General features: G+C 31.0%; 6 protein-coding genes and 1 non-coding gene across 7 annotated transcripts; 2 read left to right on the plus strand and 5 right to left on the minus strand.

Annotated features, from left to right (window-relative positions):
• Window positions 1-8636: 8636 nt before the first annotated feature.
• On the plus strand, window positions 8637-10168 carry LOC137819010 (uncharacterized). Its single transcript, XM_068622706.1, has 6 exons — window positions 8637-8993; window positions 9091-9223; window positions 9365-9476; window positions 9560-9605; window positions 9709-9958; window positions 10044-10168. The coding sequence occupies exons 1-6, from the start codon at window positions 8808-8810 to the stop codon at window positions 10145-10147; spliced, it is 831 nt and encodes a 276-aa protein (XP_068478807.1). The 5' UTR covers window positions 8637-8807; the 3' UTR covers window positions 10148-10168.
• A 982-nt stretch (window positions 10169-11150) lies between these two features.
• Window positions 11151-15575, minus strand: LOC137819351 (granule-bound starch synthase 1, chloroplastic/amyloplastic-like). Its single transcript, XM_068623162.1, has 14 exons — window positions 15338-15575; window positions 14724-15083; window positions 14561-14641; window positions 14391-14489; window positions 14230-14319; window positions 13726-13789; window positions 13537-13637; window positions 13103-13212; window positions 12774-13023; window positions 12509-12685; window positions 12212-12403; window positions 12021-12107; window positions 11794-11922; window positions 11151-11505 (listed from the first exon to the last, which is right to left on the minus strand). The coding sequence occupies exons 1-14, from the start codon at window positions 15497-15499 to the stop codon at window positions 11389-11391; spliced, it is 2019 nt and encodes a 672-aa protein (XP_068479263.1). The 5' UTR covers window positions 15500-15575; the 3' UTR covers window positions 11151-11388.
• A 6118-nt stretch (window positions 15576-21693) lies between these two features.
• LOC137818053 (uncharacterized) lies at window positions 21694-22098 on the minus strand. The gene has a single exon (XM_068621275.1). The coding sequence runs from the start codon at window positions 22096-22098 to the stop codon at window positions 21694-21696; it is 405 nt and encodes a 134-aa protein (XP_068477376.1).
• A 6272-nt stretch (window positions 22099-28370) lies between these two features.
• LOC137818303 (uncharacterized) lies at window positions 28371-40498 on the plus strand. Its single transcript, XM_068621635.1, has 19 exons — window positions 28371-29807; window positions 30689-31000; window positions 31098-31334; window positions 31420-31537; window positions 31606-31763; window positions 31904-32537; window positions 33542-33606; window positions 33743-33844; window positions 33933-34075; window positions 35663-35718; window positions 35830-36491; window positions 36595-36785; window positions 36917-37223; window positions 37517-37804; window positions 37937-38046; window positions 38612-38936; window positions 39414-39821; window positions 39911-40151; window positions 40235-40498. Exons 1-19 carry the CDS (start codon window positions 28437-28439, stop codon window positions 40258-40260), a joined length of 5754 nt encoding a protein of 1917 aa, XP_068477736.1. The 5' UTR covers window positions 28371-28436; the 3' UTR covers window positions 40261-40498.
• A 1527-nt stretch (window positions 40499-42025) lies between these two features.
• Window positions 42026-42097, minus strand: TRNAC-GCA (transfer RNA cysteine (anticodon GCA)). The gene has a single exon. It is a non-coding gene; the product is annotated as a tRNA-Cys (tRNA).
• Window positions 42098-42749: 652 nt separating this feature from the next.
• On the minus strand, window positions 42750-45252 carry LOC137818937 (28 kDa ribonucleoprotein, chloroplastic). Its single transcript, XM_068622600.1, has 4 exons — window positions 44787-45252; window positions 43483-43584; window positions 43086-43391; window positions 42750-43007 (listed from the first exon to the last, which is right to left on the minus strand). The coding sequence occupies exons 1-4, from the start codon at window positions 45171-45173 to the stop codon at window positions 42927-42929; spliced, it is 876 nt and encodes a 291-aa protein (XP_068478701.1). The 5' UTR covers window positions 45174-45252; the 3' UTR covers window positions 42750-42926.
• A 2042-nt stretch (window positions 45253-47294) lies between these two features.
• Window positions 47295-50585, minus strand: LOC137812450 (pyruvate dehydrogenase E1 component subunit alpha-3, chloroplastic-like). Its single transcript, XM_068614429.1, has 3 exons — window positions 50042-50585; window positions 48514-49294; window positions 47295-47773 (listed from the first exon to the last, which is right to left on the minus strand). Exons 1-3 carry the CDS (start codon window positions 50267-50269, stop codon window positions 47496-47498), a joined length of 1287 nt encoding a protein of 428 aa, XP_068470530.1. The 5' UTR covers window positions 50270-50585; the 3' UTR covers window positions 47295-47495.
• Between the last annotated feature and the right edge of the window lie 9241 nt (window positions 50586-59826).

The raw sequence follows: 59826 nt of genomic DNA on the forward strand, positions 1-59826 counted from the left end.
AATTGAGGCCATGAAGGAGGAATTCTAAGTAAAGTAAAGGATCTTATTACTATTCTAGAGGTTTTCACTTGCAAAAGAAGATTATCATTTTCTATAATATGTGAAATTTATTTGGCTAAGGATCAATTTCATAATGTTGAAGTTTTTTAATAAGATATTTTGTTATTAAGATAGGTAGCTATCTATTATTTGAGACAAGTATGATGATTCAAAAGTAGAGTAGTCCTCATTTTTTTTTGTTATTTGATCATTTTAAATTAATGTTTGTCCATTTATCTAATTTTATTATGAATTGTATAAGGCTTTATTTTTAATTTCTATTCATTACATATATAACTAATTAAATTTTTTAATATCGTGATTATGACAGGGCAGAAGTCGTGTCAAGTTGGCACGACTTCAGTATGACATGGCAGAGTCGTGTCTAATTGGGACGATTTGTGCATATGAAATCGTGCTGAATTGGCACGATTTGCCTAAATTTGTAACTTTTTTTTAAATAGACCACATTTTAATAATAATAAAAAAATAACCCATCATGATCAAAATTCCTAAATTTAATTGTTGTATTTTATCTTTATGGTGGATTAATAACTTATCATAAATATTACTCAAACCAAATATAAGACCATATAGATTTAATACTAATAAACTCTTTTATATATATATATATATATATATATATATATATATATATATATATATATATAACTAATTGAGTGTTTACCAAACTCAAATGTGACAACACTTATTTGATTGTATCCTTTTTGCATTTGTATATGTGATTACATCTTTTGTTATCATTCATTTTGAACTCCACCATTTATAAATAAATACTTTTCTCTTATGTTTTGTGTTAAGTTTTTTTTTTCCCAGTATCTCTCTTTTTATATTTGAAATAATCAACAATAAAACTATAAAAACTTATATTAAAATACTTTAAACTTACCTCAACTTACTTTATAAATATTTTTATTTAACTTTTGGCTTATTATTTTATTTTTCACTTGCTAACTTAGATATCAAAACATTTTTTTATTGATGCAAAAACTTTCATCACTTCCAACTCTTAAAATTGCAGATATCTCACAAAAAACTGCATTATTACAGTACCATCTACACTGCTTATAGCCTAATTTTAGACCAAACAGAAAACCAAAGTTACAAACTTGTGTTCCTTATTCATTGATATTAAATTATTCTTCAACACAATTTAATATTTTAAAAGCTGGAAAATTTCAGCTCATTAAACCTAAATATAGTTGGTCTTGTACTTTTTATGAGAAGATATAAGTGTATTCCTTTTGTGGTTCATATCCAGCTTACATTTGCTTTATAGAATAGGGATCCACTTTTGACCAGCTGCCATGAAAAGATGAGTGGGTGGTTATGTAAAAGTTGATGAATATGTAAAAAATGTAATCAATAGAGGATTCATTTTCATTCATGGGGTTGTTATTCATTTCATCTTTGCTTTACAAAAGGGGACCCCTTTTTCATCCACGAGGTGGTGTAAAGGATTTAATATTAAAATGGGATTTTAACACTTAATAAGTAAAATGGTTAATTTTATTAAGGGTTTATTTTTATCCGAAACAATTAAGTCAGTCATTTATCTAAGTCTATCTGTGTCAAGACTCCAAGTATTTGAGTCAATATTAAATCAATATGACTTTCTAATATAGTACAGCAATCTTAGCATTTATATTTAATTCGTAAAACATGAAACATCATTAAATTAAGTTTCTTTTAATATATATTTTAAATAAATAATGCAATTATAAGTATAATTTTCTATTACTAAAACAATTATATAAAATAACATCAAATCAAGATAAAATTAAGTGAACAACTTATTTTTTTTTATTTTCTAGAAAGAATAAATAAATATGAACCACTTTAATGGTGATCCAACTCTTATATAAAAAATCAAAATTACTAGACAACATAAAACCTTTCAAACTACTACAGACAACGCTTACTTTAAAATAAGTGCTCCCAGACCATCAGCTTCAGTCAAACAAACAATTAGGGAACACAAGGCTAGAAACCACTAAAACCTTAAGCCCCGACACTAAACCACCGTAGATGCCTACCAATATGGAAATCACACAAAAAGAACAACCCAAACGCCCAAACAAAACATCCAACTTAAAAAAAACTCCACCCCACCATCCTAATACTGAAACTAACAAGCTAAATCAAGAATAAACAAACCAAAGGCATATGGAATTTTAGAAGTAATCCAATATCAAACCTTCAATTGAGTCAAAAAGAAAATCTTTGAATGATCCACCACTCCACCTTTAGAAATGATCTTATTCCTATGACACCAAATCTCACTTACCACTACAATCCAAACGTTTCCCAAAACTATGTTGACAGAATTAGGTGCATTACACAAATTGAATTAAAATAAATGTGAATAAGAGTTATGAGGATCAACCGACACGCATAACCAGGCAATTCTGCAATAAAAAAACAAATTATTTAAATTCTCCTCTTTTACTATGCAGAAGCAACTCATTCTTGTATTAGTCTACACTTTAAAAATTCAATAACCCTAAACTAATATTGAAATTTAGTTGTCTTATGAGACCCAAGAATTGGTCGTGTCCTATCTTTGTCCTTGTCAACTCCTGATGGATTCGATTTTCAGCTTCAGTTCTCAGTTTAGATCGAAAGTAGGTTACTTCCAAAAGATATTCCAACATTTAAGTTATGATTGATGTATAATTGCTATTAAATGCATATATTTATTTTTTAAAACGTATTTATAAGAAGAATGTGATCGATGTACATATAGATCAAGTTTGAGACAACTTATTGAGATAATCATTTAATTAAAGAAAAACTTTATACATATAATTTACTTAATTAATTATCTTAAAATAGGATTAGTAACAATAGTAAATCAAAGAATCAAATGAGATTCATTCTCAAATTTTATAGATTTATAAGTAGTTTTGGGTTTCTGTCTATTAGGCTAGAGGCTAGTTCTAATATTATAATTATTGCAAGTATGAGAAATTTGTGTATGTTGTAGGATTACACACGAGTTTTTTTATAATATGGATTATTTTCACAATGGAAGAAGAGTGTCTATTAGGCTAACTCGTTGGATTAATATATCCAATTACGCTAACTAACCACTTACAAAACATTACTATTTATAACCATTTTATCTAATTAAAATAAAAAAAATTAAAATTATTCTGATATTGTGCAGCAAAAAATATGGTGGTGGTGGTTAATTTGGCAGGAATTGGAAGAAGCTTGGTTAAGGATATGGGATTAGGATTGATAATGAAAGGTTAACAACATTGATTCTATTTCTAGCCAGTCAAAATAAGACCCGGTGTGGCATTAGACGACACTTGTCGGTTATGATGGCAACACTTGGATGGATTTGGAAGCACACATGTTTGCCTTCTGTTATTGAATTTTTTTCTACCAAAACGAAAATGCTAATTCAGTTCGGATTAGAGCATTTGGAGTTATATTCTTCAACATGATTAAGGCTTTATTTATAATATTCCTATTGGAATGATTGAGGTTTTGCGGGACAAGACACTACCAATAGTAGAGTTTGACCGTCAAATTACTCTTCTACAGTGAAATTTAGTTTAAAATAACAATTTTTAGTTAGTTATAATTAATGTTAATTGAATATTAACTACCATCGAGTTTAGACATAAACACAAGTATTTGTGCTCCATTGGTTCTCTTCTTAATTTTTATTCACTATTAAATATCAATTTGTACTTTTTATAATTAATATTGCATTAGAATTATTTTGAATGGAAAGGAGATATTAACAACTTCTTTTATTAAATATTCAATTCTCAATAAAAAAAAACTTTTGTCCTATTAAAATTGTTTCTAAAGACTTTGTCTATTAGAGGTGGCAAAATGGATTAGTCCGACTTGTTGTGGTCCGATATTCACTAGTCCACCAAAAATGGGTCGGTCTGGTTGGTCCACCAAGGTTATACAAACTGAAATTGGTAATCTACTTCAACATAGGATGAGTTTGTAGGTTGACCCGTCACTTTTCAATTTTTGAATTTTTTTGTTTTGAATCCATTTATTTGATTGTAGTCATTGATATCACTTTTTGGACCAAAAAATAAATAAAAGAAAGAACAATAAAATTGAATCAAACTTTAATATCATAATCAAAAAAATTTTAATGTCTGCCAAAATAAAGTAAATATCAACAATACTTTAATTAATCAAATGATGTATAAATAAATTTATGTAAATAAATTTTTATATAAAACATTGATCACCATAAATTTTAATTTCAAAAACATGAAATTTCTCTTTAAAAACCATTAAATGTATGTGACGCGCCGAATTGACAAATTAAGTTGGTTGAACCAATGCAGACTGACGAGTTCAAAAGGTTGACCTGTTCTAATGGAATGACAAGCCAGTCTGATCCACTTTGTCATCCTACTACCTATGATATGTATTTCTAAATATTAAACTTATGTGATATTCTTTTTAATCTACATTAAAGATTAATAATTTATGATTGTATCAAGACATTTAATAAAAATATTTATCATTACAAAAGTCCTACTTGAAAAAAAATATTGACTACATTGAAAAAATTGTATATTATCATACAATCCCTAATCTTAAATTAAATGTAAAAAAAATATATCTAATGTATCAGAATTATCAAATATATACTTAGTCATATGTTCAATACATGAATAAGTCTTATAAAAAAGTTTTCAAGTTAGTAAAATGTTTACTAATAGACAATCTTTTAATATGGAAAATAAACAAAAAGAGTGTCCCTAACACAAGTCAAGAAACGATATATTTTTTTTACCCAAGTCCATGATGAATCGATTAAACTAAAGTTGAATTTAATTTACAACACAAACATAACCATATTTTACAGCCCTACAACTTTCGGTGATACTTGATTACGATTTGAAACTTGGCTTATAATGATGAAGTAGGCTTCTTGATTAAAACAACGCTTAGAATCATATGAAGAATTCCTTTATTCTTTACCTCTATAGGACTACAGAGGTGGATCATTTGGTTTAGCTTCACACCTTTGAACCAACTTTTCAATAAATGACGAAAAGCTTTCAAAGGTTTTGATACCACAACTCCTAACACACTTTATGTGAAAAGGTGTAATTTATATGCCTTTTGGTCATGTAGTTAAAGTTTTCACAAACTAATTAATTAATTAACTATTAGCAAGTTTTTTTTGTGTGTGGAGGTGGTCCAAATTCAAAGTGAGTAATTCCATACTAGTTTTTTTATATATAGTTTTTATGTTTTGTTTATGGTAGTTTTTTTTGGAATTGTTTAATTTTTTAACTAATCTTTACTTGGATCATGTGGATTATATGTAGGTGTATATGTAACTAGATCAGATTTTTTAGTGGACAATTTTTAGTATTCTTTTTATAAGGATTAAAATTGTTTCGATATTGTTAATATAATCTAATATCGTTAAGTAGTTAATGTCAATAGTAGTTTATATATTTTTTACTTTTCTAACTCACCAAAGCGCTTTTTAAGGATAAAATGATGACGGAACACAGATCTTCAAAATAGACAATATATCGAATGCAATGAGAAGAGACACTAAACTTTATTCTATACTTTTAACTCTTAAGAACAATATTATTTTTTTAATATTTTAATTTTTTCTAATAAAAAAATATTCCAGAATAATCTAAAGTTTTCACTGAAATTATTACTTAGATCATTTTCTTTTTATAATGTAATAAATGATGCTTTATAACGGCATTAAAACGATGGACAATTGAAGGAACTTTAATTTCCAAGTTATCATTGAATGCACAACATTATTACCTCACCATATGGGCTAACTTTTTATAACGGTTTCAATTGTTGTGAATAAAAAATATATGGTTTTTTTGCTACTGTATATATGTTTAACTTGAGTCTCAAGGATTTGTTTTCAAGAACAAGTATTAAAGTAATATTTACATTGATAATGAAGTTTATTAAATTTACATTTACGTGTATCAGCGTAATCTTTATTAACTAGATATTTTTAAGTTTAATGTTTAATTTCATTCTTTTACTTCTTTTTTTCCTTTTAAAAAATCATTTTTTATTTGTAATATGCTATGACAAACTAGTATTTAATTTGTGGAATATTAGATATTGCTTCCTGTGCTTTATATATTTTACCATTTTTTTATCCAAAAACAATTTGATATTTTCGAATTTTAAAGTAATTCATTTTTCTCAAATATATCCTTAATTAATATCTCACTACTAGTTACATAGGTATCAAGGATTAATTTCTTCAATAAAAAGTCAAATACTATAATATTTTACTTTTATTATATTTTTTAATTTATGTCCTTTTAATAAACCCCTTGAACGTCTAAAAATATGAAAGAGATAGTGTTAGATTATTATTATTATTATTATTATTATTATTATTATTATTATTATTATACATTTTGGTGAAATTACGTTATTAGATAGACCTGGAAGCATGTATGATAAATTCACACTATTATATCAACCTACTAAAAGTTCACATAAGCATGTATGATAAATTTATTAAATTTAATAATAATCATCTTGAAAAATTATATCAATCATAATTTTTAATTAATTTAGAATGTAATTGTTTCACACTATTAATGTATGACTATTAAATTTTTAGGGAAAAAATATATAAATCAATGCGTTTTAAAATTACTAAAAATTGTGAATTGTCACATTATTTTCTGTTTTTAAATATTTTTATATAAATTGGAAAAAAAAATCTGTGTTTATTGCATAATTTAAAAATATTAAAACAAGATAACAATTTTATAATTAAAACATAAAGGCAGAAAATTAAAAACAAGGAACAAAAATACAAGCAGACATCTATTTTCCTTTCTTTCATTTTCTTTTTCACCAATGTAAACTACATAATTTCGGTGTTTCTCATTAGTATTTTACTTCCTGCAATCCCAATTTCTAAACATGCACTCCTACAGCTAAGTGAAATGACTGAATTGCCCCGTTCATTTCTTCCTCACTGCATCCCAACACCTCTGCTGTCACTGCTGTTACCACTACTGCACCAACACCACTGAAGAAGAAGAGAAGGACAGTGTTCTAGTTAGAAGAAAAGGAGCAAAAAAAATCTCAAGCAGAAAAGTTATTTCCAAAACATATTTAATGTATTTCAGAAAGTTTGTTCCAGAAATTTTCTTTGGAAAACGAATTATGGAAGAAATTATATGTATTTTAGAAAGTTTGTTATGAAAATCCTATTCTCAAAAGCTTGTGTTTAGAATATATTTTATGCGTTTTAGAAACTTTATTCAACAAAATTTGTTCCGAAAATTTTATCATGTTTCAAAAAATGTGTTCTAAAATATATCTCATGAGTTTTGATGAATTTTGGAAGGTGTATTTTGGAAAAATTTCCAAAACAGGTAATGTGAGTGAAAGTCACTTTAAAGAAAGGTAAAATAATCATTTTAAAATTATGGGGGTGCAAATTTAAAAGAAAGGGATGCAGGAAGTAAAAATCTCCTTTTGATTCATTGGGTTTGGTTACTGTTGCATTCTGCACCCCAATACTTTTCAAGCTACACCGTCAAAATTATTGAAACTCCAAATTTACCCCTTTAAAATGAATTATCAATTAATTTTTGTTTTTGAGTTTCAGTTTCAGATTATGCAATATAGTGCCCTTCTAAATTGTACATTCCAAAATATTAAAATTAATATTTTTTATTCTAATGTCTATATTATAAAATACATTTTTTATTTTTTATTCTAATTTCTATGATATTGTGTAATATTTCTTACACATCCATTTACCTCCATATTGTTGATGCCTTCTCTTTCATGATTTTTAGATTAGTGAATATGTTGAGCACACGGTATATACACAAAAATATATAATAACATAAATAAACAATACTAAAACAAACTAAAATCCATGCTCCAAATTATTAATGCAGATCAAACATTTAAGTTCAAAAGTTTCTGTGTTCCTTTTAATTATATTATGTATAGATTTTACAGTTAAGCAATTTCAATAAAAAATAAAAATAAAGAGCAAAATTAGAATCTAAATTTAATTTTCGTTTCGTTCTTTGTTAACCTTTTTTGTTTATAGAATTGAATTGCATCAGATCCAGAAAAGAAGAGTTAAGGAGGTTGAGACACACATAAACGTAAAGATAAGATATTAACATCGAGTAGAAAGAAGAGATAAACACAGAAGCAATATTAAAATCAGTTATTTGTTATGAAAAAAAAAAAAAGATTTGATGTGAAAGTTATCGTATCATGTCCATAGGACACACATAAGGGAAGGTTGGATACAACGAAGCAGAGGTTTTCTGCTCCCAAAATGATACATTATGATGAATGAAACAGCACATGAAAACCTGTGATACAGTAAAACAAAGGTTGGTTTTCTTATTTATTTCAATATTTTGTTCCATCTTCTATATAACTTGTGTTGCAATCATTATATTTTATTATTAGATTTTGTTTCCTTTCTCTTCCTTTCCCCTTGAAAGTAACAATTACTTCTGAATACTAATGTTGAGGAATTCAAGAAGCTGTGTTAATTATTGGATGTGAAAATAGCAGTTGTGAAACTATACATGATAGAAGAACAAACACACCTATAGAATCATAACTGCATGAGAACTTTTCATCAAAAATTTATTTGACGTCATCTTCATAAGAACATTTGCCATCCAATTTTGCTTGTTTGTGGGAAATTTGAGACTTTATCTTTCATTTTGCAATATACCATAAAGCAGTTCCAAATGGGGGGTGGTAACATCAATTCAAGTGAATACAATGATACAACTGCAACCAAAATCTTTGTTGGAGGCTTAGCTTGGGAGACTCAAAGGGACACAGTGAGAAGGTATTTTGAGCAGTTTGGAGAGATCTTAGAGGCTGTTGTTATCACAGATAAGAACACTGGAAGATCCAAGGGTTATGGTTTTGTAAGCTCATTTTCCCTGTTTTGATTCTCATGTCTCTTTGTTTCTCCATTTCAATTTCTATATGATCTTAAACAATGATTTTTGGTTTTCATCCTAGATCACATTCAAGGATCCAGAGGCAGCAAAGCAAGCATGTAAAAATCCCTATCCAATAATTGATGGAAGGAAAACAAATTGCAATATTGCATCTATTGGAGCAAACAAGAATCGCAGGCAGGCTCCACAACATGGTCTCAGTCTGTCCATTTTCCTTTATCTCATAATATTGCAACTTTTACTGTTTTCTTATGAATTAAATGTCAAACATGACAAGTTGTTAATGTTAAAAAGTAAAAGAAGAATTGAGAAATAGCTTCACATGGTGGGTGCAGGTCGGTTTGGAGCAGCACCTGGTTTGTTGGCTTCACCTGTTTATCATGATCCTTCCTCTACATATCTCCATCAAAACAATGTGCAATACACATTTCCTGATCCAACTTTTGGGTAGAACTTTTAGTCATTTTTCTATTTTGAATCTCTATTTTTCTCTCTTATTTCTACATTCTTTTGATTTTGCTTCTTTGCAGTTTTACCAGATATATTCAACATTCACATGACATGATGTACCCCATGGTAGGTGTTTGTGCAAATAATGTTTCACACATATAACTCACACCAATAATTATTTCTGAATGATTGATTATGCACATGTAACTTTGTCTGCACAATTTTGTAGAACTGTTATGGAATACTTGGAGGGCAACAGTTCTCAACTTACTACCCCTACATTAGGCCATCAGAACCTATAGGTTTGGTCCATAACACTTACCCTTTTTCTGCTCAGTATGCACACATTAGCCAAGCTCAAGGTTTTGGAGTCCATTATCCCCAAATGATGCAATCTCCCATTATTCCTAGGCACTATGGCTCACCTGGTATCCTTAGATTTCCTTCTTCAATGGAAATGCCAACAACTATGAGTGCAGGTAAAAAAAGTATACTTTATTGATATTGTCTCTTCATTTGTCAAATTTCAACAAGATTGCATTAAAAGGAAGAATCATGTAACAGTTACAACAACAAAAAGAGAGGCACTAAGAACATGTGCAGATGCTTCACAAACCACTGAAATAACTTCTGAACAAGATTCTTCAGCTGAATCTTCAAATAAATAATCAAATGATGTCTTGAAAGCAGAAATACAGAAGAGTCAAATATTGCAAGCTATGTACCAAGAGGAGTAATCCAATACCTAAAAAGGAAAGGGTTCATTCAAGGAATGAATAAATGATGTACATTACATTAAGTTTGTCCACTAATTGACCTAACTAATCCTTAATTCATGTTCTAAATACTGAAACTTGTACTCTTCCTAATACACTAATCTTCTAAATATCAATGTCTCAGTGTAAGTAGCATCCAACAATAAGACCTTTGTTTATATGAAATGGTAAACGAGTTCATAAGATGATTTTAATATCTTTAAAAATTGGATTGATCAATCATTTTGAAGGAACAAAATTGAATTATCCATCTAACAAGAAGTGAATGAATGTTAATAAGTGAAAAGTAATTTGATTGTCTTAAATTACCATTTACTTAATGGTCATAACAGGATTTTTATATAACTCGTCATCAAATTAATATTATCATTTCATTCTCGTAAATTAAAATGTTTACATTAAAATTAGTCAAAATTTTAAACATGTAATAATTCATAATCTAATAATTTTTCTCGTCATGATGAGATTTTGAAGCAAAGTCTCTTCTTATATTATCGTACCCATTTTCACTGTATGACTATAATTCTTGCGTAAAAGCTAACTTTTTTCAATAGCTATTATCCATACGTAATTATAAAAATATGTAATAATGTTGATACTTCGTTACAGATGAATAATTACGAGACGCAATGGAATCGGCTTTATAAAACAATCTACTTTTTCCTTTTCTAAGTTTTTTCAAGGAAAGTACAAACTTTCCCGTAGAGAAGGGTTTATGCTAGAACTACCGAACAAGAATAGCAATTGTGTGACTGGTGCAAGTTTTTCTATCTCTTTGTCTTTGAAATAAAATTTATTTCTATTCTTGTTCCCATATTTAATAGCTATTTCGTTCCTATTTCAATTGGGGTTTGAGATGCAGTTATAAGCAGTAGAAGTTAGCCAGTGTGATGTCTAGACTGCTAAAGAAACGCTTTAATTTATGCATGCTAATCTTGAAGACATACTCTTATAAATAGGGTTGAAAACACTGATTCTAACAGTGTAATCACCGTGTCCATGTACATTAATTTCTATGATATATTTTGAAGAAAACAAAAAATGGAAGTAGGATAGAAGCACAATAAGAAGTAAGGAGCTAAGGGAACTTCATGAGACTACTAAAAGAGGCTTCCTTCACATATATGCTCTTATTATGGAGTTGCCACATTTTCCTTTGCCTGTGGAGCAATTTCTTCTCCATCAATTCCAGGTTCACTGCCAGGTACTTCCAAGCTTAGCAGCACGTCCTCCCACTTCTTAGCAGGTCCCTATTTAACAAAACAAACCCAGTTACAAGGACTAACGAGAGAAATATAGTATGGATTGGTAGCTGCATAATACTTGTGAGGAAAAATATATATAAGAAAATAGTCTAAGGTTTTAGACCATGTATGATAAGTTTATAACTTTTACTGCTTACTATGATTTTTTGTGGTTGAATGTGTGAAAATTATTTGAGAATAAAGACTATGAACTGGAAGTGTAAAACTGGTCCACACTTGACCATTAAACTTAATCTATAAAAGTATCACTCAGGTAGTTCCGCCCTCACTTACCTTCCATGAAAGATCTTGAGCCATGCAATTCTTGATCATTTCTGTGAAAGCTGGAGTTCCGTAGAGTGCAAGGGCCCTTTTGATAGTCTTTGCTATAGCATCAACATCAGCAGCATCCACAGCTTCACACTAGAGCAAAATATTGAAAAATAGGATAGTAATGGTTAGTGCTTAGAACTTCATACTAATGGCACACTTGCAGATTATGAACTGACGGAAGATATTACTTCAACATTGAAGGAACCCATCTGAAATCCAGTGAAGCCTTCTTCGACAGTATCAACTAATCCACCGGTTGAGGAAACAATAGGTACCTAGCACAGTGAAGAATAGAAGTTGAAGAAAAATGTAAAGGCTGGGAAATGTTACTGCAGGAAAGAACACTAGATATGAAGGATTGTCAAAGCAGGAATTATACTGATCCATAGCGCATAGCTTGCAACTGAATGAGACCACAAGGCTCAAATCTGCTAGGAACCAATATAAAATCAGCACCAGCAATTATCATGTGGGCTAGGGGAACATTGAATTTTGCCACTCCTCTGGCCTTGTCAGGGTATGATATTTCAAGTTCCTGAAGCTGTTTTTCCATTTGTTTTTTTCCTGTTCCCTAAGACAACAGCAAAAACATCCTTGAATGAGATTTCTTGTTCCTTTTCTTATGTTTGAAGGGTTGAGAAATTGTGTTTACTTTGTTTTTTCATTTAATACTTACTAGGGCTACCAACTGAACATTCTCCTCGATAAATTGTGGAATGGCTTCTGCAAGAATATCAGAACCTTTTTGCTCTTCAAGCCTACCAATGAAACCAATGAGAGGAATATTTCTGTCCACTGGCAATCCAACTTCTGCTTGGAGGGCTTCTTTCAAAAGAGCCTTTGCTTCCAAAACCTAAGTAGGGGAATTTGTTATTTATTCATTTCTCTTATGAGACATGAGACATTAGGATATACTTTAACTCTTAAAAAAAAGTTCTTACTGTTGAAGCATCGTATTTGACGGCTATATACTTGTCAGTGGATGGATTCCACTCCTGAACATCCATGCCATTCACAATTCCAATTAAACGATCTTCATTTTTGCGAAGGATGTTGTCCAGTTCCACTCCTTTATCTGGACCTGACAATAGTTCTTTAGCATAGTTTGGACTAACAGTTATCACAAACCATGATTCTAAAATTCCAGCTTTCATCCAATTGATTTTCCTTCCAATCACTGGTTTAACATGCCTGCAATATTTGAACATAAAGTAGTTAAATTTTTTAGTTGTCTGCAATGGTTACAATTCGCAACTTATGACAAACATACCCATCAATAAAGTCAAAGGAGCTTTTAAATTGGTCAGGGAGATTTAGAAGTGCATAGTCTGTGAATGCAAATCTTCCTTGGTAAGCAATGTTGTGGATACATAAAACAACCTGGTAGTAGCAGCAACCAAAAGAAAATTTGATGAGCTTGTAAGTTGATCATAAATGTTAAATGAGGTTCTTCAAAAGTGGTTTATGCCTAACTCAACCAGCTTGTGATGGTGAAGACTGTTCTTACTTATGTCCATCACTTGGGCTTGGTATCAAGTAAAGTGATTTAAGTCTAACTCAATCATGTAAAAGGATTGTCTGTACTCATATTATATTGACACTATCTTTAGTCAATGTGGGATTTAGATTTTTTCTCAATAAAGGCAAAATAACCAAATACATAATAGCACTATAGAATAACAAGCCAGTGTGATTTAGACCTACTCGAGCATTCTTAAAGATGCCTACTGACTGGTACATAGTTTTCAAGTAGCAGGGGAGAAGGGCGGTGTGCCAATCGTTGGCGATGAAAATTACATCTTCACCTGCAAAATAAAAATTTAAACGTGATGCACAAAAGATCCTCTGTTGTTGTGAGCTTTGAAGAACTTCATTTATGACCTTAGTCCATACCATATGGTCCAGAGAAATATTTACTGGAATTGAGATTCAGAACCCTTGGTGCTTCCAAAGCTGCCTGGAGATTAATCAAAGAGAAAAAAATAAGGAAAAGGGAAGGGTATACATTAGATGTAGATGAGTTATTATAAAGAGCATATATCACTATATCCATCATATAACTCATGCAACTCTGCAAGTAGCCTTCTTGTTCTCAGAACTTCATATTACTACTTATAAACATGTTGCAAAGAGAATATTTCCTGTGGCAAACTACATTTCTTATAATCAATTAAAATGTGACACACCGCCATGGAAATGACTTGATGTCTAACATTCTATGAAGCTGTTACAACAGTGAAACCCCCCCTCCCAAGTTAAAACGTATATCTCAGGACAGTATAGTAGCTTTATTATGATCTTTTCTGGTTGTAAGTAATAGGTTTCTACTGAAAGCTTTATAGAAACTGCGAAAATCTGTGAACAGAATTCTTGCAATCAAAAGATACGATATAGAACCTGGCAAAATAGACTAAAACGTAGTTGGTTGTCTTCATAATCATCTCCTGTAGTTAGTCCATAAAGTTTGGTTCCGGTTTTCCCCCAGACCTGGAAGTTCAGTCACTAATAAGTATCTGAAAGCAAAACAGCATGACAGAAAAATTAGGAAGTATTCCAACCTTTGAAAGAAACAAAGGGTGATCCACAAAGACACGATCAACTCCCCTCTTGTAGCAATGGAAGTAGCGAACCTTTTCAGTTCTGTCCCCTACTTTCAGCTGCAATAAGCAGATCACAATTGGGTGAAAACCTCTTCTATCAACCTAAAATTGAAAAGTCAAGAACATACCTCAACTACAACACTTGTATCCCAGGCATCTTTGTATTGGTCGTAACGTGGCGCGATAGTCATAACTCGATGTCCATAAGCCTAGAGAAGGACTAATTAGAGAGAGTTTTGCTCTCAAAAACTCCAAATATGCCAATTAATAAAACAATAACATGAAGCTTACTGCTAATGCTGGTGGAAGACCCCCAAGAACATCTCCTAACCCACCAGTTTTGCTCCATGGACCCACCTCCATTCCAACAAAAATCAATTTCATGCCACATATGATTTCACCTTTAGGCTTGACATTCTTGCCTTGAAGTCCCTTCCTCGTAGCTTTTGAGTTGATTTTAACTGGGGTCCTGTTTCTTAGCTCATCCACCGGGTTCAAAATTCTCAGTCCATTATGAGTATTGGTCTGCTTTAGAGATTTAAGCCCCATTGTCACTGCTTTAGACTCATATGATGCAGTTGGTCCATGGTGGACATGAGAACTTCCAGAGACCAAGTTACTTGAAGCAGTCAAAGTTGCCATTTTTGGTACCTACCGAACAAAAAAAATTCTTACTTACCCAACTGAAATAATTTTGTAGCAACACATTTGTACTCAGTGTTATGAGCTCAAAGCTCTTAGCTATTCCATATATTCAAAATGGTAGCATCATTGCAATGAAAAGACAAACCATATTTTTCAAAAAAACTTCTTGAATTATTAAGAACAATCCACACTTGAAAAAATGGCACATCAAACCCAGATGACTGAAAAAAGGGAAGAAAATGAGAAATGGAACAACTAACCAGGCAATGAAGCACACACAGTTTGGGAGAGAGAACTGATTGAAGTTTGTGAGATTTGAAAGACCAAGTTGCAAGGTTAATCAGAAGTATAAAGCATTGGAATGAAAAATTATCATTAAATTCTTGAATTGCTTCTAAACACTGCACTGGCAGATGCAACATTTGTAGTGTAGTATATTACACGTGTCAATCACAGATTGATTCTCGTGTACTGCATGGCTTGGACACCTCAAATATTATTGGTGGTGATAATTAACATCCATCAAAATAAAAGAACTCTAACTTTACAAGTCTGAATAATAATATTTTAATAACATTTATTTTATTTTTTAATTTAAAATTCTAATATACATTATTATATTATTAAAATATATTGATAAGAAAATCTATATTTGTTTTGAAAAAGGGTCAAATAAAATATTTTTCAATATTATTAGAGGCTTGCAGAGTTTTGAGATTTTAGAGAAATTTTGTGGGGCCATGATGCTTTGAATAATTGGAATATGCCCTCGTACAGACAATGAAGTCTTAAATAAAAAAACATTTTTTTGGTGGGATTTGATAATTAATAACATTTTAGAGTAACCTTTTTTTTTTCTTTTCATTAATGATTTCACGGGTTAAATCACTAACTCATCATGTTGGTTGTCATTTTCCTCTTGTGGTTTGAGAGTTTGTGTCCGTCAGTCCATCCATGTGCTGAAAAAATAAGTGTATAAAAATAAATATTAAATTTAGGATTAACTCTATGTAAATATTATAAAAACTTCCACAAAAAAAAACTCTTAACCTTATCTTAAGGAGTTAATGTGCATTTTTTTTAATTTCTGAACCGACTACTTTAAATAGGTAGATACAAAAAAGCAGAATTCTTTTCTAAATTTTGTACTATATTTTTATACCTTACCTGTTTTTTATTCTTTAAATTTTATAATTTCCAAAAAAAAAACAATCACTTTTCATTAAAATTTATCTGTAAAAAATAAAAAAAAAAAATAAAAGGCTTCTTTGTCTTTGGTTTTGATTTGTTTTTGGGAAGATGTAAAATGATTAAAAAAATTCTAGGTCGGTATAGGGCAAAGCTAAACTTGAAGGGTGTGAAAGGTGAAAGTGTGGTGTCAAAATAATAGAAACAAAAATAGCTAAGAGCCAATATTCAAGTGGGAACATGTGCATCAATTGGTCTTTATTGGACAAAAATGTCTTTTTGCCACCATATTATTATTCCAAGTATCTACCACATTACTATTTTTTATAATTTGTCTTTATGAAAATAATAATAATTACTTTTAGCAGAATTTTTTCTTTAAATGTATAATTTTCATTTATAAAATTTAAAGTGAAAACTTTTTGTAATATTGTTTTACATATAGCTTAACTTTATTTTAGAGCAATGTTATGTTGAATAACTAATCATTCATGATAATTGATGACATGATAATAAAATGATAAAAAATTAAATAAATATTAAAAAATGTATTGAGCAATAATAATAAATATATAATAATATATTATGGACGGTCTAAAATTTAAGTAATTCACCTTGTAACACTCGAGTCTAGGATGACAATAGAGAGGTGTGTATATGAATTTGTTTTATTTTTTTTAGTCTTTGCTTTCTAAGTAAAACTTTATATGCATTTTTGTTTTTTTTTATATTTGATAGATATGAAATTTATGTTTTTTTTTTATTCTAATCAGGTAATAATAGTATGCATACCTTTACAGACAAAAATATTTATTAAATATTTTTTGTTACAAAAAGTAAAATCAAGGCAAAACAAAACTATTTTATCAAGAATTTAATGTTAAAAAGACATATACTACTTGTTCTTACAAGGACCAAGAACACTAGAATCAGGTTGACAAGATTAACTCTTATACAAATCTTCCGAACTTTGGGCTGGACTCTCTCGGTCTCTTCTTGGACTGGATACTCTGGGCTTCTCCTCACATTGGGTGCTCTAGGCTTCTCCTCAAGGTAGATGCTCTCGGCTTCTCTTTCAACTAGATGCTCTCGGCTTCTCCTTCAGCTAAGTGCTCTCAGCTTCTCCTTCAGCTAGGTGCTCTCGGCTTCTTCTCCTCACAGGTGGGTGTGTGTACCTGCAAGGCGCTCCGATGCCAAAGTCAGATATAGTTTTATGTTCATCAGATAAATGAAATCTTACTTACCTCTTGAGTTGAACCTCTATTTATAAGGCTCTCTTATTGGGCTTAAGAGTTACTTGGGTCTTTTCTTTTTGCACTTAACATTTTGAAAACACACACATGTATATTTGGGCCCATCTTATGGGCTTTGCTATAATCACTAATTTAATTTTACTTATTTAGTTTTTATATTTAACCTTTCGGTTGAGACTTTCGGTACAACCTTTCGGTCGAGACTTTCGGTACAACCTTTCGGTCGAGACTTTCGGTACAACCTTTCGGTCGAGACTTTCGGTACAACCTTTCGGTTGACCTTTCGGCCTAGACAGTACACTAGCCCCCCAGGCATGAGGATTTGAAAAAGACGTTATGCCTAATGAAAAGGACAAATTTTGTATTTAATACCTTTCGTATCAAAGTATTGCCTTGTTTCGTGTACTTTTCTTGATTATGCCGATTGACATGACGAGTTATAATTGTGATATCGTAACGCTTCGTTTGGAAGGGTTTTTGTTTTTATTGATTCAGAAAGATTGAACTGAATACTCTCAAAAGGTATAATGTCTTCTTCAAGCTCTGTTTCCATTTCTGATGAATTTACAGAATTTTTGGACATGAATAACGAGGCTATCAGGAAATTTATTGAGATGAATGAGGATATTCATTCAATTGTTTCATCTGCCATCATTTCTATTGTGAAGAATAAAGCTAGTAGTGATATGAGTTCAAGTGAAGAAGCTATATATCTTGAAGCTGAATAAAGAGTTGGTTGAATCCAGCAAGAGTCTTGAATAACATAATTTTTTCTTTTTTTTTTGAAGATGTGTTTATCTTTCGGATTTCCTTTCGGCCTATAACTTGTTGAAAATTGATAACAATTGTTTGAAGGCGTTTACCTTTCGGATTTCCTTTCGGCCTATAACTTGTTGAAAATTGATAACAATTATTTGAAGGCGTTTACCTTTCGGATTTCCTTTCGGCCTATAACTTGTTGAAAATTGATAACAATTGTTTGAAGGCGTTTTACCTTTCGGATTTCCTTTCGGCCTATAACTTGTTGAAAATTGATAATTGTTTGAAGGCGTTTACCTTTCGGATTTCCTTTCGGCCTATAACTTGTTGAAAATTGATAACAATTGTTTGAAGGCGTTTACATGTTGGATTTTGTGCATACTAGTCCCAATGCTTCTTCTCGTGACATGTTCTCGTAGGCTACTTTTCCTTACAAATTCGGTGATTGAGCTTGCTAGTCGGACTTTACTAATTGGCAAAGCAATAAGAGTAGAGACTAAGGATGTTGTTTCTTCTTTTGAACTTGAAAAATTGAAAAAGGAAGCAACTGAATCAAATGAGAAGATCAGATCCTTAACTTCCCAAGTTGAAGAGTTGTCTAAGGCTAAGGATTGTTATGAAGCCGAGAAAGAGTCTTTGAAGGATGAGGTTACTAAGTTAACGGCTCATAAGTTATCCCTTGACGATGAGATTCAACGATTGAAAGGAAACTTCGCTGATCTTTCTGCAACGAAGAAAGCTGAAGCTGAAGCTGATAATAATCTTCGTTTAGAATCTGTGATAAACTAGTTGAATTCAAGGGTTACTCGAGCTAAGGGTTATGTTGTTCAGCAACACAAGTTGGGTTTTGAAAAACCTCTCCAGCAACCCGAGTATTTTTAAAAGATTCCATTGGATGCTGGAAATTTCGATGTGGGCAAAGATTTTTATAATGACGAACTGATGCCCATCAGTGAAATTCCTTATGAAGAAGATGAAGATGAAGATGGTGGAGCTGATGATGATAGGCATGTCGGCGCCGAATAGCTTGTTTTAGTTTGTTGTTTTGTAAGAACTCCCAAGTAAAGTTCCAGGGTTCTTAACATGTTTTGTCCTAGCCACTTGATGGTTATTTTGGATGTATAACATCAAGTTATATATAATATTTTACTTACTTAGCACGAAACTTAATCGCTTGCTAGTGAATAATATTATTTAACATAAGTATGCAGAAAAGATAAAATTAGATGATCTAATATAACCAATTTATCCAGTTCCACCTTTTGGATTTTAGTATTTGGTTTTAACTGATTTATTTTTCCAACCTAAGATAAATTCATCTTATCCTTTCGATTTTCAAGTATAAAATTATTTAAATACTTTGCAACCTGGACCTTTCGATTTTTGAGTTTGAACCGAAAATAATTGTCTATGAACTTCCTAATTAAAGTTCTCGGTTTTTCTAGTTAGAGACCAATTTTGACTATTTTTATAGGTTTGAACTTTTGACCTTGATACTGATACGCCAATGTTTATTTAGACTTCTCGGTTTTGTCTTAAGACCTCTCGGTTTTGTATTAGAACCTTTCGGTTTTTGTTTTGTGCCATGCAAAAAATGAAACCTCTCGGTTTTTGTATTAGAACCTTTCGGTTTTTTGATAAGAGCTCTCGGTTTTTGTTTTCTGCCATGCAAAAAATGAGACCTCTCGGTTTTGTATTGGAACCTTTCGGTTTTTTTATAAGACCTCTCGGTTTTTGTTTTCTGCCATGCAAAAAATGAGACCTCTCGGTTTTGTATTGGAATCTTTCGGTTTTTTGATAAGACCTCTCGGTTTTTGTTTTCTGCCATGCAAAAAATGAGACCTCTCGGTTTTGTATTGAAACCTTTCGGTTTTTTGATAAGACCTCTCGGTTTTGTTTTCTGCCATGCAAAAAATGAGACCTCTCGGTTTTGTATTGGAACCTTTCGGTTTTTTATAAGACCTCTCGGTTTTTGTTTTCTGGCATGCAAAAAATGAGACCTCTCGGTTTTGTATTGGAACCTTTCGGTTTTTTGATAAGACCTCTCGGTTTTTGTTTTCTGGCATGCAAAAAATGAGACCTCTCGGTTTTTGTATTAGAACCTTTCGGTTTTTTGATAAGACCTTTCGGTTTTTGTTTTCTGGCATGCAAAAAATGAGACCTCTCGGTTTTTGTATTAGAACCTTTCGGTTTTTTGATAAGACCTCTCGGTTTTTGTTTTCTGCCAACCTTTCGGACTACAACTTTTCGACTTCTTAAATAAGAACTCTGTTGATTGAGATTTGATTTGAATGAAACACACTCGAGAGAGGGATTTCACCTGGAGTGAAAGCATCTTGATCCGAGAGGCTTGAAATACGAGATACACTCTCGGGAGGGATTTTACCTGGAGTGAAAACATCTTGATCCGAGAAGCTTGAAGAACGAGATACACTCTCGGGAGGGATTTCACCTGAAGTGAAAACATCCTGGACCGAGAGGTTTGAAGTACGAGATACACTCTCGGGAGGGATTTCACCTGAAGTGAAAGCATCCAGGACCGAGAGGTTTGAAGAACGAGATACACTCGGGAGGGATTTCACCTGGAGTGAAAACATCTTGGACCGAGAGGTTTGAAGAACGAGATACACTCTCGGGAGGGATTTCACTTGAAGTGAAAGCATCCAGGACCGAGAGGTTTGAAGAACAAGATACACTATCGGGAGGGATTTCACTTGAAGTGAAAGCATCCAGGACCGAGAGGTTTGAAGTACAAGATACACTCTCGGGAGGGATTTCACTTGAAGTGAAAGCATCCAGGACCGAGAGGTTTGAAGAACGAGATACATTCTCGGGAGGGATTTCACCTGGAGTGAAAACATCCTGGACCGAGAGGTTTGAAGTACGAGATACACTCTCGGAAGGGATTTCACTTGAAGTGAAAGCATCCAGGACCGAGAGGTTTGAAGTATGCGAAGCATTGATGGATTTAACAGTTTGACTCTTCATATGAATAACTTCTTCATTAAGTGTTTCAATCTTGAATAAGACTTTCTTTATACATGAAAAATCATCCTTGACCGAAAGGTTTTACATACAATGATGAGTGTTTAACTGCCTTGAACTTTGTCTGCTCCTTATCCCTCCATCTCTAACAAAGCGTTTCAACTGCCCAACTTGAATCAATTATTCAATTCTATCTTTCAAAGCTACACATTCTTCTGTATGACGACCATGATTCTTGTGGTATTGGCAATGTTTACGCTGATATGCTCTTTTTGAAGTTCTTTCCTTCTTTGGTGGTGGGATTATCTTTACTGCCATTGCTTATTGTAAGATTCTTGCTCCATTACTACTCAACGATGTATATTGCTGAAACTTTCGGCTACAAAATTATTCTCTTCCTTTTCTAAACGAATGTCATCCTTCTTTTTCACTTATCTTCTTATCATTTCCATCCGCCCTCGAAATTCTCTCAACTCTTCCATCTGCATAAACTTTGATGCATGTTGTCTTAACTCATCAAGATTGGTTGCCAGTTTTTTGCAAAGACTGTCGGCAAATGGTCCCGGTTTCAGTGTTGTAATCATATGATGCATTGTGACTTTCGGACTGAGATTGCGGATACTTAGTGCTACCTTTCCAAAGCGCTCAATAAATGTTCTTAGGGATTCTCCCTTTTCTTGCCTTATATTCACTAAGGCAATTGATGTCAGATGATGTGGTCGGCTTGTAGCAAAATGAGCTCCAAACTTTTTTACTAAAGTGTTGAAACAATCAATGGATAACGGTGGCAACTGAGTAAACCAACTCAGAGCCCTTCCCTTCAAATCTTTTCTCATTATGTACCCTTTGGTGGATATGTGTTCTTGGTTGAACAGTTTCAAATGATGTGTTTAAAATCGTCTCTTCATTCAACTTCCTTTTCATGTACGCATTCTCCGCCCTTAACATACTTAACTTTTCTTCATTTCTTTTCTTTAGTGTTTCGAACTCTCTTTGTAACTGCATGAGCATAGCCATTGACATGGAATTTTGATTATCTCTTTGCTCCCCAGATTGCTCTCCACCTTGTTCTTCTCTTTGATTCATCTTGTCTTCAACCTTTTTCAGCTACTTCTCGGCCCCACGGTGGGCGCCAAAATGTTCTTACAAGGACCAAGAACACTAGAATCAGGTTGACAAGATTAACTCTTATACAAATCTTCCGAACTTTGGGCTGGACTCTCTCGGTCTCTTCTTGGACTGGATACTCTGGGCTTCTCCTCACATTGGGTGCTCTAGGCTTCTCCTCAAGGTAGATGCTCTCGGCTTCTCTTTCAACTAGATGCTCTCGGCTTCTCCTTCAGCTAAGTGCTCTCAGCTTCTCCTTCAGCTAAGTGCTCTCGGCTTCTCCTTCAGCTAGGTGCTCTCGGCTTCTTCTCCTCACAGGTGGGTGTGTGTACCTGCAAGGCGCTCCGATGCCAAAGTCAGATATAGTTTTATGTTCATCAGATAAATTGAATCTTACTTACCTCTTGAGTTGAACCTCTATTTATAAGGCTCTCTTATTGGGCTTAAGAGTTACTTGGGTCTTTTCTTTTTGCACCTAACATTTTGAAAACACACACATGTATATTTGGGCCCATCTTATGGGCTTTGCTATAATCACTAATTTAATTTTACTTATTTACTTTTTATATTTAACCTTTCGGTTGAGACTTTCGGTACAACCTTTCGGTTGACCTTTCGGCCTAGACAGTACACTACTAAATACTAAATAACAATGAAAAAAATTATAATGTATAAATTTTAAAATAAAATATAAATAAAGTTAAAATGTTTTAATAATTTAAAATGAAATAATATATACATTCTCTGGACATTAAGTATTATTTATACCAATTTCTATGTATGATTAATTTAAATATTTTTATTAGTATTTAAATAAATATAAATAATATCTATATGAATTTATTTAAAGCTGTATTTTCAAAAACTTTTTAATGATGTTCAATAAAACTGTACTAGACATCATAAGTTTCTTCACAAGTGATAAAAGTTTATAAAGAGAATATTCCTTATTTTAAAATCACGCGAGAAGAAAAGAAGAAAAAATTTATTTTTTTGTTACTTTTTTTTATCTATTTCCATTATATTTTGTAGATAATAAATCTCACTTTAAAATATGTGAATTATATTTTAGATCCATATGAAAATTTGAAAAAAAAAAATCAAATTTATCTTATCAAGACAGATTTTTATAAATTATAATTTAACTTACCAGTTGGATCAAACCTAAATAACCAAGTTACAATGATGAAACTTTCCCATCATCCAAAACCTCCAAATTGCATAGTGTTGACATGCAAATGGACAAAATCCTAAACAAGTTGAACCACAGACACACCAGAACACCAGAGTCCATGTGATGTGACTCGTGAGTTGGGCTAATATAATAATTTTTTACCCTTAGTTTGAAAGAAAGAAAAAAGCAAAATTTCCCTAAACATCTGTATTTTTTCTATTTTTTTCATTTCAATAATATTATTTTTTACCAAATAATATTTTTTTTTTTCATTTTGAGGTGGTGGTGATTGTTTATGATGGGTGTTTGACCTTCTAAATATGTTATAGAGTGTTGTGTATTTTTCTTCGTTTTAAAGTGGCAAGGGTTGTTTGTGGTGGTTGATTGTAATGGTTGATGACGTTTGAGGTAAGTTTTCTAATATTTTTTACTAGTGGTGTTTGTGTTTTTTTTAAATAGAAGCTTTCTTGTTTTGCATCATTATGCAACTTGATATCTCAGTTATGTTTACAACAATCATTTGTCAATACACGAAAAAAAATGTTATTAAAAAAAGAAAATAAATAAAATACCAAAATATGGGAGAACTAGACCAAAACTCATATTTTAACATTTTGTATTTTGCTTATATTTTCATTAAGGAGATTTTTTTTATTTTTTTAAATTAATTTTATTATAAATATTAATATTTTGTTGTGGATGTAAAATGGAGTTGGGTGTCAAAATATAATCACCCTAACAAAAATGATATATAGGTAGACTATATCTATTCATAAAGAATTCTAAGAATAGACTAGATGGTAGCTTATTATACCAATGAAAAGGTTCTTTGTGAATAAATAATAAATTAGTCAACTTATCAGCACACGCATTTCCTTCACGAAAAATATGAGTAACCCTAAACTTGATTTCTCCACAGTAATTAAGTCAAGTATTCCATCAATTACGAAACATCCAAGGAACATTGGTCCTAGCAGTAAACGCAACATAAACTAAAGCAGAATCACATTCCAGTCAGACATTAGTAAGCCTCATCTTTTGAGCTTCCTCCATAGCATGGATAACCCCATAAAACTCAGCAACCAGAGCAGTCTGAACTTCAAGAAGTGGTGATTGTGTTTTTGTTGGCTTATTTTTTTCATTGTTTTCGAAGCCATAAAATCTAGAAAAAAAAAACCAATAAGATTAAAAAATGGAGTATAAAATTCAAAAAGAAATTATCTTCACACTATGAACATCAAATACAACGAATCTTCTTGTCAACTCTCTCACACACACTCAAATGATGGAACAACTATCTCTCAAAACGGTACGAGAAGAATGAGAAATTGTTGCGACTAAAAGGGAAACATGGATTAGCTTTCGAAAAATAAAAAGTTTTTAGAAGAATTTGTTTTTCTAATTCACACAATTTGAATTAGAAATATCTTATAAATAAAAATCATAAAATTAATTCTTCTAAAAACAAAATACTAGTTAAAAATAATTTTTTTAAAATATGGTTATTGTAAGGATCTAGAAATTAACCTCCCTATAGTAGAAGTGGTATATTTTGAATGATACATGAATATTTTATTATTAAAATGAAAAGAACATATAAATAGAAAATTCAATTATTCCGGTTTCATTTCAAAAGAACCACCATCTCTCTAGGAGTTCCCTTTCTCCTTTCCTCTCCATTCTCTCTAAGGTTCTGACATTCTCACTCATCATTTTAACGATCGGAGTCCGCCATTAGACTTCTGGTAGCGAAGACTACAAGATTGTATGATAAAAATCTCTAATAGAGTAAGTTCATTTTTGCTATTTTCTTTTAGTCAAATTTTGAACTCGTAGGTTTGTCTCAATCTAGGTTTTTTGCATGTGACTCTTTTAGCTTTAGGACTAATTTGTGTTAGTTCATAGTCTTAGTGATATAGTTAGATTGTTGATTGGAATTTTGTGGTGCAGGTTAAACTACTCTTAAGCTTTTGGTAAAATTAGAGCTCTTAGTGAGCATTTGCTCAAGTAAAGGTAAGAGAAGCTAGTTTAAATTGCCAATAGAATCCTAGGCTAGAAGATATGAATGTAAAGGTGACGTGGTCACCAGTCTCAAATTTTATTGCAGGATTTCTTGTTTTTTAGTACATTGGAATTTGTTTGAGATTGAAATGTGAAATTGTAGACATAGTAGATGTTATAAAATGTATGAGTTTGGAATTGAATGAGTTAATGAATGTATTTGAATAGTTGATGAATTAATTCAAATGAATTGCTTGACGACAAAGCAGCAGAAGTATCAATGGCAGAATGAATAGGTGAATTTAAAATAGTTAAAGCGGGTAGCATAGTAGGAGATAGTTTGCTGCTTCTTTGATTTCCATGATATTGGGGAGTCTCCTAAGTAGATGGAATATCCAGTGACAAATTTGCGTGTTGTAGGACATGTTGCCCAGTCAGAGTCACTAAAGCCACATATGTGAAGTGAGCTAGTATGAGAAAAATATAGTCATTCACCAGGGGTGCAGGTAAGGCAAAAGACTATGATGTAAGTTGAATCCCCTTTACATCTTGTTCTTTAGAACAAAAAAAACTCTGAAAAAATGTCAGTAGTAATCATATTATTGGCTTGGGATGTCCTATTGGTGAATTTGTAGTCAGGAGAGAACCCATGCTTTTTGTAATAGTGTGACTACCGTTAAGACTATGGAGACTAGGGTTTTCAATAGACATTGCCTAAGAGATTTTGAAACCCAATCAAGATTTTGAAAGAGAACAGAAAATATAACCAAGAATAGCAAAAGGGAAAATAAAGATCAGACAGAAGCGCACCAGAGCTCTTCATTTGATATTACATAGTCAATGAAGATGAATATTCTTTGTTTAATGTGGTGCTTCAATGGAGCGCACGTAATCACAATGATGAAAGGGAGATTCTGATAAACCCTAATTGCAAATGAAAAAAGACAATGATTCAAGTGTAAAAGAGAGAAAAACAGAGAAAAGAAAATACATAAATTTTTTATTCACTTGTATATTAGAGAGTAAAATACATGGTGTATATATAAAAAAAATACTAAGACCTAGCTGAAAGAGAAAATTAAAGTTAGGTCAAATAAACAAAGTCCAATAACTTGAAACAGAAAAAAAATATATATATTAACAATTGTCAATTTCTTTTGTAACTTTGAATTTTTTAAGTTGGATTCCTATTTGATATCATTGTTGAACTTAAACAGTGTCTTTTTTATTTTTATTTCAAAAATATAAAATTGTGTCGTGTTCATATCTAATAAAATTTAGATTATTTAGGTTGATTTTTTTTTATATATTTTATCAACATGTTTGAAAATAGAATAATTGATAAAAATAAAATAAAATAAAATATCTCTTTAGCATTAATAAATAATTACAAGTTTTTTTATCTTTTAAATAGAAACAAATTGCAAATTGATATTCGAAATCTGAAACACAAATTTTGTATGTAAATTTTTATTTATAATATAAGAGAAATAAAATAATATATTACATGCTCTAATTCATCTCCAAAACGAAGGTCATACAAAAGTCCAATGTTTTAATATAAATTTGTCTATTTTTTTATATATAACTTCAATTTCATTTACTTTAGAATCATGCATAATATTTTTTTCTATGTAATTATATAACTCTACTGATAAAAGGTTGGCCAAATATGAGACTTTCTATATTCAAATAACATAACAAGTCAATTATAAAAGTTTGCAAGAAAAATAAACAAATAAATAAAAATCATTACTTACATTTACATATCGTGATACATATTCATATATGGAATTTCGTAATATTTTTCAGACTTCAAATCATAATCATCACTATACAATACAATATTTTGCAATTGTATAGAATTTGACCAACAATGTTTTAGTGTTAAAAAATAACTGTGTAAATATGGAATGATAGAATGAATAAACATGTAATTATATATAGATTATTAACATAGTTAACATTTGCAATTGCAACACAAAACATAATAATCCATATATTGTATACTAATTGCAATAATAAGATACATTACATTTCATTAATACACACTAAAATTGTTAAGATTAGTTTAGTTAAATTTGATAAGGTTCTTATACAATTTAATTTTGTCATATTGTTTAGCAAAAGATATATATATATATATATATATATATATATATATATATATATATATGCGTGTCTTCTTGTATAAAAGTTTGACATTTAATTTTTTAATTTTCTACTAAGACTAATTTGTCTACAATAGTCATCTTTGCAGCGTTTCAACTCAATATAAATAAATAATATTCACTTATCTTCTTTATTTATTTAAATATGTTTTAAGGAAGTTAGTTACGGTAATTATGTATTATCTTCTTTATTGATTTAGATACGTTTTAAGAGAGTTAGTTACATCATCAATTATGTTGTATCTTCTTTATTTATTTAGATAAGTTTTAAGAAAGTTAGTTATGGTAATTATGTAGTTTCTTCTTTAAATGTGTAACTATTTTATCATTTTTACAAATTTTATCATTTATTTATTTTCCTTAGCTTATTATTATATTTTTTACTTTTACTTATTTTACCAATTCATTATTGTGTTAATGTTAAAAAAAAGATACAGCTCCAAACAATGATGATATGATTATAAGATTGCTTTATTACTTTTAATATGTTATTATTTTATTAAAAATACAATACATTAATAAAATATATAAAAAAAATTGTATGACAGATTCATGAAAGTTAATGGTAAATATGTAGTTATTATTTTTTAAATATATACTATTTAAAAAAAATCGAGACCTAAAACTATGTAAAGTTTATTTTTCTTCTCTAATTGTATATTGAGTTAAAATAATAAAGGAACATTAGACTTGTGCGTATCGTCGTTGGGCACACACCACCATGGAGCTTGACATCCGTTCACTCCTCAACTCCGCCACCTCCGCTACCTCCGGTTCCTCCTCCGACACCGACGACGAAGCTCCCCACCGCACCATCGATGATATTCTCAACGACTGTGACACTTCATCTTCCTCAACCTCTCCACCTTCCTCTCCATCTCACTCCCTCTCTTCACTCCCCAATTCCCATCCTCAAAACCCCACTCTTCAACCAAAACCACTCCAACCCGCACTCGATTCAATTTCTCGGTTCAAACCAGCCGAATTCGCTGACCGCACACGCGTTTCGCGCCCGTTCTCTTCTCTATTACAAGGCGTGCGGTCCAATGCGAAGCCGGGCGCCGCGCTCGCGGCGGCTGCAGCGGCGTCTCGATCCGTTCCTACGCCGCACGCGGCGGCGATCATTTCCAGGAGGAAATCTGCGGCAGCAATCAGCACCGAGTTGAGTTCGATCGTTGCCGCCGGCGACGATTATTCCGATGTTACTTCCAAAGGCGAATTGGGCGAGCCTAGCGAGAAATACGATCCTGTGCCGCGGAAAATCGAGACTCAGTCTGGTGAAAGTGCTTCTGTTAACAGCGAACGTGTTGATAGTGATGCAGAAATTGCCAATGATTTGAAGGCTGGTAGTGCCGCTGACAATCTGGTGCATAGTGATACTGATAATGACAATGGTGATGGTGATGGTGATGGAAATGGCTATTGCAATGATTCTTCTATAGTGAGTGAGGAGAATAGGAATTTAGATGAGGTTGACGGTGATCATGGGAAGGATATTAATTCTGCACCGTTTGATGAAGACAATGATGATCGTGACTTGGATGGGAATGATGGTGCTGATGGGAGAATCACAGCTACGGATTCTGCTGTGGAAACAGAAGAAACGGTGAATAATGGTGGCAGTACTGTGGAAAATGTTAAGAATGAGATGAGTGGCGGCGGTAGTGACGAGGGTAGTTCATTGGGTGATGTTTCAGAGCTAGTGGAAGAGAGGCTTGAGGAATTGGAAAGCAGAAGGGCTGCTAAGAGAGCAGAGAAGAAACGAGAGTCTTCAATGAAACCACTTGAATTGGCTGAAGAACTGGAGAAGAAGCGAGCTTCAACTGGTTTGCATCTGGAAGAGGGTGCTGCTGCCCAGCCAATGAGACTCGAGGGCGTTCGAAGAGGGTCCACGACGTTGGGATACTTTGATGTTGATGCTGATAATGCAGTCACCAGGGCAATTTCGTCCCAAACATTCAGGCGTGAGCAAGGCTCTGGTCGAGCCTTGGCAGTTCATGCTAATTATATTGCAGTAGGAATGTCAAAAGGGCTCATTGTTGTCTTTCCCAGTAAATATTCCATTCATCATGCTGACAACTCTGATGGAAAGGTTGCTTCCGATTTAATCAAACTCTTGATCTAGCTCAAGTTCAATGCTCAATTAATTATTGAAATTTAATTTACATCCTTGCCTGCAAACATATACCCAGTCTGATATATTAAGCAATAAAAATAATGTAGTTCTTAGAATTTGAGTTTAGTGCTTAATTTAACTTCTCAAAACTGGTGAGACTTATTACACCATTCACATCTTTTACCAGTGTTGTTAATTAGCCGCTATAAAACTCATTGGATTTGCAGACTTGATCCTGTCCGCTTCTGATCCATGATAGATCTTGATATGATCTTCAAATTTAGACTTAGGCTTAATTCAGCTCCAAACAAACTTATAAGGTGAAGAGCCTTATAAGCATTACTTAGGTCATGTCACTAAGGCAATGTAGGACTAAACATATCCCCCATTCCTAGTACTATGATTATGAAGGTTCTGGAGGCTTCAGTGAAGACAGACCGATGAGGCTGCAATTAAGGCCTGTCAGGAGTACCACAATTAAGATGACTTTCCAATAGTAATAGTATGTTTGTTGCTATCTTTTAACTTGATTAGTTTTTCTTTTAGATTTCACATTAAAAGCACATTCTATCAGATTGGACTGAAATATCTGAGGAATGAGAGAAAAATATGGAAATGCAAAGGATTTTTTTTTTTTTTTATAAAAATAAGGGATTAAACTACCTCACAAGAAAAAAACCCGCCTCCCCAACGCATATGTACACATTATTAATGGTGTAGTATTAAGACACTCTTTAAATGATTACTAGACAATGACAAATCAGTAATGCTGATACTTATAATTTCAAGCATTTATGTGATTAACTTTTGGTATCAGCTCTAACATCATTTATCAATATATGCTGTTTACTTGTTAGATGTTGATGCTTGCTGTACAAGGTGATCGGTTGCGTGCTCCAGTGACATCCATGTCTTTCAATCAACAAGGAGACCTTCTTTTAGCTGGTTATGGTGATGGTCATCTAACCCTGTGGGATGTACAGAAAGGGGTTGTGGCAAAAGTTATTAGTGGCGAGCATACAGCCCCCGTAGTACATACCTTATTTTTGGGACAAGATCCTCAGAATACTCGTCAATTTAAAGCAGTTACTGGTGATTGTAAGGGTCTGGTTCTCTTGCACATTATCTCAGTTGTTCCTTTGTTTAGTAGATTCTCCATCAAAACTCAGGTATATAACATTTTTCGTTATAAAGGGGACCTGTGAATTAATTCAATATCCACGCATCTCACATTTCTCCTATGTTTAACTTGGGTTAATCTTGTAGTGTCTTCTTGATGGGCAAAGTACAGGCTTGGTGCTTTCGGCTTCACCACTCCTTTTCGATGACTTCAGTGGAAGTGCTTCTCCTTTTTCTCAGGGAAACACCCCAGCCCCAGCCAGCAGTATAAGCAGCATGATGGGTGTTGTTGGCGGAGATGCAGGTTGGAAACTCTTCAATGAATCGTCTTCTTTGGTGGAAGAAGGTGTGGTTGTATTTGTAACCCATCAAACTGCATTGGTGGTATGGAAATCTGATGTTTGTTCTGGTTCAATGTTCCTATTTTGCCGTCATTTTTCCTTCATCTGTTCAGACTTCTTTGTTGTAGGTACGTCTGACCCCTACATTGCATGTCTATGCTCAACTCTCTAGGCCAGACGGGGTTCGGGAGGGGTCTATGCCATATACTGCATGGAAATACATGACACAAACACATAGTTCTACTGGTACTGATTCATCTATCACAAACTATAATTGATGTTGACCTTTTTCTAAATAGTTATTGCTCTTGTAGAAAATATGTCTGCAGAAGCTATTGAAAGAGTTTCATTGCTTGCAATTGCTTGGGAACGTAAGGTTCTGGTTGCAAAGTTGGTCAAATCAGAACTAAAAGTATATGGAAGATGGTCTCTCGAAGGTGCGGCTATAGGTCTAGCGTGGTTGGATGATCAGGTATTACATCATCTTCTGTGCCTGGATATATTTGGCCACTTTTTTGTGTGTGGGTGTACGTCTTGTTTTCTTTCACACTTCCTTTTGTATCTCTTTGCTTCTTTGCTATAAGGGTAGTTAAAAGATATTTTCTTGCTCAGATGCTGGAAGTTCAAACTTCAAGTGGACAACTGTATTTATTTTCCAAGGATGGAACTGTGATTCACCAAACAAGTATTGCCGTAGATGGCATTGGAGGAGATGATCTAGTCTCTTATCATACTCACTTCAATAATGTATTTGGAAATCCTGAGAAAGCTTATCATAACTCTCTTGCTGTAAGAGGAGCTTCTATTTATATACTTGGTCCAACACATCTTCTTATTTCTCGTCTTCTACCTTGGAAAGAGCGTATTTCTGTTTTGCGGAAAGCAGGTGACTGGATGGGTGCCTTGAACATGGCAATGACTCTTTATGATGGCCATGCTCATGGGGTTATTGACCTTCCTAGAACCTTGGATGCCGTACATGAGGCCATAATGCCCTTCTTGGTGGAGTTGCTTACATCATATGTTGATGAAGTGTTCTCCTATATTTCAGTGGCATTCTGCAATCAAATTGGTAAAGTGGACCAATCCAATGATTCAAATAGTAGAAGCAATTCAGTGCATTGTGAGATAAAGGAGCAATACACCCGTGTTGGTGGGGTTGCTGTTGAATTTTGTTGTCATATCAAACGGATGGACATTCTTTTTGATGAAATTTTCTCCAAGTTCGTGGCTGTTCAACAGCGAGGTAACTCGTTGTCTTAGCATTGTGTAGTATATTGTTAAGAGGGCATCTCTTTTCATCTCAGTTCTTGTTTTGATCCTTTTCAGCACCGGCATCAATTATTTCTTTTGGTTAACAATTTAGTTTGGTTTTATAATGCAGAGTGAAAAAAACTAATTCATTGTAAATTTGTAATTTAATGTTGATAAAAGTTCATTCTTTACAAATCAAAAACGAAAGCGTAATCATAGAACATCTAATATATTTTGTTATTCTAAATTTTCTCTCTTCATGATTGAAACGGATGCTTTGTATTTTAAAATATATAAAAACTGAAAGTATTTATTCTTTGTATAATCTTCTTCCTCTGGCAATTAGTGTAATCTATTGTGAGCTAATTAATGATATCTCAGTAAAATATTCATGATCACATGGCATAAAATATTTTGTTGAAAACCATATCCTCAAAGTAAAACCATTAAAAAGGTATTGTATCTAGCAATACCTCTAAGACTTGATCTATTCTATATCTGGTTAATGTTCTTATTTTGCGCTTCTATTTATCTTATTCTTACTTAGCCAAACCATCTTAGATGCAATTCTACATATATTTCTCAATGGTTCAATCTGTGTTACTCCCACTTTCTCTTTGATGCGTTTATTTGTGATCATAGCCAATGCATTCTCTCCTTTGGAACATCAAGCTTATGCTCTTATTGGCACTTTACTTCCCAAATGCCAAACATTAAGTCGTAAACAAAGATCTTAAAAGAATCATAAAAGGAAATTAATTGAATATTCATTTGAAATTATTGCATTGTCGTCAACAGTTTAATTCTCGTACTTTTCTTTGATTAATGGTTGCATGGTTAAATGGATATTGTACTAAAGCTATTTTTCACAATTGATTATTGAGATTACTTGCACCAGGAAAGATGAATAGTTTGTGTGAACACTCTTACATTATTAATGCAGTCTTTTCCAACTTCAAATGGATAACAGTACAAATACTTAATAATTTTTTCCAGAAACATTTTTGGAGCTTCTGGAGCCATATATTTTGAAGGATATGCTTGGATCTCTACCTCCTGAGGTATTGGATTATGTCAAGCTTTTTTGACACTGATGCTACATTATCTATATTACTTTTTGACTTTCAAATTTATATTCTCGATTGTTAGTTCTTACAGTATTATTTTCCATTTTATGTTTTTCCCACTTTTTTCTAGATTATGCAAGAACTGGTAGAGTATTATAGTACCAAAGGGTGGTTACAGCGGGTTGAGCAATGTGTACTTCATATGGATATATCATCCTTGGATTTTAATCAGGTTCTTGTTAGATCTTCTGAAGCGTGTTTTCTTGCCATTAATTTTTTATTGGCATAACTGTCAAATGGTTAATTTGATACCTTTTTAGGTTGTCAGATTATGCCGGGAGCATGGACTTTATAGTGCCCTGGTGTATGTCTTCAATAAAGGATTAGATGATTTTAGGGCACCTCTGGAGGAGCTGTTTGCTGTATTACAAAATAGCCAAAAGGAAAGTGCTACAGCACTTGGGTATGTTTCCTTTCTCCTTATTATTCCAGTATCCTATTTTTCTTTCTCCATATCCATGTATTATTTGTGAATTCTAAATCATGGCAAAAGGCATTATGGATTTGTAAAAATTTTGGATTTTGTTTGTCTTCTCAAGTTAAAAAATATGCCAACTCACTGGAGAATGCCGATATGATGAGTGTAACTATAGTAAGAGAACAAACTGAGATGGTGGCAGTGCTAGTAACCTAATAAATAATGGGAATCTCTCTAATGCATTCCTAGTCCCACTAATCTAAATTCCCATGGAAAAGATAAAGAAAAAAGAAAAAAAATACCAATTCTAATTCACCGGTATCCAATAATTACAAAATACAGAAAATGTACTTGAATCTGAATGAATTTATAACTATGTGCAACCTTTATATCCATTGACCTTATTTGGCTCCGGTTCTGATCTTGCATTAAGCCTTTATAAACAATTTCTAGACATTAATTTTAATAAAAAATTGAATTGATTGCAATTTCTTCATGGCAGTCTCTATATAGTGTGTACAAGAAAACGGATGACAGTTTATACACTAAGAAGAATTTAGAGAAACTGAGAATTGCAAGAGAAGAAAGATTTAAGTTAATGATTTTATGAATCCCTCAACAGATAGCTCAGCTATTTATAGTGCAGAGATTAGAAGCAGCTTTTGTAACTGTCTGTAACTGAAATGACACATTAGATAACTAACTACATCTGGCAAAGACTAATCTATGACTTACAATAGAAGCTGAAACACTTAAAAGCTAATAGACAATCACATGAGGGTGAGTGCTGTCAGCAGCTTAGAACTCTGATTTGTATCTTAGATTGCAGAACTGGGACTTTGAAAGAGGCTTGGTGAGGACATGAGTAACTTACTCTTGAGCAGGAACATGATCCACAGTGAGAATTGAGAACCTTCTCCTGGTCAAAGAAAATATGTAGCTGTGTGTTTGGTCTGAATATTTTAGGAGAAGGATGGGAAGATTCAAGAGTGACAAAAGTGAGTGTCTATTTAGTAACTGTTGGAGATTTCACATCAACTAGAGATATAGCCAAAATATAGTATGTAAGTAGTTACAAACATCACCTTACAAGCTGATTTTGTAAGATTGAATTAGGCTTTGTAAGATAGAATTAGAATCTATTCTAACAAGGTTTGTTAGGTCTATCATATCACTCGCTATCATATTGCTAGCAAACCACCCACAAATGTCTAGTCCTATGCACGAGATGTCTAGTTCTCAGTGTTACGTTGAAGATTTCATAATCACTAGAGATATGACCAAATTATATTATGTAAAGAATGCAAACCTTGCCTTGAAAGTCATTTTGTAAAGTTGAATTAAACTTAAAACTAACTTTCTAAGAATAAGAGAAGTGAGAGCTTGGATAACTAACTTCAGCTGGCATAACTAACTATGGCTGACAAAGACTAATCTACTGCTTACAATAGAAGCTGAAACACTGAAGCTAATACACAATTCACTTACGCTAGTGAAAATTCTCAGTATTTTCTGATCTCATTAAAAGTTTTTAAATATGTATTTTTTCCCTTCTGTCTCTCCTTTTAACAGGTATAGAATGCTGGTTTATCTCAAGTACTGCTTTACAGGTCTTCCGTTTCCACCAGGTAATATTTTTCCCAGTACTTTATAATCTTTTTTTTTTATTTCCTTTTCTACTATAAAAATATTCCAATAATACTACAAAATAGTCATTCATCTGTTGCATATAATTGTAGGCCGTGGAACTATTCCTCCCACACGCTTACCTTCTCTTAGAAGAGAACTTGTGGAGTTTTTGTTAAAGGACTCCTGTACTTCGAAATCTCAGACAACTTCAGACTTTGTGTCCAGAAGACCCCAATCAAATCTTTATCTTCTCTTAAAGTTAGACACTGAAGCTACGTTAGATGTTCTCAGATGTGCTTTTATGGAAGATGAAATTTCAAATGCCTGCTCATCTTCACCGGATTCAACCAATAAATCTTTAGAGGAAGCAAAAAAAGAAGATAATGCCATTGAAACTCAAGATGCTTTGGTCCAGAACACAATTGATGCTCTCATTCAAATAATTGATATGAATATTGTTCAGAATGATACAACCTTTAGTAGTTGTGAAGATGGGTTGATAGAAGAGTGGCCTTCCAAGGACATAGGTTATCTATTTGAGTTCATTGCATATTATGTTGCTCTCCAAAGATCTAAAATTTCAAAGGGTGTGCTATGTCAGATATTGGAATATTTGACATCTAGTAGTCACTTGTCTACCAATATTTCTGTTCATGGTCCAACTCCAAAAAATAGAGAGAAGCAAGTACTAGCACTTTTGGAAGTACTTCCTAAGTCAGACTGGGATCCGTCATTTGTGCTAGATTTATGTGAAAGAGCCAAATATCATCAGGTAGGTATATTGTTAATTTTGACAATACTGTCTTCAGAAGCACAGTGATACCAAATATACACTTTTTATCTGATTGAGTAATTTTACCCACCTTTTTTTTTAGGTTTGTGGATTGATCCATAGTTTCAAACATGAATATGTGGCTGCATTGGATAGTTATATGAAAGATGTAGATGAGCCTATTCATACCTTCTCCTTTATTAATAAAGCATTATCACAGTTGACTGACAATGACCTTGTAGCATTTCGATCAGCAGTCATACTGCGAATTCCTGCATTGGTTGAACTTAGCAGGTAATCCTCTTTATTAGATTTACTCTAATTGGTTGGATTCTTTGCAGGTTATGCAGCAATTATGATTTTTATATTTCAATTTATGTAACCGATCATCTTAATTTACATTTACTCTATTTGGTTGCCTTTAGGGAGGGTGCCTTCCATGTGGTTATCAGTCATTTTAGCGAAGAAAGTTCCCATATCATAACTGAACTTCACTCTCATCCAAGAAGCCTTTTTCTTTATTTAAAGACACTCATTGAGCTTCACTTATTTGGCACCCTAGACTTGTCTAATTTGAGAAAGGATGACACTATGAATCCCCTTAACGGAAGGCAGGTTAAGGATCACCCTGAAGGAGTCAGAGATTACTTAGAGAATATATCCAATTTCCCCAAGTACATGCGGGAAAAACCAATTCATGTGCCTGATGATCGTATTGAGCTTTACCTTGAGGTGAGCTTTTGTACCAATGCCTTTGCATGCGAGGACTATTTTCATTTTTTAATTTTGTTCTTTTTGCCATCTAGAACTGACTGTTAATGTGGTTAGTGGTTACTTTTTTCTATCTCTTAAAACTTCATGTCTCATGGGATTGGAGATACAGGCATCATTTCTCTTTTATTTATTTATTTACTTGGTGTTTATCATTTACATCTGTTTTAAATTGTTTTTCTGTATTGAGGGAATTCATTGCTGTAATTGTAGCAGGAACTTAGTTTTTTTCTTCTCATTATTTAATATTGCAGTTATTATGCAAATACGAAGGTCATTCAGTTCTGAAGTTTCTGGAAATGTTTGATAGCTATAGAGTTGAACATTGTTTACGTCTCTGTCAAGAATATGGCATTATAGATGCAACTGCATTCTTATTAGAAAGGGTTGGCGATGTTGGTAAAGCTCTTTCACTTACACTTTCTGATCTAAATGATAAATTCGTTGAGCTTGATGCTGCTGTGGAAGCTGTAGTTTTAAACCATCGCAGAGTTGGTTCTTCCCGTGTGGAAGTATTCGACACTATTTTAAGAACAAAGGAGGTTTGTCTATCTATTCCTGAAATTATAACATTTTAATGAAGCTCCAAAGATGCAAGTATGCTTTGATTGGTGTACTTGTATGTTTGTATCTATTTGGTGACCTAATACTTTTATTGGTTACTAATCCAATAGGGAAGTGACATCCACAATTTATTGCGTGCCTGTATTGGTCTGTGTCAACGGAACACCCCTCGTCTAAATCCTGAGGAGTCAGAAGCACATTGGTTTAAATTACTTGACTCGTGAGTTTGATATCAATCTAATTTTCCTTCATTTCATTTTTTTATTTACTAATTTGTTTGAGCCTTAATTACTTGAGTCCTCCCCCCCCCCCCAAATAATTTAGAATTAGGCTTAAAATATAGTATATAAGTAGAGAGCAACCTCATTTAGTAAAATTGAGTTAGGTTTCAACTGAAAGTCTGAAATGTGGATGTCTACTTTTTCAATTTTCTTGCTTGCGAAATCCAGTTCTCAGTGAGCGAGGTAGGTTGGAAATTCTACGTTGACTGAGGTATGACCAGAATATAGTATAGAAAGCACAGCTCTTTTTTTAGTTTTACCCATAAAAAGAAGAGAACATCAGTGCTTTGTTTTTTCATTGTTGTGACAGTATAGGTTTTCTTTTTAATGTCAAAATGGGTAAAACAAGAAGACTTTTTTACCGTAAGGTGACAGATTTCTATGGTTGTACTACGTAATAATCAAATGAATTAAATGTCTGAAGAACAGGCTCTCCTAAATTTGTGTTCCTGACATTTGGAAAATTTCTATGTTAATTACCATTTTCCTTTGATTGAAATTCAGGTTTTGTGACCCATTGGTCGATTCAAATGATGGAGCATATGAGAGTGAAAATTATTTTGGAGTGCTAGCTGGATCGGCAGATTCACAACAGAACAAGGACACCTATAAAAGCAGCTGGAAAATTTCAAAGTCCCGAAATGGCCATATATTGAGAAAATTGCTATCACAGTTCATTAAAGAGATTGTAGAGGGAATGATTGGTTTTGTTCACCTTCCGACAATCATGTCTAAACTTCTGTCTGATAATGGTAGTCAAGAATTTGGTGATTTTAAACTTACAATATTGGGAATGCTGGGAACATATGGCTTTGAAAGAAGAATTCTGGTAAGGTTAACTTGTTCAAATTTTGTCTGTTTATATTTTTAATTTCACTGGTCAAGATTTTTGAAGTGTATTATTCTTCATACTATCCAATTAAAATTGATTGATTGAAGTTTTAAATAGTCTAGTCAAAAAGTGCTGTAAGAAACACAACAAGATTCATTCAAGCTAAGTTCTTACTCTATAATCTTTTTGTATTTGTTAAATTCTTTGGGAGATAAAATTTTGTTCTAAACTTGCTCCCGTACATGATCTTTACTTTGATGTATTGTTTCTCTGGATGTGTTAACTAGTGACATTTCTGAGAACAAAGTGAACTTTCTTAAGAAGACATGTAAAAATAACTTCAATATAAATTGATTGACAAATAACCGTTCTTCTTTCTAGACAGGGAAAGATAATTTTGAATTTCCTCTTCATCCTTAAGGGGTTTTATGCATTGTCTTGTGTCTGTTCTCATGTTGCTACTTCTGCACTTAGGATGCTGCCAAATCGTTAATAGAAGATGATTCGTTTTATACAATGAGTTTACTCAAGAAAGGGGCCTCCCATGGATATGCTCCCAGGAGTCTCGTGTGCTGTATTTGTAATTGCCTTCTTACAAAGAACTCTGGTAGCTCTGGAATTCGGATTTTCAACTGTGGCCATGCAATTCATCTCCAATGTGAAGTTTCGGAAATTGAGGCACCAAGCAAAGGATCTTCGTCGGGATGCCCTCTATGCATGCCTAACAACAAATTCCAGCAGTCCCGAAACAAATCAATCTTTGCAATGAATGGCTTGGTCAATAAATTCTCATCAAAGCGCCAGTATCCCCATGGAAGTACCATCCATCCTCGTGACAGTGATTTGACAGAGAATATGTATGGACAACAACATATATCACGGGTAAATGTTAATCAAATCTCTGTATAATCCCATCAATATAATGGCCTTGTACAACTTCCATCACATTTATATTGAATCTTCTTCTGCAGTTTGAGATCTTGAGCAACCTGCAGAAAAATCAGAGATTTATGCAAATAGAAAACTTGCCTCAGTTGAAGCTTGCCCCGCCTGCTGTGTACCATGAAAAGGTAAGTAAAGTTGCAAACTTTCTTACCGGCGAAAGTAGCAATAATTCTTCTGCTATTGAGAAACAAAGTCGAAACAAGCAAAACCGGGAGCTAAGAGTTAAGGGTTCATCAATTAGATTTCCTTTGAAATCAAGTATATTTGGTGAGTAATGTTATTTAAGAAAGGAAATTATGGTTTCTCTTTAGTAATGCCTAATTCTGACACAAGGGAAAACTTGTCTGCAGGCAAGGAGAAGACAAATAAGAGGTGACTAACTTTTTTTAGAAAAGGCAACAGTGTAGGCAGAGAGAGATCAAGCACTAACAACTGTACAGACTAACAATATATATCTTCAGTCTAGTTCAACCCATTCTTATTCTTTTATATTTTATTTCTCTCCTTAATGTATATTTTACTACCTGTTCTATCTGTTTTTATTATACACAAAGTTCTGTATGTACGTGTACAAATAGAAAAGCCATTTTAGTGAGTTTGAGATATTGTAATCCTACCATGAGCAGACATCCTCCTCTTTTCTCTTTCCTTTTCCCTCTTTTTTTCTGCTCTGTTGATTTGTTTTCTTCCTCCTCTCTCTCTCTCTCTTTTTAAACAAGCATCATTCATTTTCTTTCCCGCACCATGTAGTTTTTATATTGGTGATGATTATTCAGCCTGAGTTTCACATGAACAAAATGTCCTAAAATGCTCAAGTTGTGTGATATTTTTTTTTCTTAGAAGCATCGAGGTATATATATACACACACACTGGTACTTTGACCCTTTTTGAAGGGAGTTTAACATTCATTAATAAAAACAATTTTACATTATATAAAAATATCACAGTAATATATACAAATACCATAAAACTAAATATATTATTTTTTGAGTAAAATAAACTTGTGTATATAATAATGAGCACAAAGTTGTGGTATGGTAAAAGAAATGTTGTATTAGAGGTTATGAAATATTAGATGTTATATTTTATAACTTAATTGTTTCACTTTTTTTCAATTTATACATTTAATTTATTTATATAGTCATGTGAATGTGTTTTTATATTTGAATATGTTAAATTTTGATTCTGCAGTATCTTTATGTTTGTAGAAGACATTATTTTGTAGTATACGGTGGAGAAAAAAACTTTATTTTACAATTTTTTAATTTAATTTTATTTCAAACAGTTTAAAAAACTAATTCATTAATATTTTACAATATTGATTAGAAGAAATAAATCAAAAGATAATGACAATCTTTTTATTATATTATTGATTAGAAGAAATAAATCAAAGATAATGACAATCTTTTTTTTCCAAATGTAAGATACTAAAACAGAATATATTATAAAAAAATAACGTACTAGTATAGAATTCAAGTAATTAAAAAGAAGTGAAATAAAATAAATTAAAAGAATGATAGTAGTTATTACTAAAAAAAATCTTAAATAATTTTTAATAAATATATATATATATATATATATATATATATAATTATTTGTCAAAATATTTTTAGACAACATTTTTGAAAAACTAAAGTTGATGATTTAAATAACTTTTATAATTAATTAAATTTTTCAAAAAGAAAAATTGGTAAAATATTTTTGGTAAAGAAAATTTAAATTTTCTTATTTAGTTTTATAAAAATAATTTTAATATTTGTGTATTGTAAGTAGTATATTTTGTTTGTTAAATTTAATTTAAATTTCACTTTCTATTTTATTTTATTTTTTTCTTCACAAAAAATGTTGTATATAATGGGGCAAAATTAGGAGCAACTTGCAATTCGAAATTGTAGGTAGTTTAAGTATCGTGTATACTTACGGAATATAAATAGTAAAGACGTAATATTTTGAGGAATTTGTATTCTGCTTCTATAATTTATCCTATATGTTCATAAATTCATATTATTAAACACATGATAAATGTTTATTTGCAAAAAATGCTCCAGGCATAAAATATTTATAATATTCTGCTTCTAATAACTATGAATTTTTTGGGTAAAACATAATGAAGAAATATTGTAAAAATAATGTAAAATTAAAGGGCCCAACCGGGTTCGAACCGGTGACCTCTTGATCTGCAGTCAAATGCTCTACCACTGAGCTATGGACCCATTGGTTGTTAACTAAAGACATAACATTATATAGATATATTCATATGATTTAACAACTTTAAGCTTTTATAACAGTGTCGCTCTTCTAGGTCAAGGTTTAGGGTTTAATTTTATAAATCACATTATGTCTAAATTAAAAATCCTCCATATTTATTTCTTAACAATTTTTCTACTGATTGAACTAAAAGTTGTCACACGATTGCGTCATTTAAAATTGAGGGATTTAATAGTAAGACTAAATTGAATAAAATAAATAAATGGTGGACTAAAAAATAATTAATCCAAACAAAATGAGGTTCACCGGTATTTTCGAATAATATTAACACCTATTTTTCAAAAATCCTAAAAAAATCTTTCTTTTATTTTAAAAGTAATATATTATCATTTTTTTTTACATTACACATGCTCCTTCTAAGTTTTAAAAATAATATTCCACATACATAAATCTCATAAGAAAGACCATTCTAACAATGAAATAAACATAGGTCCAAGAATACTTCGAACAAATAAAGGTAAAGATGTGTCATTATAATTTACTCAACAAATAAACTTGAATCTTTTACCAAGCATATTTTCACAATAACTTTTACTTTTAGACACGTACGGTAAGAAAATATTAAAAATAATTGACTTCTTACTATTCAAAGATCAATTTAACTCCATAACAATGCTTTGATATTACTCATTGCAATTTGAAATACAAGAAAAATATAATAGAATGAATCCATATTTTGCTGAACTGTTGCAGTAATAGGGTCCCCACAAATATGCCTCAGCTATACACACTAGAAATCTTTCTCCATGTGAAAAACCAAAATTGCTGCCATTGTTATGCAGACAATGAAGCTTCAGTTAAAGGTTCGGTCCTCTCAACACCCTCTTTAACTATTAGTGTTCGACCATAGAATTCCTGCAAGAAAGATCAAACTAAGCAACAAACAGTAACAAAAATGAAACAAAATCATAAAGTGGTGGAAGAAGATTTTACTGTTCCATTGAGAGACATTGCTGCATCACGTTCCGCCTCTGATTGAAAGGAGAGAAAGGCATAGGCTCGGTTTTTCCCTTGTTTAAAATCAAACAGTACTCTAAGACTAACTATATTTCCAAATCTGCTAAACAGATCTCTCAACAGTTCAGGTCTGATGTTCTTAGGAAGATTGCCAACATACAACTTATGAGAAGATTCATAGTATAAGATTCTCTTGATGGAAGAGTTCACTTTATTAAAACCCCTCCTTTTAGAATTCACCTCAATTGAAAATCTAACCCTCATTTCGCGCCCACCAACATCCTTCACTCAAAAACAGAAAAAATCAAAATCAAACAGGTAGGGCATATTGATTCTAATACAAGCAAGGGAGAGACAGTTTCACAATACTAACTGATCCATCCAACGTAGCAACTGCACTTCTTGCTGAGTACATAGATCCCAGTGTCACGTAACCACACCCCTTACTTTCATTACTCTCATCATCCCGACAAACCTGAAGTAAAACAATGGTATAATATTAAGAAGTCGACTTTAAACCTTTATAAAACCGAGTATAAGATTTGGATCTACTTATATATATGTAGCACAGACACAAACACTTCTACGACACGGACACGCACACAGAAATACGTAAAATCTCTAAAATGTAGGACACGGGACACGGAACACGGATCTATATATTATATAATTATGAATGATATAAATTGACAATAAAGATTTATGTGCACAAGTATGTTCCAGATTATTTTTTGGAATAGAAATATGTTTTTCATGACTGGTTCACAAGGATTTGTTTCTTATTTTTATAATCATAATAAAAATATATACAATAAGTCTGAGTTTTTAGAAAATTAATGTATTTTTTTTTTTAAAATTGTGTTAGAACCGTAATAGAATTGTCAAAAATCTAATAAATACTTTTTGAATTAGACACTTTACGGATACATATTCTACAAGTGTCATACAAGTGTTGGTGTCCGATATCAGATACCGACATATCATTTAAGAAGAGTCATATCATTTAAGAAGAGTCTCCGAACTTCTTATTATATACTATGAAATGTTATTATATCAATTCCGCTTTTGATCTCCAACATAGAACACAATAAAGACAAAAACCTAATGATTCCAAATTCTCAGACATAATACTCACCATCATTCCTGAATTCTTGATTCAGAATTCAGATTATAATGATAAAGACTTGAAACTTTGCTTTATAATACAAATCTTGTAACCTATTACAATTCTTCCCTGTGTTACACTTGTCGGACACTCCTAATTAGGTGTTTGATTACAAGATTATATTTTGCTAGCTAGACACTTGGACAAAATTAAAACATATAATGCATATTTAAAAAAGAAAAATTTGCTATTTATGGTGTATAATGCAACAAAAATAATAAGTGAAGAACCAAATGGAAGAACCTGTGGAAGTGTGAACCCAGCATATCAATAATGAGAAGAACATAAAAATAGCTTTATTCACAATTTAAAAACACCACCTTATTTCATGTTTCGGAAAACGCTGTAAAAGAAAACTGAAGTTAGAAACAGCATTTTTTAATTATTTTCCTTCGGATGATACATAAACTAAAATTAAAAACAATTTTTTTTCCTGAATAAATTGTACGAGCTAATGAAAAAACAGAAATTGAAATTGAAGAAAGAAAAGAAAGAGAAGCTAAGAGGGTAACCTCCACAGCTAGAATGGTCCCATATGGCCTGAACATGTCAAGCAAGTAAGCTGCATCACAGCTTCTGGGGAGGTTGCACACGTACACTTCACACGATTTTCCAAGCTTTTCGTTATCTTCTTCGCCCCCAAAAACATCACCTTTTTTAGGGTAAACAGATTCTTCTCCATAAATCCTTTCTTCAACCACCTCCCTAGTTTTCCTCAGCGGAGAGAAAGAAGAAGACGATGAAGAAGGTTCTAGAGATGTACGGGAACGCCTTGGAAGCCCGAAATGTAAAACGAATCGTTTCACTTGCGGTTTGTACAGTTTGAAGGGTAGCAAAGAAGAAGAAGAAGAAGATGAAAAAGAAGAGGGTGTAACAAAGGTGTGAATGGTGTGTGGCATTTTTTTTGGTTTTGCTTTTATCCACACAAAAGGAAAGGGTGAGAAGTTCAGTAGATAGAAGAACAGAGGATAACAAATTAAAGTTATATAAAATATACAGAATGAAAACTAAAATCTAATTTGAAATTTTGATTTAATTGAAAAAAACAATGTTTTTTTAGTGATAATTTATGAATATTTTATATGTACCTATTGAATTAAAATATTAAATGTTATTTAGGTTTAAATATGTTAGTGATTCTTTTATCATTTTAGTTTATTGCCATTTCATCAGACATACACTACTACTATCAGGTAGCATCAGATATTACACTGACATAACTTATGTTATTACTTAAAAAGTTTAATATCCGAAATTTAAAATAATAAAATTTTATAGAAATTTTATTAATATATTTACTGTAAAATTATTTTTATAAATTAATATTTATTATTTTATGATAATTTTTGTAATATGATATCATTTATACAAAATATGTATTTTTTGAAATAATTTTTAACTTTTTTTATTTTACACCTAATTTTATATTGATTAAATTTTTCAATTTTTGTTAAATTAGGTTAATATTTTGATTTTTTAAATTAAAGAGTTATAGTTTCTTACTTTTTGTAAAACATAATAACTGCGAATGGTGTCCAAATTTAAACATAAAATAATTTTGAAAATAGCAATATTAAATAAGATTATGTCAGTGAAAAGAACATAAGAGCTTAAATTTTTTTTTTTTTTTTAAATTGCACTCAATTTGTTTATTTTAAAAATATTTTGAAAAAAAATTGTTGAAGAGAAAGAAAAAAGAAAAGACTATGCATATTGATTTTTCTCAACACCAACACTACCAACAATAGTTCTTAAAAACTTCTAAATTTTACTAAACGGACCAAAATAATAAAATTTTATACTAATAAAATCAAAATGAGTAGAAGATTTTTTATTTTTTTTGAGGATTAGTAACATAAGTATAATATAAAGTATATTATATAATATGAAAATCAGGGAGGATGGTGTTCTAGTCTAAAACAGAAAATATTATTTACTGAGATACCAAAGTGTCTTGCTCTTCTCAGTCAATCCATTGGAATTTGACTTATTGTTTATTTACAATTAAACTAGTAATGATTACATGTCTTTTAAATATTATATAAGGTGAAATAATTAATTTAAAATAAAACTATAAAAATATTAAAGCAAGTAAAATTTTGACTTAACATAAATATATGGATTTTTAAGATAAAAATACAAGTAAATAACACCTTCAATATAAAAGCATAATAGAATACATAAAAATAATAAATTGTTTCTCCCTACTTATTATTTTGTATTCATCAAAATAAAGTTGTGCTAGCAAAGGAAGAGAGTTTGTGTTGAAAAAGAATATTAAAAAATATTTTTGATGAAAAACAAAAGAATAATAAAATAAGCTTTTTAAAAAAAATTAAAAGTAGGTTAGTTTTTTTTTTAAAATTCTCATATAACTTTTCTAATTTTCTTATATTTTATTTTGCGTATAAATTAATTTTAACTCCTAAAAGTATTTTTTTTATAAATTCATTTTTTTTATCTATTTATTTTCATGACTAAGATCAATGTTTATAAAAAAATTCTTCACCACAATCAAATCTAACTTTTACACTCAGAGGTACACTCAATAAATAAATAAAAAGTAATTTATCTAAACAATTTATAATAAATATATATATAAAAATTACATAAATGATAACTTTTTATTATTAAAAATGACAATTGATATTTTTTTATTAATAAAAATATAAAAACATTGATCAGTAAAGATCCGTTTAACATAGAAACCAAGAGTTCCATAAAAAACCTCTTACAAACAGTAAGAGTAATTTTGGACAATAATCTACCTATTTGTAGTGAGATATCGACAACAATTTAACATTGATTAGTAAAGATCCGTTTGGTTTTATATTGACATGATACAAACATGAACGCAAATAATGACATGTTTGGGTTTCGTCAATTTATAAGGAAACAAATTCGTATTTTTCGAAAAGATCCACAACAGAGAATAACACTGAGTGACTAGAAGCATTGATCATATCTATATTATTATACTTGTATGGGATTTCACCAATAAATTGATAGAAAGCAAGAGCAAAGAGAAACAACAAAAGTTTTATTATACACAGTTGGTGACATTAGTTCCACAAACAATGATAAATGTAAGACACATAAAGCCAAATTTCCAACCTAAAGAACAACTCTTGTTTATATTAAACATTGTGTAACATTTCATCACTAATTAAGCATGTGAAAAGAACACTCATACAAAACTGAAAGTTCAAAGAAATAAAAGATTAGACTTGAGCAGTGCCTTCAGTGAATTTTGGATCCTCACATCTATACTTTCCATCTGGTCCAATTCCAAAGCCTTTTGGATCAGCAAACACATTCTCCAGAAGCTGACTACGGGGTGGAAGAGGGCTATTGTCTGCAAACTCAACTGCATCATCAAGAATCTCATCGATTTTCTTCTCTATGGCCTTCAGTTCTTGCTCACTGGCTAAATTGTTTTCAGCAAGGTATTGTTTCAGTGCAGTGATGGGGTCCCTAGCAGCATAGTATTCCTTCTCAGCTGCCAGAGCAGAAGAGAAATTATGTTTAGTAACTATTATGTCTTATGAGCACCACATACACAAACAAAAGACTTGATCTTACTAGTCATATGTAAGTAGAAAACAAAGTTATTATTTATGTGAACATCTTAAAAGAATACCCTTTTACCATGCTAGAATATATAACTAAGAAACAGAAACCATCTTATTTCAGTGTAATTTTAATGACATTAAGGCAGAAAAGAGGCCGCAAAAACAACTGAAACCAAACCAAACTAAACTATCAGAATATATATATACCCTTACACGAATTGGTTCAGCATTCAGACAAGTATTCTCCTTTAAATCAAGACCATTTTAATAATTCTGTGTATACTCTCAGCCAGGTCAATAACAGCAGTAATCGTCTTCTCAATTCTACTACCATTGGCTTCAAAACTGTTAGTTTTTTTAATCATACTAAGTACCTAAGGAATCAAAATGTATAAGCCAAGCCTAAACAAGGTTTAAAATCTTATTCCAAATTTGAGCATAATAACTAAAGTTTTGGTTGTTTAGGCCATATTTCTCTTCAGTAAGTATAATACCTCTTTACACTGTTAAAAAAAATTAGAATACATGGTCACCTCCATCAATTAATATCACTAATCTTAGACTAATCAACATTTGTAATGATTATAAGAAGTGCAAAGGAACATCAACATATACACTTCAAAAGTAAGAACTGTGAAGAGAAGATATTATCCAAGTAAATGCTCACCTGGGTCGCGAAGCTCATCAGGGTCAGCCAATGAATGTCCTCTAAATCTATAGGTCTCACATTCCACGAGAGTTGGTCCCTCTCCCCTTCTAGCCCTTCCAATTGCCTCCTTTGCCACCTCTCTGACCTTCAAAACATCCATCCCATCAACATGAACCCCTGGCATTCCAAAAGCTGGCCCTTTCTTCCATATCTGAGGATCTGAAGTTGCTCTGAGATGCGACATCCCAATAGCCCACAAATTATTCTCCACCACAAACACAATTGGCAATTTCCATAGAGCTGCCATGTTCAGGCATTCATAGAATTGACCATTGTTACAAGTCCCATCTCCGAAAAAAGCCAGTGTCACCTGATCAGCATCTGCCTGATTCAGCACCTCCCTTCTGTACTTGCTCGAAAATGCAGCCCCAGTGGCCACTGGAATTCCTTCACCAATGAATGCAAAACCGCCAAGCATGTTGTGCTCTTTTGAGAACATATGCATTGAACCGCCCTGACCACGGCAGCATCCTGTTGCCTTTCCAAACAGTTCACTCATTACAGCCCGAGAGGAGACACCCTTACTCAATGCATGAACATGATCTCTGTAGGTGCTCACTACATAATCCTCCTTCTTCAAAAGTTTGATGAATCCAGTTGACACAGCCTCTTGGCCATTGTACAAGTGAACAAAACCAAACATTTTGCCCCTATAATACATCTCAGCACACTTGTCCTCGAAGAACCTCCCTAGTATCATGTCTTCATAGAGCTCCAACCCTTCCTCTTTAGTAATAAGCTGCACTCACAGATCCAGACAAAAGCAATAATCTCAAAACACTTACTCCCAAACAAAAAATTCCAAACTTACATATATTACCAGTAGTAGCACAACACCAAAAAATTTCATTAATCTGAACTTCTGCAGCCAGTTGGACAAATAACAAACAAATCTAAACCGACATAAAATAGGACAAAAATTAACCGCAACGCAATTCCATAGATGCTTTTTTTAGTAGCTTTTCAATCAGAATTGAAGTTTCACGTAGCTAATTCACTCGTAATTGAAGTTTCACTCCAATTCTGATTGAAGAACAGCACCAAATACACTTGTAGAACTGAATCTAAGTTTTGTGCTGTAAGATATACATATATAACCACAGTGTAACGAACCACGCATCTGAAAACAGCAACCCAAATAATAAATAATTAATAAAACATTAACATTTGAATCAAGCAGCTCATAACCAAAAGCGGATCCAATTCCAGTGAACTGAATTGAATGAAAAAATTGAGATTTTCAACCCAAACAAACTGTTCAGTAACAAAGTATCGTAAAAAGAATAAACAGCAAACCCAAATAATAATTTATAAGAAAAAACATTAACATTTGAATCATCCATCTAAAAAATTAAACTGGGTCCAACTCCAATGAGCTAATTTGAGTAAAAAACGGAACTTTTTTTTACCAAACCCATGTCACAGAATCAATACCCATACAAAGAAAGCAGGGATTTTTGAATGAAGAAAGAAGGAGAAAGGGCACCAGATTGGAAGTTTGTTGGAGAAGAACAGCAGCAACAGGGGAAGAAGAACGAGGCTTGGCAGGAGCCCTGAAGCGAAGAAGCTTGCGAGTGGATCCAAGAAAAGAGGAAGAAGAAGGGTTGGCTTTGGAGTGATCGAAGGAGAAAGAGAGAGGCTTGTCATTGGATCTGGGGGTGGTGGAACTGAGAGGGAGAGGAGAGGGAGCAAACTTGGTTGCAGTGAAAGACATTTTGGTCTCCCTGCAACAAAAAGCCAAAAGGATTGGGTGTGAGGAATTGAAGCGAAAAGGAGCAGAAAAGTGGGGTTTATTATAGAAGAGAAGAGAAGTAGGAGAAACAATGTGGGAAGTGGAAGGGGCGGAGGTAACAAGGGAGTGATCCTTGGAGATAACCGTCTTTGAGGTTAGATTGAGGGACACTTGCTTTTGCCTATGTATGTTGTCTACTCCATGACTTAAGTGCAAACAAGTAATGAACACCACAAAATCCAACCAACTTTTCCTACATTCAGCCTCCTTTTTTTAATGACTTTTATGGCCATCTTCTACAAATGTCGTTTAAAGTTTTTTATTTAAATTAAAAATAATCATATATATATATATGTCAATTTTTTTATTGTATCAGTCGAAACCTGAAGAGTCATATCACTTAGTCTTAGTTACTGAGTGACTAGTCCAATACACATTTAAAGTAGTTACAATAAATAACAGTTAAGACAGTTGCAAAAACTCTCTGAAAATATAAGACACGCTTCACTAAATTTGGACAACACTTCGAGAAATCAGAGAACCTCCCTATAATAAAACTAAAATTGATATAGGATAGATTTGACTCATTACACGAGATGATTATGCAAGAAGTCTTGTCACTAAACACTATAAATAAACCCTCTACAAAAGTGTAAGACATTTTTTAATTATATCTTAATACACACTCCATATATCGAGTATTTACTTGATCGTTAGAGTACATTTTTCAGGTCAATTCCGATCGAGCAACGACAATTAAAGAATGAGATTTGAAGTAAGGAGCAAAGAAGTGACTAAACGACTAAGACATCAATAATTGTATAACCAATTCAAAGTACTATCTAGGTTCACTTTGTTTATATAAATACATGTATAAATTTATTCTATCCATAAATCTATTAGTATTATAAAAAATAATAAGTAATTAAGTTATGGATAAATTAAGAAAGGAAAATAATAATGTTAAATTGAGTAAATCTATAATTTAAAAAAAATAAAGTTGTGGTCATAAGAAAAGAAAAAACAATATCTATTAAAAATTAACTTTCAAAAAAATGTTTGATACAAGAGAGATTTTGCGTGCTGAATTCTAATAATTATGAGGTCTAAGAGTAGTTAAAATAGGTTTGATTTATTTTAATTATTTTTTAGAAATATTTATATTAGTTTTTTTGGGAATTAACGAGTAATAAAATGTTTTTTTAGAAATATTAATTATTTATCATATTAAATAAATTAAAGTAATATAAATTTTTTTACTGTAATGAAACATTTTTTCAATAAAATTTATATTTTCACCTTCTTAAGAACGATTTTGTAGAAAGTAAAAAAAAAATCAGAAAAAATGTTTTTTTTTCAAAACATATAACAAATTTTTAACACCCTCGTTCCCCTTTTTAATTATGTCCTTAACAATATAATATTTTATATTATTATTGTAAACTGTGATATTTTTTTAGATTATTTATTTACATAGTATTTATTTTAAGATAAGTTTTAATTAGTTGACAAAGGAATAGTTACGATAAATAAACATTATTGTTTTCCATAAGGATAAATAATATTAAATAAATGTTATTTTTTTAATGACAAATTACACTACTAAGAAAAAAAAATTAACGAAAGTTTATTTTTATATTATTTGAGATTAAAATCTTTATTAAATCATTTCTCTAGATAAACTATTAATAATGCAACATCTTAAGTTAAAAATTATAAAACTTAGGATTATTAATGCAACATCTTAAATTTTTTAATAAAACTAATTCTCTAGATAAACTATTAATATTTTTAAAACTATGAATTTAAAGATTTAATTATTAAAATCCTTGTATAAATGTATTGATAAAAATAAATATCATAGTTTTTAAACAATTTTTTAATAAAATAAGTTAAAGTAACATCAAACCCATTCAAAAGTTTTAGACAAGGGTTATTTTGTGTCATTCTAATAGCTATAAGAAAACCAAAAAATTGTGGGATTCTTTTTTTTCGTGGAATGCATTATTGAAAATATAAAATCATTAATTAATTTATATATTTATTTTATAATTAATAATAATAATAATATTATTATTATTATATAAATAATTATATTTAGTTTTATTATTATTATTATTATTATTTATTTTTATTATTAATATTATTAAATATTTTATACAAATAAAATTAAGAATAATTTTAACTTTTTAATGGTATTATGTAAATTTTTAATAATTATAAAATATATATTTAAGATAATATATATTTTGACTTGATAGATATAATCAATTATAAAAACTAAAAGTAATATATAATAATTTATTTATTTATATTATTATAAATTAATTTTAACTAAATAAAATCATAATCATTTTATAATTAATTAATAATTTTAATTTTTCATTATTATTATTATTTAGTTATATTTATTCTTTATAATTATTTTAATTATTTATTATAATTGTTATTTCATAAGTTTATTATTTATTATAATTATTATTTTATATATTTATTATTATTTTTATTATTATTATTTTATTATAATATAAATATTAATAAATTAATAATATGAATATAAACGTATATATAATAAAATATACATTCATAATCTTATAAATATATATATTTTATTATATATAACTGGAGTTTTTTCGTAAATCTTCCATGTATAAAAAAAAGTTGTCAAGATTTTTTTTCTCTAAACATTCTTCGCTCTCAACATATAGAAAGGAAATATTGAAAAAAAAAATACTTTTAACAACTATGCATTTAAATATATTAATTTACAGCTATAATTTAATTAATGTAATTTTAAAATTATTTCATTTTAATAAAATATATTTTGTAATTATAATTTAGTGCAAAATTATCAGTATACTAATATTAACAAATTGATTCATATTACAGTTGTGAAAAAACCGAATAATAAATAAAAAGAAAATTTGAAGAAATTGAAGATGATGTGAACCTCATTTACATAGCCACCTGGCAAAGCATGTATGGATATAATCAAAAGTCCTTTTCATCATCTTCAAGAATACATGTCCCTTCTTCTAATCCTCAACCTGTCTACACATTTATCACTACTTTTCTATCTTTCTTTCCTTTTTCTCCAATGTGTATGGATTTATCTTTTTGAAACTTTTCTTAAATGACGTGTTGATGTTGATATTTGTATTAGATATCGACACTCAAATGACATATGTAGGACACGTATTTGTGAAGTGTTTAATTCAAAAAGTATTTGTTAAATTTCTGACAATTATAGTATGATTCTAACACAATTTTAAAAATAAAAAATACATTAATTTTTTTAAAATTCAAAATTTATTGTATAAATTGTTATTATGACTATAAAAATAAGAAACAAATCATTATCAATCCGTCATAAAAAAAACATCTTTATGTTCCAAAAAATAATCTGGAACATATTTAGGCACATAAATCTTTATTGTCAATTTATATAATTTATAATTATCTAATATATAGATTTGTGTCTATGTGTCTTACATTTTAGACATTTTATGTATCTTCGTATCCGTGTTCGTGTCGTATCAGTGTCAGGATCTCTGATAGATAGGTATGGATGGTTAAAATTGATTTTCTTTATAACAATAAAAATAATGGTTACTGAAATTAAAATAAAATGTCATACAATGTTTTAATTTAATAGTTATCTGTTTATAGTATAAAGCAAATACCCGTAAACAGATGTTAATAATCCTTCACAATTTTTATTACGAATTAGAATTGCAAGGATTTTTTTTATAAAAAAATAGATTTTAAATATTTTAACCAAAAATTAAATATGATTCTAAGTTCATTCTTATTTAGGTTAATGTTTTGTAATTTTCAATTTAGATTGCGCTTTTTCTTTTAGATTTTATAAATTTAAGGGAATATAGTATTTGTATTAAAATTGTGTAAGTAAAATTTAACCACTTTTATTATTTTTGTAGTTTTATCATCAATAAGAAAACTTTATAATTTTGAGGAAGAACGAGTTTTGACTTAAATAATAGAAGAAGTACAAGAAATATTAAAGATTAAATAAAGTGACTTAATTAAGAAACAATAATTGTAAACTAGTTACAAAAAAAATTGGCAATGTAAAAGAGATTAAATTATCAAACAATAAAATGATTTGAAAATAAATGAACAAAAGAGTAAACAAGATCTAAGTTTAATAAAGTATAATAATGTAAAAATAACTAAAAAGGAAAGTAAAGTGTATAAAAAAATGAAAACATTAACACAATAAAAATAAACAAGAATGTATATGTATAGTTATTGTTTTTTCATTACTTATGATTGTAGCGTAACAGAACAAAAGTTTACTATATTTGTGTAATATATTTTTGTCATTGAAAACCATTTTGAATGTTTTTGTTTATTTTTTTATTTTCTATTTTTATAAATTGTAACGTATAAATTATGTATTATTATTTTAATTCTAAATACTTAGATCTTGATAACTGTTTTGGAAAGATCGTCTTTATTAATTTTATCAATGATTTTATTGATTACTTTAATTTTGATAGAAGATGTTGAATTAATTAATTTAGGTTAAACAGCTTTTTTTTTATCTAAGTATTAAGATGGTTTTTTCTCAATTTTTTCTATCGTTTTAAATAATTTCAATATCATTTCATTTATTTTGAGACTGAATTAATGTAATTACTTTTCTGAAATTCTTATTAACATAATTACTGTACTGATACATGATATTGTTGGTTATTTATCAACATAAAAGAAATTATATTCCCATTATTCCCTCTTTGATAACTATTCCGATCAATAGTTCCTTTCATTGATTTTTTCTTTGTAAAAATATTAACTTCCCTCGTTTTGATTTCCTATAATTTTAGTATTTTATAAATAAGGTTAATAAAATATGCAAAAATATACTTATTATTTGGTGGGAATGAATAAACCATTAATAAAATAAGAAATTTTACTTCTTTTATGAAAATGAGTTTTTTTTTAAAAATTAAATTGTATTATATCCATATGAAAGTGTTAAACTATGTAATGAGGTAAGACACTAAGGCTATATTTGGATTGAAGAATGGAAATATGAGGATTTGAGGGGTGAATGTATGAGGATTTCAGAGAAAAGTGGGAAAAAAGTGAATGTGCTTGAATTGCGGTATGTTAGAGTGAATTTGTGAAAAAAAATTATTAAAGTCTGTAAATAATGTGATGGTTGTGAAAATATTTTTTTATTTTTGTTTAAAAGGATAAAATGTAAGATTAAAAATTGACCATTATATTTAAAAAATAGAATAATAAAATATTATGTATTTTTGCCTAAATTTGGAGGAATTAAAATTATTAGTAGTAAAATCCAATATAGTTGATTTTTTTTTATCAGCTCCAATATAGTTGAATAATTAATTTTGGAAAAAAAATACAAATTACTTGTAAAATAATTTACATGTAAAATTTTGAATATATGTAAAAATTATATTTTTTTATATAAAAATAATTTAAATATTCATAAATTTAAAAATTTTAATTAGAAAATCATTTTGTACTAAATGTAAATAGTATTATTATATTTATAATAATAATATTTATTATATAATTTATTTATTATAAATACCTATATAATTTTGTATTAAAATATTATTTTATTATTAATTATTATTATTTTATTTCATTAAAATATTTGTGTTAGTTAAATTTATTTAATAACTAATATTTATAATAAAGTCTACTTTTTATTATTGAAAAATATATAAAAAAATGAAATCCTAAAATAAAAAATAGTGCAAATTTTTTTAAAAAAAATACTTTCTCTTTAGTGTTCTCTTCATTTCAAAAGGAGAAAAAAAATTTCTTCACATTGATATTCTCTTCACAAAATCATTAATCTAAATAAATGATATATCCTCCTATCTTTATGTGTGAACATATTTCTATAAAAACAAATATCCTCTAAAATAAACAAGTAGTGTATGAACTTGTCATCTTACTAAAGGATGAACAATAAATTTTATTTGTCTCCTAATAAAACAAACAAATGCAGATACTAACTCTTGAAATTGTTTACACTTTAAAATAATATAACCAAAATTAGTGTAATCATAACTACTTTTTTAAGTATTAAAAAGATAGTTTGACCATTAATCTTCATGATAAGACATCGGAGTCCCTTAATTTTCAAAAACTATAAAGTAATAAAATCACCACTTATCCCTTTTTCCCTATTTGAAAATATTTGTTTCCTCAAAACAAAAGCAATAATAAATTGAGTATATGATCACTAAAACTTATGCTTCTTGACTTAACATTAAACAAGAATTATTCTATTTTTGTGCGCCTTTCCCGAAAATTGGTAGCATTAGAAGATGGAAATTGCAGTTGGGTTATGAAGAACCACCGAAGAATTTTTTGGCATATGTCTTTGGGTGCTTCAGTTGTTAATGTGATCTACCAGCCAAAACATTCAAAGCTGCAATGGAGCTTCCAAAGTTTTTTGTGTTAATTCTTAAGAACTCGTCATTGTCTTCTCCATTGTATTCAAGCATGTTTCTAGTTCTTTTATGGTCAACGTGGCTAAACTGGTATCAAATTAAACAAAATTCAATATTACCAACAACACTCATCTCAATAAAGAAATGTTGAAAAGGAACAAATTCAAAACTACTGTATATTCCTCAACGACAAAAACAATTAAATAATCTCAATATAACAGTTTTTTTCTCTATATAAAGAAACTCCTTATTTTAACTATAAGTGTTTACGTGATAACGATACTCAGCCAGAAATGCACTTGCTACATTGGATGGACCAGTAAGTAGTGAAAATGTCTCCCCCTTGCTTGTATTAGAAACATTACGCCCTAGCTGTTTGATTTAATTTCTTTTTTTCCGTTTTTAGCGAAGGATGTTGGTGGGTGCGAAATGAGGGTTTGATTTTCAATTGGGGTGAATTCTAAAAGGAGATTGTACCGTCTTGGAATTTATCGGACACATACCGATCAAAGTCTAAGTATTTCGCTCTAAATCGCGAGAAAGTCGAGCATGTCAACCTCTTCTACCTTGACAGCTCAAGGTTTAAGTCGAGTACGTTGTTTTAGGACTATTAATGATGAGAATCAAATAAAGAAGGCTTTTATTAATGAAGGGAGAGGTCATTCACCTACACATTTGAAGTTCTTCCTTCTAGTCTTTTCAAAATTAAAAAGAAGACATAAAATAAAGAGAGGATCAAGCCATAAAGCCAAAGAAGTCTACAAGCTTTCAAGAATAGGCTTCATTTAAATATCTCTCTTTATAGTTTCTTTTATAAATTTGTAAATAATATAGAATGTTTAAATACATAGTTTTTAGGAAAGGTGCTTAGAGGGAAACCTTAGATACCTCTTTTGTAAAAGCATCTTTAGGCATTAGTTTAGAATTTTCTAGAAGGTGACTCTTCATGCTTCACTTTAGGTGCTAGAAGTGAGTAGCATGCAAGGGACTTTTGGTTAGCTTGTTTTGTAAGCTTCATGACCAGCCCTTGCTCCTATAAAAGGAGGGCTTAGGTCATTCACAATTCAGATTTGAATTTTATCTAAAGAAACTATACTCAAAATTGGAGTGAGCATTTGGAGAGCTTTGAGCTTCTTTTCTAGTCTTATCTTGAAGGACCATGGTTTCCTCAAGTGGCGGCTTCCACACTCATCTAGGAGCATCCATTCTTCTAGTGGCGTGATCATCCAACCATTCCTCCATCTTCATGAGCATTCTCTTCTCCTTCCTTTCTTCTTCTTCAATTTGTTCTTATTGCCTTGAGTTTTGAGTTGTTTTTGTTTCGGTTCCTTTAATTTTCCAGCACCTATTTTCTGTTTAGTTTTTAAATTCTGTTCGGTTCTTTTGTTTTGAAGTTCAATTCTGTTCGGTTTGTTCTTTTCCTTCTCCTTTGTTGATTCAATTTGACAATATTTGGTTCATCCAAATGAGTTTGGGATTTGGTACTTGTTTTGGTGAGTTCTTGATCTTAGAACTATGATCCAACTTCTAAGAAAGTGCCTCTACATTTTCCAGCTCAAGGTGATTCCTCAAAGTGTCAAGAATCTTGTTCTATGTGGCTATTGGAATCACATCATGTGGTATCATGAGTCTTAGGTTTGTTCTTGTTTAATTTTGAGTTGTGTTGCACTTTAAATTCAAGAGCTCTATCTTCTTGTTGTTTCTTTTCTGTTTTTAGGATTATAATTGAGTATTCTTGCTGTTTTCTTAATTTGTGCATACCAAGTGTTTGTGTTTTTTCCTTTTTGAATCTATACAAGTTTTGTCATAGTCATGTTTTTCCAAGAATGTCATCACTTCTTGTAGTACTTTTATTGCATTTTTTGTTTCTTGCTTTGGTGTAATACAGTTTTCTGCATTTGTATCTTGATCCTTTGTGCATTTTCTGTTTTAGAATTGAGTTCATACTTGTATTTTAGACCTATACAAGTTCCTATACATCATTTTCCATTATGTCTTTGCTAGTTCTTAATTCTGTTTTTCATTCCTGTTAGGATTCCTCTGTTTTCTGAAAACGTGCTTACTGTTTTTCCTTATTGCAATTGATTTACTCACTGAAAAATTCTGAAATTCTGGATTTGTGTTCTTCAAAGTGTTATAAAAGCATAGAAAAAAGAAGTACTCAAAAATTCAAAGTACACAAAAAATGATAAATAAAATACAAAAAGTGTACAATTCTGCCGAAAAAAATACGGTAATCTGGCAGCGATTTTGAAAAATTTATCTCAATTAATTGGCTTACTGTTTTTAAGTAATACCAGTGCCATTATTGAGTTAACATCTTGAAGTTTCTGTGGTTTAAATTTCATAATCCAGTTCGCTCTATATCATTCCAGTTAAATCAGTGAACATCAAGCACAGTTTGCATAAAAAATATTTTCCAGTAGCTTGTTTTTGTTTTCTTCATCTACTCTAGTGCTTTTCTTTAGGTATTCTTTTGTGTGCCTACTTTTTCATTGAGTTCCTTATTTTCTTGCTTGTCTTTTATTCATTAATCTTTGAGTTTGTCATACATCTAGTTTTCCTTTTGTTATAGCCTTTCATTGCTTATACCTTTTCTTGTTTGTCTTTATTGTTTTATTGGTTTTGTTGTGGTTGGCTTTGAGATTGGTGTGCCTTGCTTTGACATCTTTCATTTGAGGATTCCAAGACCTCAAGATCAGATTGGTGCAGGGACATTATTTCTTTGAGAGTGACTTCTTGTCAAGCCAAATTCACTTCGGCAGTTTGCTACCAAATTACTTTTTGCTAACTTTGTTTTCTTAACTTTGTTTGCTGTTTTGTTGTTTGCTGTTTTCTTTTATACATGGCTTCATATTACAGCAGTGGTTCTTCCAAACAGCTTTCTTCTAGCAAAGCTGCTGCTCTTGATGAATTAAAAAAGGCAAAACGAACCATTAATCTCAATGATGAAGCTATAAGAAAGTTGGAGGAAAGATTACAAAGACTTGAAATGAAGCAAGCTAGGTCTTCTCATTCTATTCATGGAGAGCATCATCATCATAGACCTTCATCAAGAGGCTCTTCCAATGATCATGG

This window comes from Phaseolus vulgaris, chromosome 10 (genome assembly GCF_000499845.2).
Source record: "Phaseolus vulgaris cultivar G19833 chromosome 10, P. vulgaris v2.0, whole genome shotgun sequence".
In the NCBI taxonomy this organism is placed as follows: domain Eukaryota; kingdom Viridiplantae; phylum Streptophyta; class Magnoliopsida; order Fabales; family Fabaceae; genus Phaseolus; species Phaseolus vulgaris.

Coding starts and splice junctions, on each gene's coding strand:
- LOC137812450 (XM_068614429.1), bottom strand. CDS start 50,269: ATGTCTTTCACTGCAACCAAGTTTGCTCCCTCTCCTCTCCCTCTCAGT. Junction 49,295..50,041: donor TCCAACAAACTTCCAATCTG/GTGCCCTTTCTC, acceptor CTGTGAGTGCAG/CTTATTACTAAAGAGGAAGG. Junction 47,774..48,513: donor TGATGAGCTTCGCGACCCAG/GTGAGCATTTAC, acceptor CTGCTCTGGCAG/CTGAGAAGGAATACTATGCT.
- LOC137818937 (XM_068622600.1), bottom strand. CDS start 45,173: ATGCCACACACCATTCACACCTTTGTTACACCCTCTTCTTTTTCATCT. Junction 43,392..43,482: donor TTGCTACGTTGGATGGATCA/GTTAGTATTGTG, acceptor TTTTGAGTGAAG/GATGTTGGTGGGCGCGAAAT. Junction 43,008..43,085: donor CAATGTCTCTCAATGGAACA/GTAAAATCTTCT, acceptor TCTTTCTTGCAG/GAATTCTATGGTCGAACACT.
- LOC137819010 (XM_068622706.1), top strand. CDS start 8,808: ATGGGGGGTGGTAACATCAATTCAAGTGAATACAATGATACAACTGCA. Junction 9,224..9,364: donor CAGGCAGGCTCCACAACATG/GTCTCAGTCTGT, acceptor TGGTGGGTGCAG/GTCGGTTTGGAGCAGCACCT. Junction 9,477..9,559: donor TTTCCTGATCCAACTTTTGG/GTAGAACTTTTA, acceptor GCTTCTTTGCAG/TTTTACCAGATATATTCAAC.
- LOC137818303 (XM_068621635.1), top strand. CDS start 28,437: ATGGAGCTTGACATCCGTTCACTCCTCAACTCCGCCACCTCCGCTACC. Junction 36,786..36,916: donor GCATTGGTTGAACTTAGCAG/GTAATCCTCTTT, acceptor GGTTGCCTTTAG/GGAGGGTGCCTTCCATGTGG. Junction 40,152..40,234: donor TTTGAAATCAAGTATATTTG/GTGAGTAATGTT, acceptor ACTTGTCTGCAG/GCAAGGAGAAGACAAATAAG.
- LOC137818053 (XM_068621275.1), bottom strand. CDS start 22,098: ATGAGAAAAGATTTGAAGGGAAGGGCTCTGAGTTGGTTTACTCAGTTG.
- LOC137819351 (XM_068623162.1), bottom strand. CDS start 15,499: ATGTTGCATCTGCCAGTGCAGTGTTTAGAAGCAATTCAAGAATTTAAT. Junction 13,024..13,102: donor TCCTTTGACTTTATTGATGG/GTATGTTTGTCA, acceptor CAAATATTGCAG/GCATGTTAAACCAGTGATTG. Junction 12,404..12,508: donor ATGTTCAGTTGGTAGCCCTA/GTAAGTATTAAA, acceptor CTGTTGTCTTAG/GGAACAGGAAAAAAACAAAT.